We start from the raw sequence: 67,803 nt of genomic DNA on the forward strand, positions 1-67,803 counted from the left end.
CCCCCCCCCCCCCCCCCCCCCCCCCCCCCCCCCCCCCCCCCCCCCCCCCCCCCCCCCCCCCCCCCCCCCCCCAAACATGGCTGTTGTACATACACAATAATTCTCAGGTAAATGAATATCGATCTTGATGGTCACATGGGATCTAGTGAAGATGATGATAATCTATGTAGGAAGTAATCAAAGGAAGTACATACATAGTCAGTAGTAGCAACCGGGAACCCCCAAGGTAAGAACACCAGAACAAGCAAAACCGTACAATCCCGACAAACGCAACACTTCCTTTTCCGGGAATACGTGAGGATATTCCCGAGTGCCAGTCCTACCTGGTTCTCTCCAATCAAGTCCTAGCGTACGGGCTTTAACGGCTGTGCATACATCACAAGCAGCAGGTAGTAGACAGCAAGCATTCAGCGGTCAGTGGGTGATCGTTCGACCCCTGCTACTTAGGAATCAGGCTCTGTGATCTCCAAGGTCTCGTTTGCTGACCATGCTACGTGATATTCTCTGTCGAATTCTCTCCGGGAGGGACGAGGCCACGCTTGGTATGTCCCGTCAGCCCCGTTTGTGTTCCCTGCTTTCTGCTGACCGAAGAGCAGCCATACGTCTGGACGCCGTTTGGTGAAAACGCATTCAACCGTCTGTCTGGGTCTAGGCTGCTCCGGTCCCCCTCTTATCTGGAGACTGGTGCTTTACTGTTTGAGTTGAAGATGAAAAATTATTTATCCATTGGGTGGAAAATGGCGAAGCTGAGGGAGCCTTGGGGTGTTACAGATCTCTTTGAAGGGCATCATCGGGGAAATCGAGGATTTCGAGAAAAGGGGAAGGGGAAGAAGAAGGTAAAGATGGGAGAGAGGGAGGGAGGGAGGAAGGAATACACACTCAACACCGCAATGGAAATCGGCCAGACAAACGGGCAAAGGAAAGGAGAAGCGAGAGAGAAAAACCAGGGGGGCAGAAGGGACGGGAAAAGGCTAACAGAAGGGGGCTTGGAGCAAGAGGGAAAGAAAGGAAGGCTGCAGCCATCCGAGGGAAAGGTTGTACATCCAGACCGGACAAACACCTGCTGCTTCTTATACGTTCTTTTCTCTCTCGGTCTTTCGTTTCTCTCCTTCTTCTGTCTTTCCTCTGCCGTTTCCCTGACTATACACTCTGTCCTCGTTTTCCTTTTCTCTCTGTCTGATTTTTTCGTTTCGTTCTTCGGTGGTTTCCTTTAAGATTCCTTTCCCCCCGTTATTATTATTAATGCTATAGTCCATTCTACTAGATTGTTGTCTTCTTACCGGCTTGTTCCATTTATTTGATTTTGATTTTGATTTTTTTCCTCTTCATTTTATTAAGGGCATTGGATGCTCCTCTGGTATTTCTTCTCTGGCTGGCTGGTCTACTTTCTCCTTCACATAGCACTGGATTTGCTTTGCTTTGCTTTGCTTTGCACGCCGTTCCCATCCTATATACCTGCTTGTTGCTTGCTGCTTGCTGCTTATAGTCTGGTCCCTCCTCCCTATTCCCCTCTGGTTCTCATTGCGCCGCCTGGGTGAATGTTGCGGTCACTTTCCCTCTAGAACTCTCGCCTCCGATTCACTACCTCTGTCGCTGAGTTGTGCCAGCAGGACCCTTCGCTCGCCTATCCTCCCTCTTCTTTTATTATTCTTTCGCCCTCTTCCTAAAATTCTCTTCTCTTTTTCACCCACCTCCTTGTCTTCCGTTACGCATCCTGACACCTCCGCCGACATCATACCTCTCCCCCTCTACCTTGTTTCACTTCGCTATACTTTCTGTCATCTCATTCATCGTTTTACTATTTATTTGAAGGTTTTCTTCTCTCTGAGAAACTGAAACATGGCTTCCTCGCTCCGTCCCCAGTTCTTTTGCACCCGTCCAAATGGCACTCTCACCCCGCTGATCGCTGTCGACGAGCTGCCTCCTCATGTCTCGATCCGCGGGGCTCCTCGTACTTTGTCTCCTAATGAGACTCAAGGAATGACAAGCTTGGGAACTCTCAGTCCCAGAGCTCAGTCCTACGTCGTTGAGGGGGTGTCCCAGGTTCCGACTCGTGCCACCTCGGCCAACGCGAACGGTCATCGCTCCAGAGACTATGACATGCACACTGCGCTTGCGCGACTCACTGTTGACGAGAATATGACCGCCAACCAGCGTCTAGCTGTGAGCAATATGCTCCAGCAGGGCTCTCCTCAGAGCTGGTCCGCGAACAACAACTGGTTGGTCCCTAGCGGCAGTGGTGGCTCGGGTGGCGGTAGTTCGAGACAGGTAAGTACTAGCTAGCAGTTGCTTTGTATGAGCTGAAATGGAGCTGTGGCTGACATGTCTCACCTTTATTCGGTTTTCAGAGCAATCCTTTGACCAAGAAAGAGTTCTGCTCTTATTGGATTCGACACGGCGAATGCGACTATCAGCAACAAGGTGAGATGAGATTCCGTGCGGTTGAACAACAGACCGAAAACAACCGTTCACCGGCTAACTTGTACCCTACAGGATGCCTTTACAAGCACGAAATGCCTAGGGATTTACCCACCTTGGAGAAACTTGGTCTGCGTGATATCCCCCGTTGGTTTCGCGAGAAGTACAACATCCCGAGTCTTGTTCCAAGCGGGCATGGTCACCCACGCGCTCAAGGTGGCCATGGACAGCACTGGAAGGATGATATGCCAGGCCGCGCCGGGATGAAGTCAATTCAATACCTGCCTCGTTTAGATCCGAACGGAGCGATCGATACTTCCGATGCGGAGAAAGGTCCCAAGCAGAAGAGTCCGGGCTATGCCGCTTCGCAGCAAAGTCCGGCCATGGCCCCCGGTCCTTCGCGCTCTGCTTTCCCAGCCGGCAACTCCCCCAAAGCCCCAGACCACCAGAGACAGGCAGGCAAGTACGGCCCTCAGTTTGGCCCAGCCGCAAAAATGCCCGACATCTTCGCTTTTGATCATCTGCCAGAGTATCCGTCTCTGAGTGCCATGGGATCTGGTATTGGCGCATTGAATCATCCTACTGCTCGGGATGACGTAGAAGCTCTCGATAGGGCGGAGCATGAGGAGTTCTTCCGCAACATGGCCCTCATGCCAAACGCCGAACTATTGCGCAATCCTTTTGACATGTCTTCCGGTACGAACCGTTCCAGGAAGGCCCAGAAGTCTCGCCGCCTGTATCAGCCTCGACCTCAGACTGCCGGACATGAGGCTAGATATGACACTCCGGATCATGACACTTACAAGAGTGTCAATTCCCCAGTCGGTGCGGGCCCAAGCCTTGGTCCCTCCATCTCCAAAGACGGTATCAGCTCTCCGTTCGCAAGTCCTCTCGCTAGTCCTATCGCGGAGACTCCCACTCGTGATGACTCGCCATCTGCGCACTCCGGCTCCTCTCATGCATCCGAGGTCAGCCCCAGGGTTATTCAGCCCCAGGGTAGCGACAAAGACCGCCCCATGCCAAGTCCTATTGGAAGCAAGAGGGCTCAGCAGAAGAAGCCCATGGGATCGTCCAACGACTTCTTCAAGCTCAACTCAAAGGGACATGAAAAGTAAGAGCGAGCGAATCAGTCCGTACGGTCTCGATCTTTCATCGCCACCTCTAACAGTATTTCTTTTGTTCTTCCATCTTTTTAATTATCACTGCTCCGGTTTACGTTGTCTTTAACTTGTATTTACGACCTTACCTACGGAGGACACGAAGCTTCCTCGGCTCTTGATGATATGAAAAACCCGATCTCGGAAACCTCCCCTAAATATACTGTCCTCTCAACCCGGGAAATGTTTATGAACGAGGTGGATGAGTTTTACAGTACAATGAACGAGCAACATGATGATATGATATGACTTTTTGTTTTTGCCCTCTTTACCCCAAAGTTCTTCCCTACCTGTTCCCTATCGTTTGTTGGATGAATGCGCGTCACCAAGGATATGATGTGATCTGAAATGATGCAAAGGTTAGGATACAATGACTGTGCAACATGAACTGGATAAAATTGTCTAGTTTTTTTTTTTTTTTTTTTCCTTCTTTGCGACAGTTGTTTCTGTTTCTGTGACAGGGTCATGGTCATGGTCAAGAATCTTCTTGATCTACTGTCCTGTTTGTCACCTTTTTATCTTCTTGTGTTAGTGGTGGTTACTTACTTTTTCTGCTTCTTTTTTAATTATGATGTACGGGTTGTATTATAAGGCCTTTTTTCAAGGGTATATTTGCATGTCAAATAAATACTCAAGAGTTTCAAAACAAAGCAAAAAAGCAAAAAAAGAAAAGAAGGCGAAGAAGGCCGGTGAACGAGGGATGAAGCTGGTACAGAATGGATGTTTATTTCTGTTGGTGAACTTTTAGCATAGGTTTCTAGGGTATCTTCAATAGGTTGCAACCTCTTCCCAGGAGATTTTGATTATCAAGAATTATCAAGACCATTCATTCATTGAGTGTAGGATTTTCAGGTATCAGTTGTACTGACTTCTAACTAGACCAAAAAGCTCAGCTGGCTGATGGTCAGTCCTTGCAGTACCTGATATGTCAACATTGAGCGTGTATGTGTGCGTGAAGAATTGATAAGGAATATAATATACATTGAGATACATAATTCTAACATGACCGTGCAAAAATGTGCGCCGCCCCTGATATTTTGAGGTACAAAAAACAAACAAGAAGAAAATAAAGAATCCCATCACAAGGGGAAAACACCTCACACGTCAAGTGTACAGTTAGTTAGTGTCCTCGCTACTCTCCTCTCCAAGTAGAGCTCTCAGCCTTTCGATTCATCTCAATCCACCCTCTATCAGCGCCTCTTACCCCCAACCTTAACAGCAACCTTCTCCCGCTCCTGCTTCGCCTTCGCATTCAAAGCCGGGTTCAACGATGGCACGTTCCGCACAGCCTCCGCAATAACCAACTTTCCATCGACCAGGGCCTGCCTCTCCAGCTCCGACTGCTTCCTCTCCGCACGGTTCGCCTCGAGCTGCTTCTTGCGCTCCTCGGTCATCTTCCAGGCCTCGGGGAAGCGGAGCTTGCGCTCGGGCTTCTGGTGGCGCAGATCGAGGGGCACGTCGCTGAAGGAGTCGCCCTCCTTGGCCTCCTTGATGAGCGTGTTGATGAGATCGCCGAGGTACCGCTTGTTCTGGGCGCGGGTGGTGAACTTCTCGCACGACATGCGGATGATCTCGGTGTTGGGGTTGTAGCGCGGACCGACGAGCTTGAGGAGCGTCTGCAGCTGCGCCGCAGAGACGTACTTCGGCGCCAGATCCTGCGTGCTGACTTCCATGACGACCTTGCTTTCGGCGGGGTGCTGCTCGCCTAGATACGACGTGTAGCGGAATCGAAGGATGTGAGTGTCCGGGGGGAGGGTGAAGGGGCGAGCCAGTTCTAATCAATCATAAGCGGGTTTTGGTTAGTCACGGACAATCAAGGGAAGAATGGAAGGGGAGGGAACTGGGATTCCATACGGCTCAAGAACGGCATATCCCAAGCAGCAATACGAGTCCATTCTCGGATGTCGCGGTGCAATTCGACCTCCGCATGAGCCATGGAGGTCATTTCATCCTCGCGGAACTCGTCGTCCGCGTCCTCAACGAGACCGAATTCGTCGTCTTCCTCCTCAGCCCAGAAACCAGGCCTCTTCTCGCGGATGTCCTCGAATCGCAGCCCGCCTCGCTCCAGGTTGGCGACTTCCCGGTTCAGGTCGGCGAGGGCGTTCGCTCGCTTCTCGGGGTCGTTGAATTCGGCCACCATGCGTCGGTTTTCGGCGTCGAACTGCACCCGCTCCTCCGGGGACAGCATATCGTACATCGACTTCTCCTCCTTGCTCAGCAGGTCTGGCGAGTAGTCCGGCATGGTGGGCATGTCGTCTAAGGTGGACGGCGACGAGGTCCTGGCCCGGGAAGTTGACGGCGTGGCGGAGAAGGAACGGATGGGGATGGCGATTGGGCCTCGCCGGGTTAGCGAGAGGGCCGAACGGCCCATGGACCGAGCTGCTAAGGCCATTTGGGAGGAGAGTGAACGGTATGGAGGAGAAGGGGGAGGTGAAAGGGCGGGATAACCAGCTGGAGAGAGGCGGAGGAGGTTTATCGGAGCCCATGTTTTTCTGCGGCTGCGAACTTCGTTTCCGCTAGACCGCTTCGGGAAGGGGGAAGGCCGTCGGCTCTTCTCTTCTCCTTCTACTCTTCCTTCTTCAACTTCATCTTCAACTCCAGGGCAAATATGTTTCGGCCCCCTTTGCTTTTTTCTATATTTTCGGTATCCGAGTGAGAACTCTTTCGCATCTCAGTATCAACCATACCACCATCGAGTCCCCCTAGACCATGGCCACAAGCCAACCCGATAAGTTGTGCTTCGTCACCGTGGGAGCCACGGCGTCATTTCATCTACTCTTGCAGGCCGTGCTGGATCAGCCCTTTTGCGATGCTCTGCACCGAATAGGCTATACACACCTACTCGTACAGTATGGCAAGGACGGCCGATCCCTATTCGAGGAATCCCTTGCCAAAATCTCCGATCGTCACGGCATCAAGCTCAACGGCTTTGATTTCAACCACGAAGGCCTTGATGGAGAAATGGGATTGGCGCAGTGTAATCCATCCGAGAACCGCAGCGGTGGAGTGATCATCAGTCATGCAGGTAAACACTTGTGTGGCCCGGAACCCTCTACACCTCTTTCTATGTCATGAGGGTAACTGGCGCAAGAATCGTATTCAAGTAAAAGAAAAAAAGAAACCAAAAGAACGCACAACTAATACGTACCTACCCCACACAGGATCGGGCAGTATCCTCGGGGCCTTACGCCTCGGTGTCCCGCTGGTGGTGGTTCCCAATCCGACGCTGAAGGATAACCACCAGGAAGATCTGGCGCGCGAGCTCCAGAAACAAGGATATGTTATTGCCAGCCCATACCAGTATGCTTGCCCCATCCCGAGAGTGTAGCAGTGACAGGGTCATTCCTTGGTTCTTATGCGTTTTCCCTCTTGTTCTTTGTAGGGACGTTGCGGCCGCCTTAGAGCACGCGGAGACCCTGAGGTCTCAGATGTTGACTTGGCCGCCTGTAAAAGGGGCCGGGAAGAAACATCGTACGCTGGACCAAGTGATGTCGGACGAGATGGGCTTTTTGGATTAATTTCTCTGGTCTGGATGGTTTTGTTGAGGTGTTTGTTATATTACTATGGCGTGGATTCCACCGCACTACTCTGTATACCTTTGGGGAGAGAATGATTTCCTCTGTCTGAGACATGATGTGAAGATTAATTATATCAACTTTCAAGCATGATGGCTACTATAATGAACCTGCGTTGGTTGTTCAATGTGTAAATGTTGACCTGTAGAGAAGTATAGAGAAAGTGGCCCAAGCTCCTTGTTGACGGCACGGAACTTCCAATCTTCTCCGATCTGAACGCGACTTCATCTCTTCGCCGCCGCCCTCACCTCTCCGTCTCGAGCGCCGTCAATTGGGGTTGAAAACAACTATTTGATAACCCTCTCTCCTCTGGGCCTGACGTTGTCTTTTTTCCTCCCCAACCGTGGGGCCTTTTCACCTCTCCTCAAACAATCGCGAAATCCACAGGGGCCTCTCACTCCCCGTTTCACGTCTCTCCCTCCCACTCCCCCCCAAATATTCACCACCCAACGCAATGGCCGAGGCCACCCTCCACAACGCCCCCATTGTCATCGACAATGGCAGCGGGACCATCCGCGCCGGTTTCGCCGGAGAGGAGATTCCCTCCTGCTACTTCCCCTCGTTCGTCGGTCGGCCCAAACACCCGCGGGTGATGGCCGGCGGCCTTGAAGGCGACGTCTTCATCGGCCAGCGGGCGCAGGAGCTGCGCGGGCTGCTCAAGATCCGGTATCCGCTGGAACACGGCATCGTGACGGACTGGGACGACATGGAAAAGATCTGGCACTACGTGTACGAGAACGAGCTGAAGACGCTGCCGGAGGAGCACCCCGTGCTGCTGACCGAGCCGCCGCTGAACCCGCGCAAGAACCGCGACACCGCCGCCCAGATCATGTTCGAAACCTTCAACGTGCCCGCCCTCTACACCTCCATCCAGGCCGTGCTGTCGCTGTACGCATCCGGCCGCACCACCGGCGTCGTGCTGGACTCGGGTGACGGCGTCTCCCATGCCGTCCCGGTGTTCGAGGGCTTCGCTATCCCCAACAGTATTCGGAGGATTGACGTCGCCGGGCGCGACGTCACAGAGCACCTGCAGGTGCTGCTGCGGAAAAACGGCCATGTGTTGCATACCAGCGCCGAGAAGGAGGTGGTGCGCATGATTAAGGAGAAGGTCTGCTACGTGTCGTTGGATCCTAAGCGGGAGGAGAAGGACTGGATGAACAGCTACCACAAGTCGGAGTCGAAATTGGTGGACTACGCCTTGCCGGATGGGCATCGGATTAAGGTATTTTCTGTTCCTCACCCCGTTTCTGCAGATATCCCCTCCCTCCGAACACTCATCCCTGACTTTTCTTGCCTCTCCTGAACAGATCGGACAAGAACGTTACCGCGCCCCGGAAATCCTCTTCGACCCCGAGCTGATCGGCTTGGAATATCCTGGAGTTCATCAAATCGTTCAAGACGCCATCACCCGGACGGATCTGGATCTGCGCAAATCCTTATACCTCAACATTGTCCTCTCGGGAGGATCGACCCTGTGCAAGAACTTCCCAGACCGACTGATGCGCGAGATCAAGCGGTTAGCGGTGGAGGATATGAAGATCCGAATCTCTGCGCCTGCGGAGCGAAAGTACACCACTTGGATTGGTGGAGGCATTCTCGCCGGACTGAGCACCTTCCGGAAGGTAAGTCGTCCAACGGATCTGTGATGCTGTATGTGGATATGCTAATCAAGTTGGACATGTAGATGTGGGTTAGTGCGGACGAATGGCATGAAGACCCTGAGATCATCCATCGGAAATTCGCCTAAGCCTTTCTTTCTGTCTTTGTCAATTCGAATCCAGACTAGGCATACGAGGGAGGAAAGTCCAAAACAAGGCTCTAAGCTCAAGGCTTCTGCCAATTCACTCCCTCGGACAACCAACGAACCAAGGCCAGAAAAAAAAAGAAGGAAAAGGCACCTCACAAAAAAAGGACAAAAAACCAACATAACCTTTAACCCAGATGATTCAAGAATTAGGTGACATTGCAACGTTGTCACGACATTTAACTTTCGACCAACCCCTGAAGAACTAGCTGTTGACTTGACGCGCATTGATTGAGCGAACAGCTTTTGATACCCCCTCCCTTCCTTCCTTCCCTCTCATTTCTATTACTCCATGTTTCTCATTGATGTCGATATTTATCCCCACAATTACACCCACACCCACTGTTTCCACCCGATTGATCTGCACCCAAACCATACCGTCAATCTGAGTCATCGAACTCATTTCGCAACTTGGGATGGCGATGACGATGGCGATGTCGACGAATCGATCAATATCAAATCAACATCATTTCACTACTCTGTTTGTTTACCTATGATTCTGAAGTCACGGTTCTCCAGCTTTAAATACAGATCCAGGTTCGAACCCCTAGGGACGCAGAGCAGAAGCAAGCAAACAGCTGGCTCCAGGCAGATCGCCTAAAATGAAATGAGGAATCAAATCAATGAAGTATCTCCTTACATATCATCTTCACCTCCTGTTCTTTTACCGTTTGATTGTTTAATTTCTTCTACTTCGATCTGTTTATTTTATGTCTCCCCTACCTGACTGACCTCACCTTACCTGACCCACCCTTACCTACCTGTGTAAATAAAGCTTTTGAACTTTGATTAACTATGTAGCTGACTGAACTTTTTATGCAATTAAGAAATAGATAGACGGACAAATTACTTAGATCTTATTTTTACCGTTTTGTTCTAGATTGGCATATCCATCGTTGTAGATCAATCAGTTGTTTATATCTCGCGAGAATCTACCTGCATTTCACTGCGGCTATATAGTATAGCGTGATGTCACCGGCGAGTTAGTCCAATATCCACGGTTTAAACCGTCCGAGGAACCAGAACAGCGGGCATCATCCGAAGTACTTGCTACGTGAATAGTAAAGAGGGAAAAAGGTTTGACTTCCAAAATGTCCGGGTTCTTATCCTTCATTTCCGACAGATATATCAAATCAAGAGAACTAACATACAGTGAGGATAAGAAACAGATGAAAAAATCAACATCATATCGAAAGACATTGTATTGTGATGGAGCCAAAAAAAAAAAAAGTAAAAAAAGGAAAAAAAAAAAAATTTGACAGTGAGAGTGCAAAACGATGTTCCCTCCTTGGTTGGCCGATTCCAGAATCTGGCATACACATTGTTGTTGAAATAGGAAATATAGAAGGATTCAGGAAAGACCAGCGATATGAAGATCCCGTGGAATAAACACACAAGATTCAAAAAATTCGATCGAAGTGCCAATGATAATTTCATGGCGAAGAGGGTATCATGTCGACAAAGGTGTCGAAGGCAATAAAAAGAAATGAAAAATGGAATAAAAAGAAGTAATTAGGTGAAGTGGGCGGTCGAGAGATAGCAGTCGAATCCGCAACTTCCCTCGATCAAATGCGAAAGTCGGAAGAGAAGAGAGATGATGTGATTATAAATTGCGACAGTCCTCGAGATTTCGAAGGTAAGGGATGTTGAAGGAGTAGGATGATGTAAAATCAAAAACTTTTTTTGGTGGTCGTGATGTCGTGAGTCATGCATGCGAAAGTCGAAAGAAATCAAGTTTCGAGACGCTGAATATGCATGTGGGTGTTGAAATCAAAGGAATCGAGGTGTCGTAGATGATGAGATGACAAGCGTCTAAGCCATTCCTCTGAGCTTGCCCCAGCCCTTCTCCAGGCCGCGCAGGGCCTTTTCGCGAGCCGAACTAGTCGAACCGGCACTACTCGAGGTAGCATTGCTGCTGGCGGAGAACTTGCGCGACAGACTGCTGCCACTGCTGGAGGTGTCCCGGTGGACCATGTTGCCGGCACCACCACGGCCGACGTGGTAGACGGGGGCGGCGCGACGCAGGTCCCGTTCTAGTTCCTCGTCGAAGCTGAACATGGCGCGCTCACTGCTGCTGTGGACGTTGCCGGCGCCGCCGCGGCCGGACTTGAAGGTGCTGGGGACATGCGAGTCCAGGCGCGTCAGAGACGCGGGACCGGTGGCCGAGCGAGAGTCGGTAGTCTTGGTGTTCTTGAGACTGATGACATTGCCAGCGCCTCCGCGAGCCGTATGGAGAGCGGGGCGGGAGGTATGAGGGACGGAAGGGTGAGGTTCAACGACCCTGTAATTGATAGATGCCGGCATGATTATGTGGTGATATGGGAGAACGAATGCTCTAAAAGAGAATCGGTCTATGACGCAAAATGCATAGAAGGCTAGTGATGCGCGAGGTCGAAGCTATGGATTCGACAGCAGGATGCTAGCAGTAGTAGAAGAAAAATCTGTCACGACGATCAAGGACGCGCAGAACTACACACTAGGGAGGGATTGGATATGGAAGAGAGTGAGAAGAGGAAAGGAGGGGTATATGATAGCTGAGTTCAAGGAAAGGATCGTGAAAATATCTTCTCCTTTGTTCAATTGCGATGGGACCACTATAAAGCGAGCCAAACATTGCGGCGGGGACGGTTTTATATACTAGTTGGATCGGTGAGCCAACCGGTCACTGGGGAAGAGGGAGAAAGGCGACGATTGCACCATTCTCGTTTGGCGTTCCAGGCACGATGGTTAAGTTCCAGGGTCACACGCTGGGCCGCTGGCGACCCGGTGGATGCGACGGTGGAGCAGCTGCCAGGAAATTGAGCGCTCGTTGCCATCTCCATCGCTGTTTCCTGAGTAAGCAATACCCAGATGTCTATGCGCGCGGTACGAGCCCCCTCCTTATGTCAGCTCGCGTTAGGGCTGGGCGGTTGCCGCAGCCATTCAGGGGTGAGTTTGGGCCCGTTCCAATCGACCATTGGCCGCCGGGGATCCACCGATCCTGCTGCTTTTGGCGCCCCCTTCTGAATCATCTGACATGTCCAAGCCCTGAAAAACGTAACAGAAACTGCCCCGAAGGCCAATCAGGGGGAAGTCCGCCCCAATGTGTCCCAAAGCGAATTTCCTGGGGGTAATGGAAATTGCTGGCCGGTCACGAGTCGTCATCGTGAGCGGATGATCCTTACAGACTCTTGCAATGGTCTCTGCTTCACTTTCAACCCGGTCAACTCGTGGTTTCCTCATCTGCAGCGCCTTCATCTGCCATCCCAACAGCCTCTTTAGAGGTGCTCCTTGCGGCTGACCGGTTTGCCCGGCAGGTAGCCAAGCAGTTAAGATTGGAGATGATTATATAAGAATTGAATTATAATCAATGTTTCAAGAAAATAGAATTTAATGAAACAATTAATCCGTCATCCCCCTTGTGATTCATGCCGGTCAATTAAAAAAAGTATTGATTTTTTATTTTTTCTTAAAAAAGAAAATGAAAAAATTTTCTCCCCCGCAAGTTACTCATATTGGCAGCACGCACGATTGCATCATCGCTTCTGGATGATTCCAACGCATCGACATCCTCCCGGTACTCCCTACAGTATGTACTGTACTGTACTCCAATTTGAGTGAACGGCTTGCTGCCTGCCGTCATCTTTGCCCGGTTCCTGACTTGTCGACTTCGCCGTCCCCATGTCGCATTGCCAATGAAACATGCGTTCGTGGGTGATCTTGCGCCTTCACGGCTGCAATGTTGTCTTTCTTGGCATGGGGCAGATCTGGCTAGAACCTCCTCTAGCGCCGGATAGTCGAGGAGATCTTCAAAGAAATCTCTCACCGTCCTTCCCCTGGATGCATCGCAATGTTAGTCAGGGATAATGTCTCCTGAACTGTCGACAACATTGACCAGTGTTGGCGGTGGATCGCATCATCTCGACTTCCATGTTGGGGTTACTATTACTACATCATACAGGACAATAATGTTCCGTTCCCTCCATTCTCCGAGGACCTCCCCCGCATACAACCGGCATTATTGAATATTATTCAACAATAATTCATCGTCTTGAAATCCAGACCAGACAAAAAACCAGCGCGATCCACTCGAGGGGGCCAGACTAAACCCGACGAGGACAACTTCCCCAGACAATTGTCAGGGCTGGACTGGAGCGAAATGACGCCAGTTCCACCACGACGACAGAAATGCCTCAACTTCCCCCGTTGATCCGTCCATTCAGCGCCGCCTGAAAATTTTTTCCTCCCCCATTCCGGTCCACTGCGGATCGTTCAGGCGATTGGCCAGCTTCACCGATCCGGTCCAACCGGTCGCGGTGACCTGGTCAATAATTTTCCCCTTCTTTTTTCGGTCATGGGTTTTTTTGGTTTTTCTTGTTTCTGAGAGTGAGGAGGCCCTCGGGCCTTCCCCGGATTTTGGCCCCAGGCATCGACGTGGTCATATGCAGGTGATGGCAAGTGTCAGCCAAAGCGGGAGAATTCCCCCTCCTGCATCACAACCCAATTTCGACTTCCAGGCCTCGGCTGGGTTCGGCTACTTACCCGTCTCTCCCTCTGCGCTCGACTGTTTCGCCAGCCGGGATCCCCTGGCATGTCAGGCTGCAATCGGCCTGAAGTGTCGATGCACAATAGAAAGCGTATTATCAACGGAATGGGCGCAGTATGAGCGATTTACGACCTCACGTTGCTCCCTGTTCGACGGAGGCCCGTCCGTCTACAGTGTTTCATCGAAGATCGGGCCCTGTCAATCCTGTTTAACTCTGGCTTCTAGCCAGGGCAGTGTTACATTGACCTATGCGCACTGTAGCAGGCGTGGAAATATTGTTTCCTGATATTAGGACTCCCTCACGGGAGGTCTCCCACTCCGAGAGACCATTCACGACGACTGCTTCATTTCATTCTGCGTTGTACCAAGACTCGACATGAACGGATACTGATCTGCACTGACTCTTTGTTGATTCGGTCAACTCGAGCGTATTGAATGCTCCTCTCGACTACGGAGTAATGTCTCTAGCCGATTTGTTTCACTTGGTGGTAACACATCATTATAGTAGTTTCTTCTTCCACTGACACACGGCCTACTCTTACGCCTATTCTTTCATCTTTTTGCCTAGTCTATCACCAATCTTCAACTATACGCGCTAGAGAAATTCTCTCTTCGTGTCACCAACGTGAACAGGCAGCAGCATATTATATGCATCTCACGGGCAGTTCGAGTGCATGTTAGCGAAGCCGCAGTCAATGGCTTTACCGGCTATTATGTCTGACGTTCCTTGGTCCTCAAAGTAGGGTGCGTCGAGTCACGATTCGGAAAGGAACGGTCCCAGTAGAGAATCAGTACCGGACACCTCATTCTGTTCAGATAGAACATAAATAGAGTTGAGTGTAAGATGATATGTGCCATGCAGTCGCATTGCAACCGAGATGAGTTGTTGCGGTATATACTTGACGTAGAATTCTCACCGCTAATCATTCCTCTGCCGTATGCTTCTTACGACGCTGCAAAACACACTCAGGTTCTTCGATAATCACTCGTGGCAGATGAGTGAAAGGCGGTATTCGAGGCTCGAGTGTTCATTGACTGACTTTCTTGCAAGTAGGTGAAATTCGTGTTTGACGAAAGAGCTTGCAAATCAAACGTTAAATACGAACTCATATACTTAGTTGGAGGCATGATCCTTTGTAGTTACGAAAATTAGACCCAGATTGATTCTCAATTTAGTATTGGCAGGAACCAATGTGATACCACCAAAATTGACATGCCAACACCAGTCAAGATCCCAAGGGCGAATTATGACTCTAGCGCGATTGCGGCCTTATATATCAGGTGTCAACAAGCTTGTCTACGTATATTCTGCCATGTCACACCGCCCGAGATATCTCCGTCGCTATCGAAACTCCGCTTCATTATCCAGGACTTCATGCAAGTCTGTGCTTCGAGCAATCTGAGCAACTACCCTGCCGCAATTGTCGGTTCAACTATCCGGTCATCTGGATCGCTGCGTCAGATACATCTACACCGCGAGTGATCTCGTTCTGCGCCAGCCCGCTCCACGCGCAACGCGCCATCAGAGCGCCGCCGATTCAAGCTTCGCCTCGAACGCCCAAGGTCAGCGACGGCCTGAAGATTCAAGATGCCTAAATATAAGTGACTCCCTGCTCCTCTTATCGGTCAACTAGAAGCTAACTATCAATGCACTCTTCTGTAGGTTCTCCCATATGATGGCAGATCTTCCACCCGTCTCGAATCGCGCCACATCCATCCCGTCTTCTGGCCGCATCTTACTGATCCCATGTCCAATTCCATAGGCGACTACTGCGATGTGTACCTTACACACGACTCCATGAGTGTGCGCAAGGCGCATAACTCCGGACGAAACCACCTGAGGAACGTGTTGGAATACTACCAGCGTATGAGACAAGCCCTACCATTACCCTCTCTGCTAGAGATTCCCATGAAATTGAAATGAATCTCTCTCCCTCGCTCACCAAAGACAATTCCAGAAATCGGTCAAGAAAAGGCCCAATCCGTCATCGACTCCATCACCTCGTCCTACGCCGCTGAAGGTCAAGCCGTGCCGAACCCTGCCATGGCTCCCCCGGGTGCTTTCCCTCCTCCCCCGTTCGCCTTTCCTCCCGGTATATCTTCCCCCTCCTCCCCTCGGATACCTTCCCCTCCATCCATCGATATCACTAATTGGAATCAGGTCGTCCAGGTCAATTCCCACCTCTTCCATTCGGAATGCCCCCACCCGGCGCACCAGGTGGTGCCCCCGGCATGCCTCCTCGTACGTCTTCCCCCTCTCCCCTCTCCCCCCCCTCTCTACCTCTACACCAAAAACTAACCCAACCAATATAGCCCCCGGCGCTCGCGGTCTCCCCTTCCCACCTCCCTTCCCCGGCGCGTCCGGCGCTGCTCCTCCCGGCTCTATCCCCCCACCTCCCCTTCCCAACATGCCCCCAGGCCAAGGCTTCCTCCCACCTCCCGGCGGCTTCCCGCCCGGCTTCCCTCCCATTCCGCCTCCTGGCCAGGGCCCTGCGGGATACAGTCCCAGCCCCGGACCCGGGATGGGCGGTCCCCCCGGCCCGTCAGATGGATACGCGCCTCCGGGTGCCGGACTGGGTGGTCTTCCTGGTCCGCCTCCTGGGTTGGGGGATTCGCGATGAGAGGGTCGTTGATTTCGAGCCTGAGATTATTTGAGTGAGTGAGTGAGCACCAGAAGAGACAGACGAAAAGATACAGAAGAGAAAAGGAAAAAGAAAATTCATGCATGATGGGAGTGCCCCTACACTACAATACACGTCTTTGGTGTGAGTGATATCTCACCATTGACGTCTGTTCTTTCTTTCCTTTGTTTTTCAAACGGTTGTTTTGTTTTACTACTTTTTTCCTCTCGAGAACATTGTATACGTGGGTGTTAAACAGTTTGTTTTCATTATTATTATTATACCTCGATATCTAGATATTTTATCTTTTTTTCATTGATTTCCGATGTTCTTTATCTGTTTCCAGCGTTCTTCTTATTCAATGGTATATATCGATTCAATCTCTCTTGATAGTGGATCTCATTTTGCTTGATGATAAATTCACTATGAATTACAAGGACAAGTTGAAAAGTTCTGAAAGGCACGTCTTTCGGACGTGGATACTAGCATTATGACCTCCGTGCATCTAAAGAGAAAACCAAAACACGGACATATCACAGATAATAACAGAGGGACAGACTATTGGATCAATCAAACAATAGTAGTAACAACCCTGTCGAGTATATAGATAGATCACGAAGTCCACAAAATCAAGTCAAGTCCCGATCTCCTGATCCAATGCTTCAGAACGCCGGTTGAAATAGAAAGAGATGATAGAGGAAAAAAGAAAGAAAAGAAAAGTTCCCGACAAGGTGATAAAAAAATGGAAAGGAGGGAGAGATGTTGATCGAACATAATACTTTTCAGTATATCCAAAAAAGTACAGTCTACATTAGTAGACTAAATGGTAGTTAGGTGCGGAGGAAACAAAAACAATCAGAAACAAGCAAGGGCAGGGCACGAGATGAAGTAATCCCGTCCCTTTCCCACGCTAAAAGCCATAACTTCATTGCAGGCAAAGCTAGAAACAATCAAAAGAACAATTTCCTAGTGTTCGTATCCAGCACCCCTTTGCCACGGGCTAGACGAGTTCTGCGCCCTGTATGCAGCTGGATTGTTGAATGGCGAGGCGTTGACTCCTCGCGGAACTGGGGATGGCGATCGTGCATCAAAGGTGGGTCGTCGGGCCGGAGCATCGTTCGCACTGGGGAACAGAGGCAGCGAAGGATCGACAGGAGACACCGGAGGGCGCGCAGACATCGGTGACGCATCGTGCGCCTCGAGGTTCTGATGGCTCACGCTCGCCCCGTTACCATTTGAGAATGAACTAGTATCATCCTCAAAAGCGCTCGACTTATACGCATTTGTCTTCATGTCACCTCGGGCGGTAGCACCCAGAGCGTCCAATTCGGTGGTCAGCTGGGTCTGCGACTTGATGAAAGATCCACGGTCATCACGCATGGGCTGGTAGCGTGTATCGGGGTTCTTCGACACGATGGCGTACACGGAGGCGACGAGAACCATGATCAGGAGAATGAGAGCAAAGACCGCGTTGATAACAAAGAATACGACACCCATAACGCCAGTCACAATTCCAGGCTGGTTGAAGACTTCGGAAAAGAACAACAGGAAGATGACGTTGAGGAAATTGATGGCGGCAATCGAGATGTTATAGATGTTCGTCTTCTTGTCCATCCACGGTCGCATAACACTGACCGCGATCAACATGGCAGCCTCGATGATGACCAGAGCAATTGTTTGGACGATGGGAGCCGATTGACTGAGGCCGATGAACATGCCCTTGATCAGGATGTATGCGAGCGTGGGCACGACAAAGTAATATGCTGTGGCGCGATACTGCACGTACAAGAAACCCCACTTGTTCAAACAGGTGGGATCAGAGTAGAGGATATAGGCCGGGTTCTTGTGCATGGTAACCGAGCGTTTCGCAAGGCGAATGACCTTCAAAGCTGCCCAACCCAGGGCCGCAATGATCGATATCAGCATAATCACGGCAAGAACAATCTCGGCGGCCGAGTCCTGTCTGGTGAACTCCCACAGACAAAGAATACACATCTGCGGGAAGCCGATCAGGGTAAGTCGAAAGAGGATTCCTCGAGCAACAGTCTTCCATCCGTTTCGGAAGTCCTGGAACTTATCGCTCTTCATTTTGCCGTGCTTCGCCAAGACCTCACAGCCTGCTTTAAAAAGAGCAACAAAAATCATCACAACGGTGACAAAGAAGACGAAAAAGATTAGCCCCGTCAAGAAAATGTTGGTCTGTTCGATTTTGGCCTTGAATCCGACACGCTCAATACCCTTGACGGTAATACTACTGCTTTTCGCGCCACTCTGTTCTCCCTCGCGCTTAAACAGATGCCCGGAGGCGCTTCTGGCTAGACCGACCGAAGTATCGAAAGATCGCTTTTTCAGCACCTCAACCGAAGTTGTTGAAAGCTGCGAGAGAATTGTGGACGGGGTTCCTCCGGTCGCTCGCTGGTACCATGTACAGATGGTTTCAAGGAAACCAATGCGAATGATACCCATACTCCATTGGAAATTCTGCGTCCACGACTCTACAATCGGCGGCATGTGAACAGAAGTCATACCAATGATGGCCTGCGACTGCATAAAACTGAATAAAGACAGGGCGTTCGCTGCAACATGTGCGGCTGTATTCGAGTGACCGAGTCCGGACGTAATGGCCGAAGCTGCCAGACCTAAGCCGGATATAATTGCTGTAGACCAACCAACTCCTTGCTGGTAGACCGTTTTACTGTTGGATAAACTAGCCTCGAGACATGTGATAGGTTTTCCTGTTTCCGTCGAGTTGATATAGATGCGAACAGAGGCGTCAAGGTCGGGGACAGTATATGCGATACCTAGAGCGATTCGTTAGCAAACAAGGATCCCCCTATTATGAGCGATTTCACTAGATACACACCGGGAATGCTGTTGACGACTTCTTCCGGAACGTCAATGGTAGCTTTCTTAACGTCGATAGGACCTGTGTTCATAGGGCAAAGGCCTTGCAGGTTCTGCTCACACGGATCAATTTCCTTTCGGAGAGCCTCGATTCCGTATGCGTTAAGGATTAGCTCCGCAGTCATTTTTCCCGAAATCGAGGCCACTCCATCGAAGCTGAATGCCAGAGAACGGTTGTTGGGGGTGAACGTGACGGCGAAATAGGTTGCCGTGAAATTGTTGCTGTCTTGACACAAATTCAAGGCATTGGATTTGATGACCTTGATCGCAGACACCGAAGGTGCCGCGAGGAAAGCGAGGAAAACGCTGAATAGAAGCGATAATAGCCGCATGGTGGGAGGTGTATTGTCGGCGTCAAGTTTCCCAGTCGACGGCGAATATACTCGTCAGTTAAGAGGTTCCAGTACCGGAGAATGCGGGCGGTGGTGGTGGTGAATTAGGTAGTACTCCAGAGTATCTATCAGGTTGGTGTCGGCCGGATGCGGAAGGATTGGGTCTGGGTCGCAAAGGTTGGCGATGAAACCCTGACAAACGCTGTATTATCGAAAGTAGTGGATACTGGCGTGGTGAGGTTACAATTCACAATCATTGATGTCTAACCAGGCAGTGCGATTGTTCGAGAAAAGGTGGATAGACAGATGGGATGAACGACCGACGATGATTAGATAAGTGGAGTCAAACGAACGACGAAAAAAACGAAGGAAAAGAACTGAAAATAGTTAAGGAATGTCGGATAGTGTAATTGTAATAGTCGAATGATAGACGAAGTTGGATTGAAAGAGTCGAATAAAGCGAGCGGGACGGCGACACACAGTATGCCTGAGGAAGAGGAAGGGAAACAAGGGAAGGGATAGACCAGGAAGCGGATGGGGAGGGATTCCTTAGTGTCTCCTCACTCCCTTTAGAAAAAGCGGAACAGAAAAGAAAAGAAAAAGATGACTCGCTCCCTCAGACAAAGGGAAACCCAGTCTGGAATTGCGACGAGAGATGGGAACGAGCGGAAGGAAAGAGAAAGAAGAGAAAGAAGTGATGGAAGACACACACTTGATTTTCTACTTCCCGACTTTCTTTCTTGAAGGAAGAGAGAGAAAGAGAGAGGGAGGGAGGGAGGAGAAGGGGAGAAATGGAAGACCCGCCTGGCCGCCGGTGGAGAGAGAGAAGAGAGAGGGAAAGAGAGTTGATGCCTGAGTCAGCAGCAGATTATGCCGCCGGGTGGGTCTTACCGTACCGTTCGTGGTATTTTTGGACTTTGCAGCCGTGGAGTCGCAGGTAACGGTTCGAGACCCTGGATTTACCTCTAGCAGTACTTAGTTAGGTAGTCTTAGCAGAGGTAGTACCTATGTGGTTATAGGTAGTAGTATTAGACAAAAAGAGAGATATCGAGGGAAACTAAGAGAGACCAAAGAACAAATCCCAAATCAAAATAAAGAAGACATGCATTACCTACTCCGTATGCCTCCCCTAACTCGCTCCGGTGACCAGTCCTTCCCCTCTCTCTCCTTCCATCTCTCTCATTCTCTCGTGCTAAGACGGACTTTCCCCCAGTCCCAGCGCACGCGCGTCCCTCAGGGGGTTGGCTTCTGGGCCCCAATGCGGTTGATTTTACGTCCTGTCCACCTCTTCCCGCTTCTGATTTGCTCCCAAGCTCATCATCGGGACGGCCAAGATTTCATTTTTTGGCGCCCAAGAAAAATGGCTGGTAAGCAGGTGATTCTTCTGCCAGATGTTATTATTTACTCCATGGTTATTGATTGAAGCCAAGGGCCCGATGTCACTCTTCCAACTTCCGGTCGAGTCAAAGCCAATAGGAGCCACGACAAGAGAGACATAAAGTGAGGATGGATCATCCTTCCCTGCCACACATCTTGTCTGCCTGTGTGTTTGGGAGGATTTTCGACTGTCGACTTGGCTTCCTCCTTGAGGAATAGGTTCTTAGGAGTTCGAGGAAATCGACTCCATCCGTTAACCGCCCGCCCCCCGGGTCCCGCCATGGAGAGACAAGACACGCCGACTACTTGCATATGCGATGTTTGATGATTTTATTCTATCCTTCTGCCTGCCAGACTGCTATTAATAACAGATTGCATGATACTCCGCGGCAACTCAATCTGCACAGTCGCTCTGTCAGCAGCGGGAAGCTCTCGGTGGGTTTCATACTGGAAAGATAGTGCTGCGTACTCCGTACATGCGTGGGATTATTGCATACACCGTATGCACTCCATCTTTCTCTCCCCGGACAGAAGAAATGCCAAATTCCAGGTCGAAGGTCGAAGATTGCCACCACTCCGTCACTCCCGCCAATCTCCGTCGCTACAAGAACACTAGTATCCGTATTTACTACTTACAGGTCTCTGCAAACGCTTGCCTAGGACCTAAATTCAAGACGAAGGATGAGGACTCCCCGTACCTATCATACAAGCAGTACGGGCGAATACGGGCACATCAAATGCGATCAACACAAACGCTACGGTAATACCTGCGAGGACTTCTCACTTCTCAGGGACGCGCCTTATGCAGGGTATATGCTACATGCAGAGGGCTTACTCTTAAACCGACCGCAACATATACCCCTCAAGTATTGAATCTTGAAGCAACAGAGCATGTGATGGGTTCAAACTCCAAAATCCAAACTCACAGGCAAATACTCGTATTGTTCGTGAGAGAGCGACTACTCCGTAACGAAGCGCCCCACGTCGAATTAGGTGCGAAGGTTAAATGGGCGAAAGACCGCGGCCTTGGCGCTTGCTCACTCGCCGCGTTGCACTTTTCTGTGCCTTTTGCACAGCCCCCTGGGAGGAGCCTTCGTCGCTCCTCCCTTTTGACTCGGTAAAACAGGAGTGTCTCGCTTTAAATACGGCCATTGGATTCTTCTCACCATTGCCACTCTTCTATACCGCACAGATAGATGCTCATCGTGTAAACAATTTCCTACTCTCACCCACAATGGAGATCATTCACCCCTGATCAACGACAACGACAGCAGTCAGATCACCGGCGCTCTCGCTGGAATGCGCGTCATGACGTCGGGGCCCAGTGATCATCTCTACTCCGTTCCTGAAGGAATTTCATCGACGGATAAGCATTTTGGTGTCGTTTCACCTGGGTAAATCCCCGTCCCCTATCCTCTCCATTAGCCAGAAACGGGTCAGAAAGAAGAAGAAGCAACAGAAAAAGAAAAAGAAAAAAAAAGCGACCTGCAACAACTCTCACCCGAGCCTTTGATTTCAGGAGATCTGTCCCCTGGCCGGCTGCCTTCGAACCATAGGCGGCCGTCCTATTTTTGGCACGCCGGGAAGGGATTAGGCCCTGTACTGCATGAGTGTATGAGTGTACCAAACGTACACACAGTCTTGACTCCTTGCCCACGATGGCGTTGTCACTGAACTGTTTCACATTTTAATATTTTTTCAATCTATGTTTTGGATCGAAATGGTCTGTGGCTTCTAGCTAATCTCACATTTGGGGTCTTGTGTTCGGTTGGAGTGTACTCCATACCAAGACCCGACCTACCACCAGGTAGCAGCGTATTTTATTCTCCTGACCTACCAGACCAGACCACATGACCGGGCACATGGACTCTGGCACTGCCCGATCTGACAGCCTGACATGAACTACACTTGGAGGTATTTTCTTGGACGTGCATACTTGGAGGTACTTGCTAGGAACCAACATTCCCAGATACAGGGTATCATCTGACTCTTTTGTTTGGGGGCTTTACTAACTAGTGCTCGCTCATTTCTATCCTCAACTCTTCCTTCCGGATCCAGTCGGTGGTCTATTGAAAGACATCGGTCAAGTCTAGCGGTCAGCGCCCGGGATCCAACGTCTGCGGGCACAGAGAGTGACTGGATTCTTCGCAATTTCTTCCTCGCTTTCATGATTCACTTTACGATGGCCGACCCTTCCGCAAACCCCGCTAGCCAGCTTCCGGCATTCGATAGTGCAATGCTGGTTTCCATATATGTCCAAATGGGACATTACCTCCGTCGAACACAAACCAGCATCTTCACATGAAATGAGACAAGACTTCAATCCGTGCGCTTTCGCCACTAGGAGGGGACCAAGAATGACATATCTCCGAGTGGCCCGCCCGGTGCGAGTGACATATCAGATGCGTAGACTAAGACTTTGTCGGTTTTGCGCTGGGCATATTATTGGAAACTCAATGCCTATGGTCCCATATAATATGCACCTCTGTAAAGGGTTCGAGGCTTTATTTTCTGTACACCTGAAGATCAATGGTGGTCTCGATGCCTTAGGCTCTGGGTTGTGCATATAGACAACAAGTCCCTTGGAAGCTTCATGACTTGTGAAATGTTGCGGTGAATGCTCTCAAAAGTTTCACCATTTGACTGCTGACATTCAAATTAGAACACGTAGGGAGAAGCTCGTCTTACATGACAGTCAATTATTCAATCATTTTGATCATTAATGGTCTACTTCGGCATCTATTATACCTACGTAGCTCAACATTTAGTCCATTCTTAATAGAAAATTCATGATTCTAACTCAGTATTATTATCTACGTTACCAAGCTAGTTAATCAGACAACTCCAAACCACTCCATTGACCAAACAGATGGCATCCAAAACGTGCCTACCATATCCGGAAGGTTGATGCCTGTTAATGCCTGGGAAAAGATTCTCTGACCGCCCGGCCCTATCAGCGGCTATCAGCACGTGACCGCGGAGGTCGATATTTTCTTCCCGCAAAATCGGCCAAAAATTATGGAGCGACGGCGATAAAGAAAAACTTTTTTCCATACGTTGACGAGCTTGCCCGTGCTTCGCCATTTGTCTCCAGGGAAGCAATTCTAGCGTCTAGAGTTTGTTTGATTCTAGAGGCTTCTTTGTATCTTTTTTATTATTATTTTGTTTTGTTTTCTGATTGAAGATTCAATTCAATTGAGTTGGGTCTGATCTGCCTATCCGAGGACGGAAACTTTTTTTTTTTCTTTCACTCAACCGCTGACAGTCGTCCCTCTGCACTCGATCGCCGAAAATGCCGATTCCCGTGGATACCGCGAAGTCGATTACGAAGAAGCGCAAGAGAAAGCATGGAGGTAGTGCGCGCGCCGCCGCCGCCGAGGAGGATGTGCCCGCGACGCCTGCGGCCGTGAGCGAGACTCCCGAGAAGGAAGTGACCTCCGCGAAGAACAAGAAGAAGAGCTCTGCCAAGGAGGCGACCTTGAAGAAGCGCAAGGTGGAGAAGCCGGTCAGCGAGGGCGAGAACGACAGCGACGAGGGGTCGGATGAGGATGCTGCTCCCGCTCAGGACGACGAGGATAGCGACGCTGAGGAGGAAGAGGAGGAGTCTGCCGGTGACGCTGAGGATCTTCCCTCGGCAGACCCTGTTAGTCTGCCGCAGGTGGAGGGAGAGCCGCAGAAATTCACGGAATTGAATCTGTCGGATAAGACGATGAAGGCGATCCAGGAAATGGGCTTTGAGACTATGACTGAGATCCAGCAGCGTGCTATCCCGCCGTTGCTTGCTGGTCGGGATGTCCTTGGTGCTGCGAAGACTGGCTCCGGAAAGACTCTATCGTTCTTGATTCCTGCGATCGAGATGTTGAGCTCGTTGCGGTTCAAGCCGAGAAACGGTAAGTTGAGGCTCTATGGGTGATTCTGGTCGTGTCGCGGTGGCTTACATGTTTGTCGTATACAGGTACCGGTGTTCTCATTGTTTCCCCCACACGCGAGTTGGCCTTGCAAATATTCCAGGTGGCCCGTGAACTTTGCCAGTTCCAGTAAGTGCTATACCCACCGGTGTTGGATTGTGCCCCGGGCTGACTTGGAAAACTTAGTTCTCAAACCTACGGTATTGTCATTGGAGGCGCCAACCGAAGGGCGGAGGCCGAAAAGCTCATCAAGGGTGTCAACCTGCTTGTTGCGACGCCGGGACGTTTGCTGGATCATTTGCAAAACACCCAGGGTTTTGTCTACAAGAACCTGAAGACGCTGGTCATCGACGAGGCGGATCGTATTCTGGAAGTCGGTTTCGAAGATGAAATGCGCCAGATCGTCAAGATTCTGCCCAACGATAACAGACAAACCATGCTGTTCTCCGCCACCCAGACCACCAAGGTTGAGGATTTGGCGCGGATATCTCTCCGACCGGGTCCTTTGTACGTGAACGTGGACCATCGCAAAGAGCACAGTACCGTGGAAGGTCTGGAGCAAGGCTACGTTCTCTGTGAGGCCGATAAGCGCTTCCTGCTGCTCTTCTCTTTCCTGAAGCGCAACGCGAAGAAGAAGATCATTGTTTTCTTCTCCAGCTGCAACTGCGTCAAATACCATGCCGAGCTCCTCAACTACATCGATCTACCCGTGCTTGAGCTGCACGGAAAGCAGAAACAGCAGAAGCGAACCAACACGTTCTTCGAATTCTGCAACGCCAAGTCCGGTACCCTTATCTGTACTGACGTTGCCGCTCGAGGTTTGGATGTATGTTTCACTGCCCCTTGATCGTTTGCTACGAGATATCTAACCGTTGACTAGATTCCTGCCGTGGACTGGATCATCCAGTATGACCCCCCTGATGACACCAGAGATTACATCCACCGTGTCGGTCGTACGGCGCGTGGTAAGGACGGAAAGGGTCGTAGCTTGATGTTCTTGCAGCCGTCGGAGGTCGGTTTCCTGAAGCACTTGAAGGAGGCCCGAGTTCCTGTCGTTGAATTCGACTTCCCCGCCAACAAGATTGTCAACGTCCAGTCTCAGCTTGAGAAGCTGATCGAGCAGAACTACTACCTGAACAAGGTGAGTTTCAATCCTCCAACGAGTTTCTAAAGCCTAATCTATCTCATCTCAAATAAAATGCTAACTGCCCGACCAGTCCGCCAAGGAAGGCTACCGCTCATACCTCCAGGCCTATGCCTCGCATTCGCTGCGGTCCGTCTTCGACGTGCACAAGATCGACCTCGTCAAGGTGGCGAAGGGCTTCGGATTCTCCACACCGCCTCGCATCGACATCCAACTCGGCTCCAGTCTCAGCCGGGACAAGAAGCAGCAGCAACAAGGCCGACGAACCTACGGCAGTCAACCCAAGGGATTGAAGTTCAAGCGGAAGCACGAGGATGATTAATTTCACCCCAGCGGAGTGGTTGCGTGTAAAGTTAGTAGAAGAAAATAATGGCTTTTTTTGAAACTGTTTCTTTTTTTACGTCAGAGTGACCTGAGTTTTGTACCGGAGTTCAGAGCCTTTGTGGATATCACTACCTACCTTTTCCTTTTTTCTTTTATTTTTCTCGCCGATGGTTGCCTTCATCTCTCTTATCTTGTCTGCATACTCCGTGCGATGTGTTTGCATTAAGAATTTAGAAAAAGTTTTCTTTTCTTCTTATTTCCCTACTCGCTCAAGATATTTGTGGTATAGACCCCACAAATACTTCAAACTCGATCAACCCTTCTTGACTCGCACAAAGTAAAAGAAAACTAAAGAGGTCACCTAGGATTCCCCCGCTCAGACCCGTTTCAAAGTAACACTCGGTGTCTTTCTCGGCTTCTTCCTCTCTCACTGCATCAAACAGATTGCAGGTTACCAGAAGCAAGGGGATGAAAAACCGTGCTTATGCGTACAGGCAAGGAAGGAAGGGTGAGATGGATGGGGGAAGCACCTTGTTTGTAGGACTTTCCTTTTCTTTTTCTTTTTGCCTCCTGTGGCAATTATAGTTTAGCGATATGGAGAGTTTGGATATTCTACCTGTGATGTTTATTTAGGTCTTATGCTGACATTTTATATACATATATCTAATCAGAGCTGCGAGGTTGAGATCTCAATGAAGAGATCTGAGGTCAGACATGAATCATCTGTGATGACACAATTAAATCCAACTCCTTCATTCTCGCACAACAAGGGGAAGAACCGAGAGAGGGAGAGTTACACAAGACCGGGAAGATTCAGGTTTTCTTCGGCCGAATGTGAGACTTCAAGATGAGGACTTGTAAGTATGTGTGTATGTGTGTATGTGTATGTGTGGAAGAATGGAAGATCTGTTCTTGTTTGCGATGATAGGCACTGCTTCTTCTGCTGCTGCTTCTACAGACCTATGTCTTCTTTAAGTGTGTTCGGACGGATATACTTAGGCATGCAACCGGGCAGTCCTACAGACATCGTGTAGCACCGCGCATGAGCCGGATAATGTACAGATTAAATCGAAGCAGGTAGAGGCTTCCAGCCTTAACTAGCTCCCTTCCATTCGCAGTCTCCAATCGGCCTACATGAGCTAAAAGTACGGAACGGAAGATGATGTAGTTGTACATACATTGTCCACTCCCGAATCGAGTCGAAGGAACCAAGGAAAGAGGAGGATTCGTACCACGGTACGAGGATGTGCTTATTTTGTTTATTTTTCATTTACTATGCAATGTTCACTTCGACATCGACATCACATCACATCAGATTCTTTAGCAAGCAAGCAAGCAAGATCCAACAAATCCTCCGTCGATTTACACTGCGAGCAAGGACCGGTGGCTGGTCTTGGTGGCTGGGAAAGGATCCACCGCAACTCTGATCCAGTTCAACGAAGGACCCTGCCGCCAACGAGTTACTTAAATAGTGAATTAGTCGAGCTAGAGACCAGAGCTAGTGAATTTAGTTTTACTTCCTCACCAACATCTCTTTCACTTCTTCCTTTTCTTCCTTTTTCCTTCCTTCATCCCGGAAAAAAGAAAAACGCACGTAGAGGGGGAAGGAAGCGACAGAAAAGAATTAGTTAGGTATGATTTTTCCCTCCCCGGTCCAGCCGGGATAGGAAGAAAGGCATCGTGCGACCCAATCAACGCAGCTGGCCGAGCTGGTGGAAGGATGGATGTGATGAGTTGGCAGGTGCAGAGCCAATGGATGCCGATGTGAAGGGTTGTGATCGGTCGTCCCGGAGACCAATGCAACTTTGGGCTTGGGTCGGTCTAGTCGGCTGAGATCCATTCGGGGCCTTGGAGGGGGACGAAAGGGATCCACCGAGTGAGGGGGGAAGAAGAAGAAGAGGTGAGATTGGAGATATTGGGTTCCTGGATGATTTTTTTTTTCTTGCCTTGCTGGATGCCAGAAAGTGGCCCTCCCCTCCGGTTTCGATGATTTGTATCATTGTTGGGAGAGAATCTGATGGATCAGAGTATACCTACGCGTAGAACAGCACATCCCCCGTGCCATGATTCGGATGTGTTTCATCGAGACTCCTGCTTGGGAGAGAAAGCAACACCTGGGAACTCCCAGAGTACTCCGGGTAGATTAATCACACAGGTCATATTTCCGGATCATTGGAGGTATAAATATCTCCGAGTGCGGCTCCTTGCCTGCGATGATTGACAGAGGGGAAATGAAGACACGACGAGGTTGATTTCGATCTCGCTACTGGCGACGGTCTGCTTAATTTATTTCATCTCGACAAAACCTAGGGCAACGCAGGAAAGGGATCCGGCGCCTTGCATGACGTTGAACCTTTGGGCTCTCGAGGGACGTGAGGGATGGGAATTGGAGCCTTAAAATAATGGTGATTTCCTGTCACGATCCTAACACTGTAATATGTAGGCCACATAAATAATAATCCTAACCATAATCCATAATAATCCTAATCCTGATTAGCAGATGCGATCAGCAGCAATTTCCTTTTTACCTTTTCCTACCTTTCCTACCTTAAAAAATAAAAGAACAAGGCTGGGCGATGGTTTTGCAACGGGGCTGCGTTTGTTGTCGCCGCTAAAAGTGACCAGCGCATCTCGCCCTCTTCTTCTCTCTTGATTTCTGTCTTTCTGTCTCGGTCCCTTATCCGCGCTCTCCCTCGCTCTGCCAATCCGGTCGTCCCCAGCCCTCGTCTTTTTGAATCGTTCGGACTCCGTAAGCTCTTCCCATCGGCTGCCTTGGTTCTTTGCTTTTCTTTCGGTTTTTCCTTTTTCTTTTTTTTTTTTTTTTTTCTCCCCCTTCTCTCTAACAGTTTCACCCTTTTATTTTTATATTCTTTTTTATTTTTTAATTCCTTTTACCATCCTCGCCCTGTTCCTGTGGCTCTGATTTGATCGGAATCGAGGTTTGTTCTAACCAATCTGGCGGTGTCGCATCGTGACATTAGGCATGACCTTGTGAATTGTCCGACAGGCCGGTTGGATTCCTTCACCGTCCCTCCGTTGTTCCTCAACTTTAGGCGACTGCGACTGCCGACAGTCACGGCCAACCATTCCGGTCGCTCTTCCATCTCGTCGTCTGGCGTTAGTTAAGGTACCAGGCAGACTGGCCGCAAAGTAAAAGTGAGGGATCGGCGGCTGAAATCGACTTGCTGCATTTCACATCCACCACGCCTCTCGCGCTCTCTCCCGACACCTGTCTGACCTTCCTTCCTCTCTTCTTTCTTGCAATAACTGCTTGGTGTTCCTGCACAAATCTATTCTTCGTGACGGTACGCTCTCTATCTTTCCTGCTTTCGCTCTTTTGCCTTCTTACCTACCCTGCCATCTTGCCTCCTTCCGACCCACGAGTTCCCCACATTCCTCGTCTGTCCCTATTTCAACCTTCAACTACTGCATATCGATTGTCCGATCGGTAGTGACCTTCCTATCCGTTAGCAGCCTGGAGGTTCCCGTTCCAGACGCTGGTCATCCTTCCAGATTTAAATAATCTTTCCCTTTTGCCCGCTTTCCTGTTTCCCCTGAAAAAAACAAGACCAATTTCCATACCCCCGAGAAGCAAGACAAGGATCAACGAACGATTATATCGTACAAGAAACAGAAGAGGAGAGAATCACAAGAAAAAAAAAAAAAAAAAAATTCCAAGAGACTATGGTCTCGTCTGGGTGAAAATCAAGGGCCGCTCACATCCTCCGTCATGGGTGTCGATACGCGCAGACCGATCTTGCCCGCCCCCACTGAATCCATAGTCGACACAACCACTGGCGAGAGTACAACAGGGACTGATTTGGCAACTGACGTATCTCGACGCACAGACAAGACGTCGTATTCGATTCCCGACGACGGGAGTCCTGTTACCATCCCCACTCAGCGCAGGCACTGTGCCCACGGCGACAATTCCAAACTGTCCCGTGCGGAGCAACACTCCCAGACCTCCCTGCTCATCGAATACTTCGAGGGCGGGAAGGGTTCTGGCTCCCTGGTCTCCCGTCCCAGTGTCCGAGTCCGGGTCACTCCTTCGTCTTCCAGGAAGTTGAAGGACCAGGATCATCATATCCAGATCACCGAACACGGCAGCGGCCGAAACCCCACATATTCGCGTCGCATCTCTCTCAGCTCGCCTCCCCGAGCCAAGTCGCAGCCGAAAGAATACGGCATTGATGAGTACAGCGTTAGCTCCCAATCCGCTTCCGATGACCAGCGTCTCCCTGGCCGTTCCCCCGTCGAAATTGAGCTCATGAATCGTGACCAGGCCAGCGAGCTCTCCACCATCTCTCGCGACAGATACTTCAACCCTACCTCGGATATTTCGTCTATGCCCGCGGATTCCATGCTAGAAGCCCCCTCTTCTGGTCCCCGACGAAAACGCAGTTCCAGTTTAGAACGAGAGCAGAGCTCCGACGCGAAATCCTACCTCAAAACTCCCAACCGCAAGAGAAGTCGCAGTTTAAGCGCCGAACGCGTTGCCCATCGGGTTGTTGAGAAACTGAGCCACGGTCCCCGTGAGGCCGCCGCCAACAATAACCCCCTGGGCAAAGGCCAGCAGCAGCGCGCAGCGTATAACAACAACAGAGACATCGGTGACTTCCAAGAATCCGATCCCAAATCTCCTCGACGACGATTCGCCGCGTACCGTGGTGACGACGAAAATATGAGTCCCGAATCCAGCCTGTTGAGCGCTTCGGCGCTGTCCTCGCATCGCAAATCCGGGGACCAGTATTCCTTCAAATCAGGCACTTCTAAATCATCTATCAACAACCCCAAACTCCTCGAAACCGTCGAAGATGCCATCCGACGGCTGATCCTCCCCGAACTCAAAGAACTAAAGAAGGATCAAAAGGTGATGACCAACACCTCCAAGTTTGAACGTGACATCAGTGCTTCCTACTCCCCCGCCAGCTCCCCGTCCCGGGACGAACTGGGCCGACGGCTCTCCAAACATGCCAGTGCCCCCGACGTCAGAAAGCCCAAGGTGGTCCTCAACAAGGACAGCCAAGAAGAAGGTATTGTCCTCTCGGGTGATTCGGTCCCGTCGCAGCGTGAGCGAAGGCCCAGTAGAGACAGCGAGATGACCAGCGATACAAGTCAAATCAAATGGGGATCTCGTCCCGAACTGACCGAACAGGAAAAGTTGCGCCGACAAAGGAGCAGGGGTCTCCGTGATGCCGAAAAGGCGGGTCGTGTGGGAAATGCCCTGACGGCTGCCGCTCTCAAGCACCACGACTCGCGATCGAGCATCGATAAGAATGAACGACGTCGGCCGAGTGGTCCCCGAAGTCGAACTGGAAGTGTCAATGAAACGGAGCTGGTCTTCCAAAAACACAACGTGGCGCCTATGCCCCTTCGCAGCGCCATCGAATCTGAAATGACAAGGGATTCGCTGCTTTCAGAGCAAACCCGCGAGCCTACAGAGCTCAGTGACAATCGATATGCCACGCAGGAAGTGTCTCGCGGGTCGCCGAGGCAGATGACTTCGCCCACTTCCCGCGCTCCAAACCGTGACCCCATAGACTCGCGCTACGACCTCAAGCACAGCAACATGTCCAGTCACAACCTGTCGATCCACAGCGCCTCAGACCATGATGATCGCGAGCAAAGCTACTCGCCCGTCGGAGATGCCGCTGCCGGGGCCATCGCGGCGGCGGCGGTGGCGAACCTCCTAGGCGTGTCCGAGCACGAGACCGGGTTCAATGACCGTCGACGCACACTCAGCCCGATTCAAAGCGTCGCGAGCTACCAGAGCGAACCGCACGTCAAGCAGGACTCGACTCGCCGTGATGGTCAGGCGAACTCGGCGGACGAAAGAGGTTTGGAACAACGTTTGTCCATCGACTCCCTTTCCTCCGCTCCAAGCACTAATCTCGCGAGATCGACACGGCCAGAATACACAAACCAGAGTGATTTCCTACGACATCGCCATGACGATGATTATGATGATCACGATCTCGGCTACGAGTCAACCCCTGTGGCTTCCCCGCGCAATCGGAAGTGGCACGAAGAGGAAGAAGATGACTACGACGATGATCACCACCAAAACGACGATCATTACGACAACTACGAAGATGATGGCTATGCGTATCGAAACTCGATTGCCGAAACGGCGACTACCAACGATGACCCCAAAAGAATGGCCGGCTACACCGACAACAGTGAAGTCAACTTCATGGACAAGGTCAAGCAAGGTCACCCTGTTGCGGGCATTGGGTCCAACCCTCAATATGTCCATCCCTCGACGGTGGAGTCCGCCGTGGCCTCTCTCCTTGATCCTACTATACTGGGGGGCAAGTCCGATCTGTCTGGGGCCACCCGCTCGCAGACCGAGACCGATCTTTCCCGACGGGTTGTCGAGAACCACAGCCGCAGCCCGAGCCCCAAACCCGTAGAGAGGACGGGCCAAGCACCCCCTGGGTCCCGGCACGGAAGTCCTCTCAAACAGCGTCAGGATGCCTCGAGCCCGGATGCCACCTCTTTCCCCCGGCGGATGGGCGCGACCTCCCCTCCTCAAAGCGTGACGCAGTCACTGGATGACCTGGGGCCAACTCCAAGGTTCGCTCACGAGGATTACCATGACCACGGGAGCCCCAGCCCCATGGCAGACCGCAGCCCTGATTCAGAATCAGAGATCAACACCAATCCATCTATCATTCAAGGGCCCATTGGAGGAGTCCCCCATGACCACTGGGCGGGGTATGATCAAACACCGTCTAGAGGTGATCAATCCCCTCTCTTTGACAACACGGGCGCCGCTGCTGGCAGCGCAGGCCTTGGTTTGGACCCGATGGATCATCAGCAACCCGGTTACCACCAAGACTATTACGCCAACGACTATGATCCCAGCGGTGCTGATTACTACGATCAGCAGTACCCGAGAGGGGAGTTGTTCGGCACGCCTCCCGGGATCAAGGACGAGGGTTATGTGTCGGCTGCCAATCCTCTCTCCCCCAGCAATGACACCCCCGAGCCCAAGGGATTTGGTGGCATGGGTCTTTTTGATAGTCCAACTGGTGATCAACCGCGCCAACTCAGTGGATACTCTCAGGGAGTGGGTTCGCCCTTGTATGATAGCGCAACAGGTCGAGGGATTGAGCGAATTCAGTCCAAGGATATTGTGGCACTCATGGACCACGTAAGTCTTTTATAAGTGCAACTCGGAAAGCTCTGCCTTTTGCTAACATGAAAATACAGCTTACCGTTCGTGATGCCCAGCGGAATGCTCGGGATACGGAGATTCTTGTGACTCTAGTGCGAAGCGCAGCCGAGATGCGCAACTCTTTCGAAGAGATGAAAAAATTCATTTCCCAGCAGGATGATCTCCTAATGGAGTCGAGTGACCGGCAGCATGACCGCACGTTCCGGGCCCTCGGCGGACCGCGCCCACTCCCAGCCAGCGGTGCCCGAGGCGCGCGTCAGAACTCCGCCGAAGATGGCGAAGACATGCGCTCCAAGCGAAAGAATGTGTTCAAGCGTGCCCTCAAGGGTCTGAGCCTCAAGTCTGGCAACGACTTAGGCCGCATCGAGGACATGCTGGAACAGCTTCTGGACGAGGTTGAGATCCTGCGCACCGGTCAAGATGATCAGCTCATGCGCAGAAGTACTCGAGCCCCCAGCGTGGATCCCGAGGGCTACGAACCCGATGGCCACGCCGGGACTTCTTCTGATAACCACTCCGGATATCTCTCCACTTTCTCTCGTCCGGTCCAGGAGCCGCGGGGGGTCAGCGGGAGGAGGGAACCTGAGCACCGCGTGAGTACCGTGCCGGAAGCCGATGAGGAGGACGAAGAGGAACTGGATGCCAATGGGCGAGGCGAATTCCTCAGCCCGCATCTAGCCTCAATGGAGAACTCCAAAAATCGGCATGAAAGGGCCGGGTCTGCACCGGTCTCGACACCTCCTCGAACTGTTCCTATGGCTTCGGGTGCACTCAGCAACGAAACCACGCCGAAGACGAGCGACAAAGCGCGCAAGCACAAGTCCAGCAGCTCCTCGTTCTTCCCCAAGATCTCCCGGTGGTCCAAGACTACGGCGTCATCGATGGGTGACAACATCCGAAACAGCGTGCAGCCGTCGCGCAAAGACCGGGTGTCGTTTGAGGCGTCGCGCTCTGGATCTGACGTCAACGGCCCGTACCGGGCAGGCGATTACTACGATGCCCAGGGTGATGACAGGATACGGTCCACTTACACTCTAGATGATCAACGACAGGAGAACCGTCCCCCGTCACCCCTGGTCCCAAGCCAGCTTTCCGAGGCACCGAAATATCAGGCCCATCGAGACAGTCTCGATCTCCAACATCCCCAGCCCCGGCAGGGTCCTACGGGGCGATACCAGAGTGCACTGGAAACCCAGGCACAGGCGTACGGCATCCCTGTCGATCAGTGGGGGTCCAATCCCAGCCTGTCGGGTGTCCACACCAACAACCAGCGACACAGTGGCGCCAGTCGTCTCTCTCCCATTTCGGACGCAGGGTACTCCGAGGCCAGCTCCCGCACGGGAGGGCCACCCAGGCCGCCGAAGGTTCGAGATGATGGGCCATTGATTCCCGAGCGGGCTCCTAAGAGCAGTGTTGGAGACGAGGATAGATCTTATGCGGATCGCGTTGCTTCTCGGGTAAGCATTCGCCGTGTCCTGAACCGCTTGAAGCATTTCAGTCGCTAATCATTGTCTATAGAGCTCTGCGATGCGCTCTCCTCGCAGCACGCCGCCTCCTGCCCGGAAGCCTACGGGACCTCGTCCTTTGACCTCGGGGAATCCTAACAGCCCTGGACGGCGGAAGCGAAGCTACTACCGTGGCAGCCCCGATCAGATCGACGACGAGCATGTTTATTGATTAATATTGACCAGAATTGGTCTTGAGATATTTTGTTTTTCTGTTTTACGACTTCATGATTGTTTCTTTTGGTTCTTTAACTTCTTCTACTTCCCACAGGTTATGGCCAGCGTCCGTGCATATTTGATGAGACTTGTTTTTTATTCGATGAAATGCGAGCCAGCTAAGCGATGGAAGAGAGGCTGTAAACTTGTGATTTTGTGATTTTGTGCTTCTTTTCCTTCTCATACCTTGTATCCAATTCGATGTCCACATAGTGATTCCCTTCTCCTCTGCACATTTTTTATCATGACCGGAGTTGACGAGGTCTTTAGCTGAGCGGCATAATGCTGATAATGCTGAATGAGATGATCTCGACCTGATTTATTGATTCTGTACGAAGTATGCATGCACGTATGACGAAGACAGACAAAGTTGGGGGTTTTTCTAGATGACCATCCCCACTTTTGGATTCCCCGCAGTCAACTTCTCCAATTTTTTCTATCTTTCTTATAAACCTCTCATTTTCATCTTTTTCTCTATCGATGATCAACTTCCAGTGATATGACCATCTCATCCAACATGACCGACCCTTTAGACCTCATCATCTGCACCGCCTGCGGCATCCAATACCCCACCTCGACAGCGCCCGCTTCATGTAAAATCTGCGACGATCCACGCCAATACCTCCCACCGACTGGGTGAGTATCCTTACCCTCCTATATAACTTTCCCGCATTCCCTCAAATCCTAACAATATTGAAAAAAAGCCAAACATGGACAACCCTCCGCACCCTCCAAACCGCCACCGACACGACTAACTCAAAGAAATACACCAACATCTTCACGCCCTCCAAAAAGCACCCCTCAACACTCATCTCCATCCAAACAGCACCCAAACTCGCCATCGGCCAACGCGCCCTCCTGTGCCGTCTGCCCTCAGGAAAGAACATCCTCTGGGACTGTCTCACGTACATTGACGACGAGACGGTGGATAAGATCAACGAGCTGGGCGGTCTGCATGCGATCGTCATCTCGCATCCGCATTATTTTTCGACGCATTTGGTCTGGGCGGAGAGGTTTGGTTGTAAGGTCTACATGTCTGTTGAGGATGAGGAGTGGGCGGTTAGGAAGGGGGAGGGGCAGGTTTTTTGGGAGGGGCAGGAGTTGAATCTAGGTTTGGATTTGCCTTTAGGGTCACGGTCTTTGTCACGAGCTGAGGCGGATATCGTGGCGATTAAAACCGGGGGCCATTTCCCGGGGAGTTCGGTGCTGTGGTGGAAATCGAAGCGGTCGTTGATGGTGGCGGATACGATCTTCGTGGTGCCGAGTGGAGTGTATCATGTTGATCGAGAGCCTGGGACGACTTCGTTTTCGTTTATGTGGTCGATTCCGAATATGGTATGTCCTTTCTTTGCTTTTTGCTCAGCCTCTCCTCTTATTTAGGCTTGGTGTTGACGATGCTAGATTCCTCTTCCTCCGGGTGAGGTGCATAATATCTGGAAGGCGATTGCGCATACCGACTTCGACGATACCTATGGGGCTTTCCCCGGATCGGAAACATACGGCAACAGCAGGGAACGCGTGCTGGAAAGTGCCAAGATTATAGTCAAAGCAATGGGATACCTAGATCACGCGATTCATCAGGAAGTGTGCTAATGAAGTCTTAATTGAAACGACGCTAATGCATACTGAACTTTTTATGTTATACAACGAATCATGACATCAGGGTCAGATGGAAATCTGCCAGTTATTTCTGCTCGATGGTACAGGTAGTGCAGGTAAAAATAAATATCTCCAAAAGCATGGATCCTAAAAGTCAAAGACGAATACCACAGGATATGGTTTCGGTCTACACCTCGGAAAACGGTCTCACCGAAGTAGCACTTCGGATGCGCACGCCACGCCGTGTCGAATCCGACATGTCCATCGCTCCCAGCTCCAAACCGTCGGCACTCGCGTACCGGTCATCGGCGGATCGCCAGAGTTTCAGCCTCTTCCTCTCCTGAACCAGTTGAGCCTCGGTCAGGCCGTGGTGTCGTCGCAGGGAGATAGGATGCGCTTCGACATCCGTGACAGGGTACTGGGCGATCCAATTGACCGTGCGGTGACGGTTGAGTGCACCACCATAATCCGAGCGAGTCTGAGTGGCCTCGGTAGCTCGATCATATGCAACAGAGGTTGAAGGGTTCAGAATCGGACGAGTGAAAGAGCTGCCATCAATTCTCGGGACAGTGCCTAATATTCCGCGCTCAAGCTCGTTTCCCTCGACTCTCAACTTCTCCGACGAAGAGTCGGGCTGTGCAGTCGACCCGGTCGAAGCAAGACGCACCAACGGACTCGGAGTCAAATTCGCCCCGTTCCCTACCTCTGATGTCAATTCATCGAGCTTAAGATCCCCCTCCTGAGCCACACGCATCGAGTCATTGACTGGATCCTGAGGCATCGGCGACACCACCCTAGACATAGGCACAGGCCCACCAGTTACAGGCACAGGTCCACCCCTGACGATAGCTCCAGTCCCTGCCCCAGTTTCCGCTCCACTTTCGGGTCCATTCCTAGGCACATGGTCTCTTTCCGCCGGTTCATCAATCGCAGTATCGTATCTGAAAAACGTCGCTAAGAGGACCTCGGTGATCAGCAGTTCCCGCCGAGAGATGGCCCAACGCAAGGGATTCGTGGATTCCGCTTGAGGCCCGTTGATGACGCGGATGATGACGGTCGCAACATGCAGGAGCTTGAGGACGATGAGGTCATAGATGAGTCCGATGACTTGGCTGCTGGAGATGATGTTGGGGTTGTAGATGATGTCCCGGTCTTGGGGTCTGTTTGTTTCCATGATGGGAGTGAGTTTTGGTTGAGATGATGATGGTTAGGGATAAGGTATAGGATGGTGGAAGAGTCATATTTTGGCAGGATGAGGGAGAGGGATAAGATGAGGAAGAGGCTGTTTGCGAGGAAAGAGCGATAGGGACTTCCATACCATAACACAGACAAACGGTCGTCACACGGGATCTTGCGAGCCCTAACTGATGCTTACCCCCTAGGAGCAAGACATGTCAGCAGATAAAGGACAGTCACATCTTCTTCTCCCTCCATACTCGACGCTAAATCAGTAAACCTATTTTGTAGACTAAGAACAAGATAACTCAAGGAATAGATTGATGGCACCACCCACACCCGCCAATCCACATCCCGCAGCAGATCCACCCCGCCAACTCTTTCCGTCGATCATTCATCACCTTTCCTCAACCTCATCTTATCTATCGGCTTCACTCTATTCTAGCAGCAGCATTATTCCGCACTTGATAATCCGTATCTTATGATCTTCCCCCGGAGTTTGAGATCACTTCCGCGCCGACTCATGTCTTCTGCTCCGGTTACCGGCGGAGCAAGCTCCCCTCTGCGTCAACGACGGTTCGCACCGCTTGATCCGCAACTTCAGTCGGGGTCATCAGGAGCGCCAATTCTCAAGGGCATAGTATTTGACGTTGATGGAACACTATGGTCTGTTTTTTCTTCTCTTGCTTTAAATTTACTTAGCGGTTTCAGGAGAAAAATTAACCTAGGCACCTTGAAAGTCTACCACAGAATTACATGTTTGCTGAAATGCGGTACGTACACACATACATGCATACATAGATACATGTCCTCCTATCAATTTACTTGTTCCATTCTCTACACTTTCGTCTATCGTGTTGCAAACAGTAAAAATCCCCACACTAACACCCAGCAGATCAGCCCTTGGCATCTCTAAGTCCGTCGACATCTTGCACCACATCCAGCGCCTCCCCACAGCCGAGGAGCGTGAAATCGCGGCCGAAAAGATCCGGACCGTCGAGCGCCGCGCCATGCAGCATCAGCAGGCGCAACCGGGGCTCGTCGAGTTGATGGATTATTTGCAGAAGAGGGGGATTCCGCGGGCTTTGTGTACGCGGAATTTTGAGTATGTTTTTCTTCTGCTTCTCTGTCCTTTCCTTCCACTTCCCTTTTCCGTTTGCTTGTACATAATAAATTAATAGTGGATGTCGGTACTAAATATGTTGACAGGGCACCCGTCACCCGGCTCCTGGAGAATTTCCTCCCAGAACATGCCTTCTTGCCTATCATCACGCGGGAAACGCCTGGGTTGATGCCGAAGCCCGATCCTGCTGGGGTCTTGTATATAGCCACTGAATGGGGCTTTGAGAACCGGGCGGAGAACTTGATTATGGTGAGTTGTTATCAGTACAATCCGGTCGGATATTGGTAATTCAAAAGGGAAAGGAAGAGACTAATATGATGTTTAGGTAGGAGATAGTATCGACGACATGACGGCTGGTCACACCGCTGGCGCAGCAACAGTCTTACTGGCAAACGAATTCAACGCCCATTTGAAGGATCATGAGCATACGGATATTTGGGTTGAACGGTTAGACGATTTGATTGGGATTCTGGAACAAGGGTTTGTTGGACATAGAGGAGCCAATTAGCTGTATAGACGCGATTGTTCCGATTTTAACCCGAAAGAGCAATTCGGCTTACCACCTTGGTCTAATCCTGTTATTGTAGATGCAACTAGATTGAAAATAAAATGTCTAAACTGCCACAGGAAGGGATCGTTTCACGTGATGCGGCAGGCTTGCTGAGATCAGTACTTCCGTATGTACATTCGGCCGGAACCTTCCTCGACAAAAACACCATAATGCATCCCCTGCGGTTGAGTTGCATCCCTCGGCGGCTTCCACCGCGTTTCCTGGCTTTCCGATACTTTACAACAGCCCAAAAAGTGCAATCCGCGCCTATACCCCTGTGGAAAGCCACAGAAGACGGTTCAGGTGATTCCCAAATCTCTGGGTAGCCATCCTAGAAACTAATTTGGATGATAGAGGTGCGGGTCGACGAGGCCGACCTATACAAATACCAACGATATAGGTGGCTGTATGCGATATATCGGACCGTGTCTATACGTGACTAATGGCTCTTAGGACCGAAGAACCTTGCAAGCTTGCCATGCGCTACCGTAAATTCAACTTGCAGGCGCTGGTGGCTGCATCTGTTCAGGCGAGCGGAAATGAAGGAAATGAATGTAGTAATTATACCATCGCCCAAATATCGTAAGCTGACCTGTTGACTTATAGGTGTCAAGCTTCTCAAGTGTGTGGAAGGGCAATTCAACAAAGCCTTCGTATTGACAATGAGCTCCGGCGATGAGATGGTCGCTCGATTACCCAATCCCAACGCAGGTCCAGCCTTCTTCACGGTGGCGTCAGAGGTTGCGACCCGCCATTTGGTAGGTGAGATTGCTTGCTACGAGTTCCTTCTAAGAACTGACACGATACGAAGCTGCGGGGTTTCTTGGGAATTCCCATCCCTCGTATCTATACCTGGTCAGCAGAGACATCTAACCCGGTAGGCGCTGAGTATATCATCGAGGAGAAAGCTACCGGCCAGCCATTAGGGAACCTCTGGAATGGGCTACCCCTCTCAGGACGCCTGGAAATCGTGGATCAAATTGTGGCCCTGGAGAAAAAGCTCGCGTCGATTGCTTTTCCAAAGCACGGATGCGTATATTACGAAACTGACCTACAGTCAAGGCCATGCAGTTATGAGCGGCTTAGCTCCACTACTACATCGTCGCTCGGTCATAAGAGCAAGCTGCCTAGCTTTACTATCGGGCCGTCAACCAATCCAAGGCTTTGGGAGGGGGAACGGATATCAATGAATCTTGATCGAGGGCCATGTATGCTTCCTCGATGTAGGATGGTCCAGTTTGAAGCCTAATATACGTACAGGGAACAACGCTACCGATTACGCTACAGCAATTGGGAAGAACGAAATCGAATGGGCAACGTCACACGCAACTCCAAGGATGAATTTCCACCGATCAATGGAACACAATGAAACGCCAGATGATTATGTTTCGCTCCTCACACGCTATCTAGCCGTCGCTCCCTACCTGGTGTCCAGTGCAATGAGCACAGATTATGCCAATAGGATCTCCCACCCAGACTTGCATCTTGATAACATCTTTGTTGACCCCCAGACAAACAAAATCACCCACATAATAGACTGGCAGCTCGCTTGTGCTTCTCCCGTCATGATGCAACGGCTCTGCCCGCAAATGCTGGAACTGTCAGCTCTGAAGCACTCGGGTCAATACGAAACCGAGAAACTGCTTCTTGACCACTACTGTGATGCAGTTAAGGAAGCAGACCTGCAACGGTGGAAAGTTCTCTGCGAACCATTGTTCACGGTTAGGACCGACCCTATTCATTTGGTACCTGGCTGTTGGGACCGAGAAGATCTCTTCTCACTACGTAATATATTAATTAAGATTGTGGCTCGCTGGGACGACATAAGTCACCATGAAAATCCATGTCCAATTCATTTTACGAACGAGGAGCTCCTGGAGCACCAAAGCGAGATGGAACTTATCGAAGGAATCTCGGACATTATGCATCAGCTGCAAGATGGAGGACTCATTCCGTTGGGCGGTATGGTACGTCAAGAATACTATGAACATGGGAAAAAAGTGAACGATATATTCAAGGATAGATTCGTTGAGTTAGCAGAGAACGATGAGCAGAGGGAACTGCATAGGAAAATATGGCCGTATCTTTGATGGCATGTATAAGTTAGTCTCGTGAGGGCATTCAAGCGTTTACTTTCTCTTAAATTAATTACAATAGCATAAACATCCTCAGCACACTCCTGCTCTGCCCTAGATAGGCAAACTATGGTCTCGTTCCTCGGATAAAACGGAATCAAAATCGGTTCAAAAAGTCAATTATCAGCACGTATTCTAGTGTACACAGCTCTAACCTAAAATAGGAATGTCGGATGAGAATAAAGATTGTGAGGGAACTTGTTCTTGTTTGGAACCAATTCTCACCTTGATAGCTTGCTAGACGGACCAGGGTATGGGTCCATATACTGGAATCCGGCTAACCTGATCAAGGAGGTGGAGCGAGAAAGTGACCTAATCCAGCAGTTCGTACTACATTTTCTGATCTCTCATTTGTGCTTGTGACCCAAGGCCCACAACATGTTCTGACAGACGTTATTATCACACTTTCTAAGCTAGGTTTCTACTTTCTACAAACGGACATATCAGGGCACCTAAAAGAAAACTGCATTCTACTTTCGTAATACAAACCGAACGGAACTGCAGCGGAGCAAGCTGCAAGTGTAAACGAGAAGCGGAAGGTCGAAAACGAATTCAATTTTATCAGCATATTAATACCTGGAGTACGGCAATATAAAGAGGTTGGATGTGAGCTTCCCACCCACTTATTCATCTTACGACTTGGCTTAAGGTCAACTAAGTACAGCCTTCAATTTAACTAGTATAGCCTACGTCTTTTGACCCCTCGAACTTACGATGACGACCCGCGATGGCTTTTACCTTGAAAATGGCACCGCAGCCTGCCAACAGGGCCTTAAATGTGCTGGTGCTATCAGCCCTCCAAAGAACATAACTGGGAAAGAAACACAAAGCTACGATGTGATTGTTGTTGGTGCGGGTTACGCTGGCTTGACTGCTTGCAGAGACTTATGTACAGCTGGTGAGTGTGTCAATATCTCAGCTCGGAACAGAATATTAATAATTCTGTGGCCTGTAGGACTCCGTGTGCTTCTTCTCGAAGCCCGAGACAGGATTGGTGGACGAACCTATACCGCAGAATTCGATGGGCATTTGTATGAGATGGGCGGCACGTGGGTGCACTGGAACCAGCCCCATACTTATCGTGAGATGACTCGATACGGTCTTACAGAGCTTTTAACCAGTCATGTTGAGAGTACTGGACATAATTACTGTTCGACATTCGTTCAAGGCAAGGGTCGGAACGTGGACCCTAAGACAGTGGTACGTACTGATATCAATAATCCAAGCCTTACCAGCTGCAACCATTTTTCTAACTAGAACGCAAAGAACACGATGACCGAGAAAGCATTCAGAATCCTGTGCGATGTTGATGGAAAGTCAGCACGAGAAGTCATTCCATATCCACACAATCCGCACTACATCCCTGAAGCCAAAAAATGGGAGCAGATATCCGTTGCTCAGCGGCTTGAACAGATCAAGGCACATCTTACCGATGACGAAATCGCCATGCTCCAAGCGTCTCTGTCTTCTATCTGCGGGACTGATATGGATAAAGTTGGATTATTTGAAGTTCTCAGATGGTGGGCCCTGGGTGGGTATACCATGGATGGTCTGTACGAGACCGGGGACCAATTCAAGATCCCAACGGGCCAGTCAAGCTTCGCACGGTGTTTCTTTGATGAAGCGCTTCAGACCCGCAATCTTGCGTACTCGTTTGATTCGGCCGTAAAGTCGATCGAAGATCAAGGCGATCGGGTTATCGTAAATGGAACGTGGGTTGCAAACCGGTTAATCTGCACCGTTCCACTCAATGTGTTGCAGAAGGTCCACTTTGAACCGGCTCTGAGCCCATCTAAAATAAAAGCGACAACACGCCCTGGAAACGTCAATCACGGCGCAAAGTTTCACCTCGAAGTATTGGGCTCGGAGTTCCGATCGTGGTCGTGCGCAGCCTGGCCACCAAAGAGAGTCTCTCACGGAGCTGGAGACGGTTTCACTCCGGAAGGAAACACACATGTTGTTCTTTGGGGTCCAGGTAAGGACCTCCCAACGCCAGAACAAGATGCTCGAGATTTCGTGGCAGACTGTGGGAAGCTACATGACATGACGATTAAGAAAACGGTGAGCCGCCCGCCTTGCCCCTGCGACTGAATATGTTAAACGACCACTAACTCATAAAATGTCAGCTCTGGCACAATTGGAGCAAGGACCCTTTCTCTGAAGGCTCGTGGTGTATTTTCCCACCTAATTTCAGCTTTCATCATCTCGAAGCGCTCCAGAAACGCGCAGGGAATGTTCTGTTTGCAAGTTCGGACTGGGCTTCAGGTTGGCGTGGGTTCATCGACGGCGCAATTGAAAGAGGGGGACTCGCTGCGAAGGGCGTTTATTCGGAGCTTGGCGTCTCTGGACGAGCAGCTAAGATTTGAATTTCTTGGGAGACGCTTATGGTGCGTTCTTTGGCGCCTTTGCTACTGGATCCGATGGTCGAGGTTATTACAAGATATTGAAATACCTATCCCCTGGGGTCGATGGAATGGAATTGATTTCACAGGTTTAGTATGGATATACTTCATGACCTATTTCAATTTGATTGCTAAGAGACTTTGATCAAAGACCAGAAATTGAAATAAATCGTTAAGTCAGTCGGGATATTCAGAGGTAACCTTTTATATACAAACTTGAATTATTCAGTTAGGTTTCTAGCCATTCCAAGACCATTCCACCAAGTTAGGGTTAGCACCAGAGTCAGTGTGTAATTTTACTTATCATACATTTATTCATTGACATCCAAATTCAAAAGAGAATAAAATTCCCTAGTTGAGTCTCATTCTCCCGGGCACGCTGAAGCCAATTTGTGTCGCCAGACTCTCCACTTAACCAAAAGGCTCGCAGGAACTGCAAGGCTGTATGATTTCATCACATTCCAGTAACAAAAATTATTTTAAGGAAAAGCTCCTCCACCATAACCTGGCTTTTCCTGTCTCCGCGGCATTCTGTGCCCATTATGAATAACGGCAAGAAAAGGTCGTGAGAGAACCGTTGCCCCGGACCACAGATGACCGAGTGCACACAGCGCTGGAGGGGGCCCAAGAAAAGAGACAGAGCTTTATCCAATTCAGCTGGCGCTGCCAAAGCCTGGCAGCTGTAAATCACGGTGGCGTAGTAATGTGATAGGATGACGGTTTCAAGGCACTCTCGTCCAGGGAGTTGCTCGAGAAATGAACCAATAGTTGTCAGCACTCTATTGTAGACTACTCTGGCCCGTTGATGCCATACTTGCATTTCCTCCATCTCTGGGATCGGCTGGCGGTACCGCGAGGAGTTATATCGCCTTCTTTCCGTTGTGGTGATCTCATCAACAAGCCTGGTGAAAGTCTAAGGAGAATCACTATATAATTCCTGAAAGAAAGAGTCTGTAATAGGACTTGACTTCTGATTGAAAACCGAGATGCCACTTAGAATCTCGAGATCAGCCACTTCCTTAAGCAAGAAAGTCTCAGAAGCGCTGTTTAATCCGCCAAGCCGGTCCTGTAAAACATTGGAACTGATCACAGTTTGACATGCCCGTAGATGAAGTCTCCAATCCGTGGAACCAGGGATGAAAGCATCTGCATAGCACAATAAAAGTGTGTCCGCAAGCACCTCTAAGGGGGAAGATCCAAGAGAATAGCGCTTGGTGGAATCAGAATTCGAAAGTAAATCCGAACGCATGCTTTCATTCAACATCCGGAGACATGAGTCCCTTAACTCCTGGCAGACAGAACGAAAGCGGTCCCTCTCGTCGACAGAACCCATCCAAGTGATCGACAGATGAGCAGCAGCGTGACCAGCCACAGCTAGTTGGAGGCAAAGCGAATGCCGGGCGAGAGGTTGGATGGTGTTCCGCCACGAGTTTTCCGGAAGATCGATCCATCGGAAGCGAGGCACGACTTCAAGAAAGAAGTGATGGTGGAGCTTTTCAAGTGCCAAGGCTGATGTATGCCGCTTAATCAAGGTAGAATCGTTGCCTGGGGGTGTAAGGGTAGCAGTGAATGATCCACTGGCCATCTGTCTATGGGTAGGATGCTTGTTTGACTTGATCCCTCGTTGATCGACTTCACTGGGTCCGAGAATTGGCCTCGTCTTTCTCGTGAACTTTCCTCTGCTTGCAATGCCCTGGTTCCACTTGAGATACAATGGCCTAAACCCCGGACATTGCAGATCACGGCTGGCACACTTCACGCACGCCGTCGCAAGCGGGAGTATTGAGGTCCGTTTTGGCGTATGACATGCTTTAGTGTGAGGTATATTCCGGTGGCGATAAACGATGGGCCGATTATCAGGCAGCAAATCTGCATTCGGAAACCACTGGGGCTCCACGGGTTGGCGTGCATCATCAGCCTCCCACTGCATCCAAGCAGTTCCACTAAGCCGCCGACGGCGATAATGTATGAGTAGGAGTAAACTCGTGTGAGGCAAAGGATGATGAGCTGAGCGGCACAGCAAATGCTGAAAAGGACAAGGAGGGTCGTGTTTGCTCCGAGGCTCGGATAATACCCATATGTTGATGCTTCCACGGGGCAGGTGGGAGAGACCGCCTCGCAGACCAGATCAGACATGTTGAAAGTCGAAGTGAACAGGAGACACCGAGACTGTGGGGGAAATACTCGTGAGTAGAATCATATTTTCGATTCGCGCCCTGCGGTACTTAAGGAATTTCGACGAGACAGTACATACAATTCAATGCGCGGTCCCAGAACTAAAATTGGATGACTCTGCGGAGCTATGCGAGGCTCTAACCACAGTTGTTCAAGTGTCCGAACTGCCCCATCTATAGAATTGTTAGAATACTCCAGATATTCATCCAGGAGAATAAATTCGACACAGTGCATCGTTTGCGTACGGGAAAACCAGCGTGTAATTCAAATCTCGTTCATAATATAGACCAGTCAGTTGACAAATACCATTTGTAGTTATGCACTCAACTCGTCTTCCACCCATAGCATCGCCCATTTCTGTGTTTGTCCTCCGCCGATATCATGGGCTGCGTCCAATTTAACCAAACTCTTCCCTCAAATAAATCGGGATCAGAATGCTGGCAGTCGGATCCCAAGTCACTTAGGTCATACTCGGAAATGCGAGTATGACCTAAGTTGACGACGGCACGGCCTGTCCGAACGAATTGCTTGCTGTCACATACCAATTTCCATACGACAAAGACTGGATAGTCCGTCGGGGTATGTGAGACGGCCTGTACGAGCTTGCCTTGCCGTACACATGGCTCAGCAAATAGTTTGCACATATCCCTGTTTTTGTTTTGTCCTCGAGGTACGCGACACAGTATATAGGTCAGTGTCCTTGGATTCACGAATGTTGGTAAGGAATTCTCTTCTGAATACTTGGCTTTTCAATGCGAGACGCAAGAAGCAAGAAGGCTCATCAGCCACTTCCTTCGCTTTGTTCAGATTGGTTCTCAGAATTTCAGATTTTTGAGTTTCACTCTCGGTTTCGGACTGTCCCGGTAACTGTGATGCCTCGCCTAGGTCTTCGACATCCATACGATCATCTTGATCGTTACGGATGGCTGGAACGTCCGACTTGATCAACTTTCCCTGGAGCTTCGTTCGAGGCCATAAGCACCACCGATACTACCAGGGGCCTTCTGAGTTCTGAGGAAGTAATTCGATCAGTGTGTTGTTATTTGTAGACACGATGACCGGGTGTCTGGCCTACCACGAGACGATAGGCACCAACTCTTGTCCAGTTCTCTTATTGGAATTGGTGATCCCTTGGTCAGACTTCATGGGCCCTTGAAATTTGGGCATTAGCCCAGAGATGAGTCCAGATAACTCAATTTTTCCTTGAAATAACTGGGAATCTTTGCGTATGGATCAAAAATAAACTAGTTTTGGGGGAGCCGTCATACCACTCTGTTCTTCTAGTCGACACTTAGCAGATATCGTATTCTGGGTCGAAATCTCGCTGAACAATCGGTCAACGGTAATAAAATCGGTGCCTGGGCAATTGTTTTGGAACGTCTTTGGCATTCAGGACTGCCAACCTGCCGTCAAAGGAATATTCATGTACGAGTCTTCGATGACCGTACACATGACATGCTACCAACTGTTATGGTAGCTACCATTTCGCGGATCTTCAAGTGGGGCGTCCTTTATTCCAAATAGGTACGAAACATCTAGGCCCGAAAGCGATTTTGATACCAGGTGAGCCGCCTTGACGCGATCAGACTCCCACCGTCCAGTCAAGTGGCACCATGCGGCGCATCCCTCGGAATCAATGGCCTTGTACCTCCAGGATAGAGTAGTCTAACCACGATAGGTAGTGGTGGACGATGGTGGATGATGATAGACGACATATGAATTTGAGTGTCAAACCACAGGGTTGAATATCGTAGTATCATCGCCTCGGCCCATTTCCAGGTTGTCGGTGATCCTGATCTTTACATCAAGGAATCTTCTTCGATTATAGAAGCTTCGGGCTTCTTAGTGGGCTTCCTGATCATATTATCTTACAGGTATTCGGGATCTAGCGGCAACTTTGAGCAGAGTAATAGTTCAAAGAACATGGGTCCTTCCCCTCTCCTTAGATAAGGTGTTGGGGCGCAGGGGCAGGAAAAACGATATAAACACAAGATGCACGTTAGACATGACAAGATTGTAGTCATTGGTCTATAACTAGATTCTAGGGGTGAATTAGCACCGTTGAAGCGGAAAATCTGGATCTGAGCTCCTGTTGGCGTACCCGCCTTCGATCCGGAAACAAAATCCAACTTGATGGCTGTGTTAGGCGGGGAGACTCAACCAGTCTTTCCATGATTACCGGGCTCACATACTCGATCACTATGTACGGGTTCTGCATATTGCCCCGCACAACAGACTGGATGCTCTTCACAGTCGTCGCCACCAGGCGGGGGGTCCCCAAGGGGATATCTGCCAAAAATTCGAAGCCAGGCATGTAACGGAGTGTATACCCCACGGTCATCTGGAGCCGGTCATGGACTAGATATCATCAGATTTGTCACCATTGACATGCGTAAGATGGGCGAATTGGGGCAGCCCTGGCATAGTCCAGGTCGCGTCATCAACTCGGACTATTAGGGGACTCGTCGAGTGAATCCTGATATTCTTTGCTGGGCCTGATAGTATGCAACTGAGTTCGGTTGTTATATGGGCTTTTGGCCTGGTTTCCCAGTCTGTTTCGAGCATCTTCTTATGCAATGTAAAAGGAGGCCTCCATGGGTGGTTCTTGCGGTTAATAGAAACACGTATGCGGCTAGAGGGGGACTTATTGCCCGTAGCACCTTTCCAAGATTTAGAACGTAAGTCGTCTGCCGAGCGTGGATCTTGTGGGACCTAGCAACCGCTCTAAGGATCTATGTTTCCAGAGGGAGGGGGAAGTTCTTAGGGTCAGGGTTCTTAAAGTGATCTTCTGGTCTGATCTCAGCGGTTGCTCAGTACGCACATCCATGAGCCCCATTTCATACGGATGAGGGTCCAAATAGTTAGGCAATTCAGGCGGAATCTTGATGTTCACGTCGGCAGAGGCTCTCGTCGTGAGGTAGTGATCTAGTTGGACTTTCAATTTGGGCCCTATCCACAAAGTTGCCAAATAGTAACCTCAGATACATGTTTATCTTTAGGGTAGCTGACGGGGGGGGATCTTCTTTTGGTCCTTCTCCGATTGTTTTATCTTTAGCTGCGGCAAGTCATTCTGACCTGTTTGTATCAATTCTGCCCGTCGCTTGACCGGAATCACTGTTGTGGAATTGCGTTCAGTATGCCTTTTGAGAATTTGGGTTCAATGATATGAACATATCTCGCTTCCCTGGCATTTCGACGATCAAAATGGAATGATAGCCGGTACGTATTTGTATATGATTGGCGCGCGGTGTATACACCAAAGAAGCAAAGCAGTTAAGAACTTCCGCTCAGCAACGTCTGATGATATTTCTTTTCAACCGGACGCTCGAACGCCAATATTGACAAAGGATGGGAAGATTCAGGGAATGACAACTGTTTGTGGTCACCCCCCGAAGAGCACGCGAGCATCCGCCTTTGGTTTGCCCAGCATATGATAGAGATCTGGGTCACAGTAGAAACTCCTTTCGTCGAATATGATGAATCTCGGTTAAATTGGGGCTGCTCATTAATTTGCTGTATACCCCAAGGTCACTTCTTATAGATAACCTGCTGGTCTTTGAATATGCATGATCAAATAGTTGACCATGCCGGTGCAAGCCGATACTTCTAGGACAACAACAGGTCCACAAAAAGAAAAACTGCCGGCCGCACCATGGATGGAAAATAAGTGCATGATGCTTCTGTCGAATTTATCCCTCTAATGGTAATATTTGCGGGTCTTTGACGGTTTTCAATCATCTCTTTCAACCTATCGCTTTGGGAGGTCGTCATTTAGCTGGCGGTTGATTCCAGTCTTCGCGAGAAGTCCGCTCATTCCCAGCCAGTGCATCAGACTACCTAGGTTCAATTTGCCCTTGTGCGCTCCCATCGGCGGGCTGATGGTGTCTGTGAGATTCCCAAACGCAATTCCAGTGCCGACATGAGGCTTTCCGTAAAGCGGCGCGATCGCTGCCGAGTACCACTGTCATGAAACCAAGCAGCAGACGGTAGCTAGCCCTAGATATTCCTTGATCGACAAAAACGCAGATCGCTTCTCGGAGTCGGAGCCAGCTAGGAGTCCTTGATAGAGGGAATATAGATCCTACAGATTTATCCATATGACGAGAAAGGCGGTGGCACCTGGGCTTACGCCGCTCCGGGCGAAGAAATAACTCGCCTATCCCAGATCTCAGGAGGTAGATCTTTTCTTGTCCTTTGTTAATTGAGAGTCTTGCTTCCTCGTTTCTATTTTCGGGAGACGCTATGGCCTCCTCCTAAATTTGTATATAGTTAGTCAGTAATATGCCTGTCCTGGATAGGTAGACACTTACGATGTAGACAATATCCAGTTCGGCAGGCGAGAGTTGGGCGAATTTAATCGAGAGCCGAGTGAGTAACATGTATCTATCTGTATGCCGATGTTGTTTGCTAGATGTTCATTCCGAAATCCGCAGACTTGCATATTCAACAACTTTATGTTGTTGCTTTCTTGCACTTCTTGCGCCGAAAAGAGCCCCGTGGAATGAGAGACTGCCATTAGAAAGACGTCCACGGCCAGGGAGTAGGAAGCAGAAGGTCAATAAGAAATTCTTACAACGTAAGAAACGTAAGGCCGAGAGATAATATCATTAACTAGTCTTCCCAGTATAGGGAATTACCCAACTGGCTGTGAAGTAAATAGCCCTAAGCCATTACTTACCAAATTGGCTACATTAACTGCACCTACAATTCACCAACTACAGCTTCAAAATCGACAAAATGAATAAGTAGTAAATTCGCCATATATCTACGTTCCCTGTCTTTCCTGTAATTAAACTCATCATTGACTGGGCTCCCTCCTTCTCATCCCATCCTATCCTAAATTTCCTTCCTATCTTCAAACCAATGCAATATCCGTCTTCAAGGCCATTTCGATCGTCCTGTTTTTTTTATCTTCAAGGCAAGGATGAATTAGTATATCAGCAGAAGCCATGTCTATCTATTTTCAATGAGGTTCATTGATGTTGCTATGGCGCTTTCGAGGCACAACGCAGGGCGTGGTTCCCCTAAAAATGCCTCTTGATGTTCCAGTAATGCTGGCGCAACAAGTTAGCCAAGATCTACCCTTGGTTGATAAATAACCCACCTTCGGGAGGCGCTCCCTATAACGCGAAACTCTGGATCGGATTGTGCGAACTTCGAAAGATAGGTTTCACTGCGGTGACAGCAGGGCTACCTACAAAGCCCAACTTTCCGGTGACGGAGACTTCGCTGTCCCCGGATCGGGCTTTTTTGACATTCGGGCAAGCAACTTTAGTCTGTCACGGTATTGCCATTTACCCTCCGAGAGGCTTCCTCCGGCCTGGCGAACAACGTCCTGTGTAAGTTCCCATCGATCAGGAAGCTGCAGCCACTGCCACTGATAAAGAGCCTCCTAAAATTACTGGCCCTGAGCCTCATCGAAGAGATGAATCCTCACGCGTCGGCCTCGGATCTCCCAGACACCGGATCACATTCAGGCGTTACGGTTGGAGATATGATCGATCTAGAAATCGATATTGCGAAACTTGTCGACAAATACGCGATGGATCGTATTAACGAGATTGCAACCGTAATGGAAAGACAATTCTTGCGAGGCCAGAAAGTGATCGACCAGTCGGGAACTGGCCCGAAACTCGGTGAAAGATCGCAGGAACCAAACGACGATGAACTCGGTGAGAAATCGCAGAACAAAACGACGTTCTTGATGCTATCGAGAAAGCAGCTGCAAGTGTTCCCGCCGGATTAGATTACCAAGAAATCGATGAGGGTATGATCGACGACTTGACTAAGGGGACCGAAACCGACAACGGGGAAAAGGCCGCTGAGATACTACGTTCCTGCAACGTTCCCACTTTGGACGACGATATCAGTTTTTTTCTCAGAGCCGACCCGAAAAGGCTGCGGATCACGAAGGAGATGGCTGAGCGGTACCGTTACTGGACCTCCCTTCGAAATCCCACCACTGAAACTTGTATTCTACAAACCCACTACCTCGCTCATTCCTCGATCAGCTAGTTTGCGAGGATATTTGGTTCTTAGACTAATGGAAGAAGCTCATCTGGTGCTCTAGAAAGAGATATCTTTTTCCAGCCATTTTGAATATTTTTCAAATGCGGATCTGATCAAGAAAATCCCGTAGTATTGTCGGTCGATGACGTCCTTTTGCTCGAGACCGCCACTGAGTCCCCGATTGTCCTATCCGATGAAGATCTCGAAGATCTGGGAGCGGTATGGACGGAACAGGGGCTTTACCCAATACCAGACTAGGCGTGGAATATTCTGTGCGTCCTTCGCTTGAACTGCATTTGGTGTTTTTCTAGCAGGACTTACAGACCTTCACCATGATTTGATTACACCTCCCAAACATTTTTTCGCGGCTGACAAGGAAAGAAATAATCTCCTACGATGGAAATTTACCGTCGTCCTGCAATCCAATGGATAATTTGCTCAAGCACGAAGTAGTGCACCGTTTATGAGAGGAACTCCACGGAAAAATGCCAGGGGAACAGCCTCCACCTGAAGGAAGACCTCTAATCGACCCGCCCCCGGGGCCCCCTCAACGCCGGCACGAAGACCCAGTTCGGCAGCTTTTGGATCAGGATGTGATTTGTTTCTTTAGATACACTCCTATTGGGACTTACAGTCCCGATGGGTATACCGTTCGGGACGCTCGAGTGGTGGGAATGGGCTTCAATGTGCATGGACGGCCGTTCCGCGTGTTGCAAAATATAACCCCAGATGGGATCGGAATTGCTGCTGGAGAGCAGCCCGGCATCGGCGGTGGCTCGTTGGGGCCTCTAGATGTGCTCCTCTTCCGGGAGTACATCGATCTGAACTCAGACCAACTTTGCGTCGAAGTTTTCCGTCAGTGAACGACTAGACCCGGCTTGTTGCGACAGTACAACTAGCGAGATTTCGCTACTATGCGCGAACAAGCCTATCTGCGGTTGTGTTTGTCATGGCAGAACCTACCAAGGTGTGGTTGCTCAATCGAATATGTCGGTACGAAGCTACTTCTAAATACCTGGATATGATACTAATGCCTGGCAATAGATGACACCAATCTAAAAACGCAATGGCGCACATGAAATCAGAGACATTCCCTGAATTTTCAGCATGCTCGGCCTTGCACTGACACAATCAAAGACGACTTGATAAGAAAGAACTCCTCAATGAACGATACCGCTCTAATGGAGTCGTTGTAAGTGTCTCAAGACGCGGCTTCTTGCATTTTACCTCAGAGGCTGAGGCCGTCCCCGTTTGTACGGAGCTTGGACAGGTTCGGTCTCGAACGAGATCTGGATTGGGCAAATGGTATAATCAGCTCGTCCACAGATCTCGCCGAATTTATCGATATAGTGAGATCAGGGGATCTCGAGAACCCTCCATGGAAAAGATATGACCTTCTCGTTTAGCCCCATGGTCGGAAATTTATCTGCAAACATACCTATAGGTATATGCTTCCAAAGATGTCCGAGGGGATGATGCACCCTTTTGTATATACCATTCCGTGTTCAAAATCTGGGGTAGTAGATTCAGTTCTAGATCTGTCACTTTGGCATATCAATATGCGAGGGTTTAATATTGTCGGGCTTCCTGGTATCATTCTGAAGAGGCAATATCTGGTTGCTATACCCAAGGATGCCAATTTACGACACGACATGAACACCGAGCAAAGTCATGAGCATCTGACCCAATGTACATGGGGTATTAATTTTTTCTAGGCTTCAATGTAAATTTAAATATGCCTATCAGACAATCAAAGACCCATATAAGATCATCATCTAGACTCTGTCTACAAATCCTGACCCCTCTTAGAAGCTTATATTCTAGGATAGTATTGTAGAGCTACAGCATCTTCGTTACGCTTCTACTCTTGTTCATGAAAACGGTCAAAATCCTCATTTCCAGGGGATCCCCTTTGAGGTCGCATCGGCCATACAAATGAGGTTGGGGTAGGTGGTGATTTCGCTAAGTTAAATGGACGATTGTGAGCTGAGGAAGGAGAACACGCCAGTGTATATGGTTACAGTATATCCTATACGCTCACCATATCAAAGTCATCATGAAGCTAGTGAGTGATGATGACCTTTGGAGGCTGCAAAAACCTAAAGGCATTTGCGCACATCAACTTCCCGCGGTATCCACGAGAGGGAAGGTTCGACATAGACACAATCACACAATTCAACGCCGTCCAGCTTCACGCAGAACTCCTCATCCACAAGGACATTTTGAAGTGATTTCGTTTCAAAGAAGACTACCCGGATTCCACAAAAATCGGCTCTCTCCGCGACTTCGCCGTTCTCGACTAGATCTCGATTTAACACCAGAAGGAGGAAGAGATAGGGCCCATGTATTCAGGTTGCTGCTTACAGGTCTTTTGATTATCATCATCAACATCGTCTATTGAAGTGGTTGAATAGAGATCAAAAAGAGAAAAAGCGAAGTTGCGGAAGTGATTTGGTGACTAGGCGGCAGCGATCTACTATATCATGATGTAGTCATCCAGGAGCTGAGAGTTTGTCCACTCCCCTCGAACTCACTTGACTCATATCACTGCTCATTGTTTAATTTTTCAACTTCTGCTTTTCTCCTCGTTCCCTTGGTCTTCTGTGCCTCTCTAGCAGTTGGTCGATCATTGATCGCGGTGGTGGGATACCCTGGCCAAAGAGCGGTCCCGACGGCCGTCCACTTGCGCTCTCCCATCAGTGTCCGAACTATATAGCCTGCGTCCGGGTCGCGTGTTTAAGGGGATCTCTGATCCTCCATTTCGAAGGTAGGGTTTCCCGGAAAATAAGGCTTAATTGGTGTCGTTTACTCTAGGTAGTTTGCTCGAAAGACTATGAATGGGAAGTTATTCTGATGAGTGATGGTCCGCGTAAAGTAAAACTGGGTATCTATTAAAGAAATGATCTAACGAAGATCTAAATCAACACAAACATCAAATCCCTCACATTCAACCCGCACTCGCACTCGCCAACGGCAAAATCTCATACACCAAGAATCTTAACCTCTCCCCACTTTCAATCAACCAGGACCACTCGATACTCTCGAGTTTCCGACTATTCTGACTCCGCCGAGTCTCTACCTGCGTTTTCTTAGCGCGCGCATTGATCCCCTCTTCCACGGCGTTTTGCAGCTCCGGGGTGACTTTGAGTAGGCTGTTATCGGCGAGGAGGACCAACAGGGACTCAAGCGCAACGGACACTTTGGCATTGTCGACGATACTGGCTGTGCTGGCCGCGTAAGGGAGGAAGCACTGCTCCAATTTGGCCTGGCTGAGATACTCCTCGTCTGTGATGGCGGCGCCGCTCTCGCGCATCCGGAACAGCAGACATTCGCAGAGGGTGGTTGTTGCGGCGGGAGTGAAGTAAGGCAGCACGGAAGGGCTGATGAGGGCCTGGAAAGTCGGAAGGGGGAGATGTCGAATATTCTCGACGAATAGGTGGTACAGTTCTTCGAGGTTGATGAACGAGGCGGGTAGATGCTGCGAGACGGTGGAGAGCAGGTGAAGCAGTCGTTGCCGGAGAGCGAGCGATGGCAGACCCCCGAGATGGTCCACGCCGCCGTGTAAATGAGCCGCGGTCTGGGCGTCCTCGTTGGCAGAGGGGTCTGGTTTAGATCGAGTGCCGCGACGAGGACGTTTTGTCTGTCGCGTAGGCCGTTTGCTGGTGGTCGTCGGGTCGGTTTCGTTCTGGGAGGATCCGCCGTCGTCGGTCTGATAGTCCCCATACTCCTCCTCGTCGATGTTGACTTCCACCTCTCGCTTTTTGATGTTCTCGGTCTCGCGTTTCGGCTGCTTCAGCTCCCTGTGGAAGACCTCGCGGAATTCATTGACGGAGCTGGTACTTCCGTCCGCGAAGATGGCCCGCATGATGCGTCGAATCTTGCCGTACCTAGAACTCCCTTCATCGATGTATCGGACGATCAAGCTATCCTGGAGGATCTTGGGTCCACCCTTGGATGTCTCCCCGTCTTCCTTCTGCTTTGTGGACGCGGAGTGCAGACGCTTTCGTTCCTCCCAGTCATCTTCCAAGACCTCACACATGAATTCCAACCAGGTAGACCATCTCTTCCACCGCTCCGGATGCAGTACGGAGCAATTGAACGCCCACCCGACGGCGTGCCAGAAGTCTTCGGCGCGAGACCACACCGACGCCGACTGACCCAGGTCGAGGTTCAGGGGCTTCATCTCGTCATCCGAGCCATGTTCGTGTCGTCGTCTCCCTCGCCGGGACGACTCGAAGTGTGTGAAGGAGAAGGCGCGTTCGAAGTTCGCGGAGATCGGCCCCGCAAGGGTATTCGTGAGGCGGAGGAGTCGGAGCGAGGCATTCGGCGCTTCCGTTTCTTCGGCGGTTTTGGCGCGCGTCGTGGTGGACGGGTGCACGAGGAGGGTCGCGGCCACGGCGAGATGCTGCGGTGGGGGAGCGAAAACGGGGGTTGGGGCCTCGGTGGCCGTGGTGAGGATGTTTAGGAGGAGGTCGAGAGCTTGGGTGTCTGGATGCGGAGAAAGTTAGCGCGATGGTAGTGTTGACAGAGGAGGGGGGAGCGCACAGAGTTTCTCTTCCAGATAAATACCGGAGTGTTGGATGAGCTCGAATGAAATGGGCTTGGCAGGACGATAGGAGAGCAAAGGCGCCTCCTCGTCTTCTGACATAATTGACTGGCAAGAAGGTGGTGGTGTTGAAGACGGCGGTAGTTCGTTATGTGATAGATTGATAAACGCGGGCCGGGACGCTTATCGATAGTCGTCGCACGGCCGGGTTCATCAGAAGTGCAGAGAACACGGACGGCATTTGTCTGGGAAAATCAGAGAAATTGGTAGAAATTGGGCAGAGTGGGACAAGGACAACAATTCCGAAAGAAGTGTGTCATTCTTTGTCGAGGAGATAATAACATCTGGAGTGGGCAGGAATAACAATCACTAAAATAGCGGCCAATTCATCAAATCAAGGTGCCGTAGTGTAATGGTTATCATGCGACGTTGTGGTTTATCCCGCTGTCCCGTCCCGATCTGGGTTCGATTCCCAGCGGCGCCAATTGGCGTTGAGAACTTGATTTAACTTTTTGCCTGTCGAAAAGGTGGGCTATTTTTTATCTCCTCTATGTTCATAATGGATCAACAACTAATGCGTCCTTTTTTATGGTGTTTCTTTGTTGTGTTTTATCCTTTTGGGAGGTTGTGGTTCCTCTTCCACCCCGCTCCGTGGTAACAATGTATTCATTTATCCGAACTGGGATTCAGGTATAAATATCAACTCTACTACCATCGTTCTCAACAAAGACCTGCTACTATAGGGTAAAATACCAGCAGAAAGCTATCAGCCGAGCAAACATTTTTTAAAAAAGGAAATAATAATAATAATAATAAGCTACATAAAACATTTCCACACTTACCAACGAGACCCGCCGCAACAACAACAGTATGCACCTACAAATATCAGTAGAAGCATATCAACGACAAACCGCATATTAAAAAAAAAAAAAAAAAAAAAGATACAAATCGCTCTCTTCAGGTCAGACAGAATCTACTCATAAAGTATCACACTAACTAACCCTCCACCGAATATTCTCTCGGAGACTAGTCAAACCAACCGGTCTCGTTCACATGAATGAACGGACACACGGACGCCGAATAAATAGGCAAAAGGCATTTCTCTAGCATAATAAGGACCCTGACAGCCTTAACTAAATCACACTCCGCAGCCATCTGGAACATGCAACCAATGACCCTAATGCATTAAACTCAGCCCCCACGCAGCAAACAGGAGCTAAAACCCCGGGTTCCTGGACGTCAAAGGGCGCTTTGATCGCGGGGACTGCATGCATAGCATTAACATAGGTATTAATTAGCATTATCATAGCTATGTAATCAATAAACTCGACGTATAGGTGACTTCTTCAACTTGCATACATACAACTACTTCGCCGTGATAGAGGCGCTCTACAGGACCGAAAAATGGTCGGAAAAGAAGGCAAGCAAACACAGGCAAGGAGGAGACGAGAATGGAAATGATAACCTGGATATCTAGAGTTAGACACGTGGAAGACGAGGGTCACAGCAACACTGAGTAGATCTGCCCTCGTCACCTTCTTCTATTGCTTTCTTCCATCCTGTCTCCCCCCAACCCCCTAATTCTTCTATTTTATCTGCCGAACGCTTTTTTTTTGTGTGTTGTTTTGTTTTCTTGCTCATCCCATTCAGCTGTACTCTGTATTTCGAGAGTTTCATGTTCGCACCCTTACATCATCGCCCCCCCCTTAACCCCGCCAAGGAGCAAAAACAAAAACTCGACAGGATGATCAATTCCCAACGGGAGACCGGACATATCCCCAGGATTGCGTAGCAGAAAAAGAGCAGAAGAGGGAGAGAGAGAGAAAATGGGGAGAGAACAGTAATGGACGCCAAGTGGAGAATATTATCAAGAAAAGGAAGATAGAGAGAGGCGGATTAAAGATCAGCGAAATAAAAAGCAAGAGAATTATTAAAAAGAAACGACAAAGATAACAAGTCCGCTATTCCTCGGGTTCGCCGGAGAAAAGCCCTATTCGCAGTCGGTGCGACTGTATCCAATATTAGCACAAGTTGACAATAAACCTAGAGGGGCGGAGTGACATACAAACGGAAGTTTCGGGATGACCACGGCCAACGTGGCGAGGAAGTTGATGGTAAAGTACGTCAAGTCGTAGTGGGTATAATGTGTGCTGAGGAGGAAGAGGCAGATGGGCACGCAGAGGAGGAATTTCTTCGTCGGGGTATATTGGTCTCCGTTGTCGATTTGCTCCCACATGTTCAGATTATCGTAGGCACCCGCGTTGAATTCGAAAGGGATGCCCCGCACCCAGTGGAACATGAGGAAGGAGCCGAACATGTAACTGATGTTGGTCAGGGTCCATGAGGTTTCCTGCGAGACTCCGGGGATGATGTCGTAGAAGATCTTGAGGGCAATGATGAGAACGAAGTGGATTGTCCAGGCACCTATGTCGAAGCATTCGAGTCAGCGGATTACGCACACACACTCTCCCCAGACGAACGGAGTCATCCGGGGGGAATTTGTCCGTACTCACCCTTGGCATTCACCCAGTTCGCATTCAGATTGGGCAAGGCCGCCTGATCACTGGTGTGTTCGATCGACTCCGCAGGCTCCTGGTAGATGATACTGCTTGACCTTCTCCTCCGACCAGCCTTGTTTTGGGACATGTTGGGGTCCGGAGTCAACCGGTGCGGCCGATTGTCGGCCTCCGGGGGGAAGGAGATAGCACGGGGAATCAAGAGGGAAGACACTTTGGCGGTGTTGATCGGAAACTCGGGGGAAAAAGGAAGAGAGATCCGAGTGGAGAGGAGAGAGGGAGCGGAAAATTAAAGGGGGAGGAAGACAAGAGAGCGTGAGGAAATGCAGAGGGCAGGCCGCAGCAGGTCTCAGGACGACGGCGGAGAAAGCGAGATGGGATCAATTCCGACCGTCAGGCGAAGGCGAAAACGAGAGGAAGCGAAGGTGAAAGCGAAAGTCAGATCGCGCTCGATGATCGGCGTCGGTCACGGGACAGCCGTCCAGGCTCGAGGGGCAAAAAAAATTGTAGAAAAAAAAAAGGAGAATATTTTCTACAATTGGAAAAAATGTAGAAATCTCTTTGAAATTTAACTTGATATTTTTTTTTTCTCTCTTTACCCTTCTCTCCTTGAAAGGGATGTGGGGATTATAAGACAATGGACGAAGAACAGAAAAAGGAAAGTGATAGTGAAAGTCTCCCTCTGAAGAAGAATAACGAGGATAAATTGGAGAAAAAAGAAGGGGGGAAAAGAAAGAAGAAAGAGCTTCTAGAAGAAATCCAGCAGCCTACTAGGAGTCTAAGGGAGAATTAGATAAATTAGATCCCAGTGGAATTCCTAACTAAAGATGCGATGCTAATAATAGCCCGATATCACACCGACGAGACGGTCCAGAAGAGGCCAGACACTGCCATACTGGAACCTGTAGGAAGGTTACAGGAGCGATGCGACAATCACATCCACCTTGGACTCCTTCATCGCCCTTCGTCTCATGCATCTATCTCCCTGTGCCTCTGAGTGATCGCATCGAACAATGGCGATTCTTCCCTTCCCCAGCCCTGCGTCTTTGGCTCGTCCTGTCGGCCGTAAATTTTCCTTAGCGTGACGGCGATTCCCGTCAATTCTTGCAGTGGCTCTTCCTTAATATTTCCGACCACAACTACTGGACGCTGTACGGAGTATTCCTCTTTTCCTCTCCTCCCCCGCCCCCTTCCGTCTTTCATGTGGCATACCGCATAATGCCCAACTCCTCCGACGGTGAACATGATTCCAGGACCGCCTCGGTGGGCGCCCAGCGAACCCGCCGCGGCACATCCAAGGATTCTTCGCGCCGCAGCTCTCTAGATAAACCCAACGCCAAACGGCAACGAAGAAACGGCAAGTCCGACACACGCGAGGTCCAGGATTTCGTCCCCCGAGGCGCATCGTTTAGTGAAAACTCCCTGCTGGTGGACCCCGATAGCACCTCGTCTTCAGGTTCGGATTCCGAAAGCGACTCCGGCAGCGGTTCGGCCTCTTCGTCGGAGGGCGAGGACGAGAGTTCGAGCTCTGAATCTGCGGAAGAGCACAAACCTACACAACCACCAGCTGGAGGCTGGAACAAGGGCAGCAAGAGTGGCATCCGAACGTCGCTCAGGTCTCGAAATCAGACAAATGGCGACGAGAAGAATCCCTCGCAGTTCGATGCGGTGAACGATAAATTCTGGCGCAGTCGCAGTGACTCGGCCTCGTCTGGTGGGGGAGACGGTTCCAATTCGCGCAATGAGAACGGCAAGAAAGAGGACCCCCACGTCTCGGAGGAGGGAGAGTTGGAGGAAGACCACACGGCGGAGTCTAGCCAAATGCATCTGTCGGGCGATTCGGACGAGTCGGACTCGATGGATTCTGAGGCTGATGACTCTATTTTGCTGAATATTGGATCCCGGGACCAGGACCAGAGCATCTCTGGTCAACGACCAAATGATCCTGAGCCTCGAGTCAATGGCGACGCCTTCGCTCAGAACGGCGTCACGAACAATCCTTCCAAGGAGGAGGCCTTCCGCCTTTTCTCCCAAAAATATCCCATGACCCCTTCAACCCTGGCTGACTTAGAGCGGGACGACATGGAAAGCCAGGCGAGATGTTTGTTCTATGATCGGGACATTAATGACATCAGTCTTCAATTGCCTATTGCATGTACAGAGTGCTTACAGGAGGGCCATTTGCCCGAGGTGTGCCCATCCAAGGAGGTAAGCTTGAAATCTGGTCGACTGTTCTTCCTGTGAAGACAGTTTCTCTACGTCTGGTCATAAATCATGTTAACGACTACAGTGTGTACATTGTGGTACTTGGAACCAGCACCAAAGCAGTTTCTGTCCGCGGTGGAGAAGATGCCAACGGTGTCGGGACCGGGGCCACGATGAAGCGCAATGCTCATCGCAGCTGAAAGGTTCCGCTGCCGAGACTCCTTGCGATCTGTGTGGGTCGACAGAACACTTGGAGCTTCAATGTGACGCCTTGTGGAAGATCCCCCGACGAGACACACCGTCCGGACCGGTGCTGGTCTCCCTTTCGTGCTCGCATTGCACTAGTAACCGCCATTTGATCGGAGACTGCCCGTCCCTCCCCAAACCCTTGATGTCATCATCGTGGACCCTTAAGGCGGTTGATCCAAACATGGTGACCAACACTAACTCGGTGGTGAGCGGCCGAGGAAAGGGCCCTTCGTCCAGAGGCAGCCAGCGGGGCGGCCTGAAGATCAGAGGCCGTGCCGACCAGCGCTCGCCCTCTCCCGATAGCGACGACATGATGTCTCGGCCACGGCAGCCCATCGGTCGCGGCGCACCGCGCGGCAATATCCGCATCGGAGGCGGCATCGGAAGGAACAAGAACTTCGCCCCGGCTGGTCCGAGGGCCCCCGAACCCTCGTATCACGGTGGCTACCGCTCGCGATCTCCCCCTCGTCCGGGCCGCGGCCGAGGCAGAGATAGCTACCATCCCGGTGGTCCTCGATCTCCTCCCGGTCGACCAAGACATCCTCTACCCCCACGCCCCGGTAGAGGCGGCGGAGACCGAGGAGGTCGCGGAAGTTATCGTGGCGGAGGTCCTGGACCCAAACGAGGTGGTGGCGGCGGTGACGCCTACCGACCTTTACCCAGCGCCGGCAAAAAAGCCTGGGATAGATACCGAATGTGAAACAAAGAATAAGTGGCTACTCCTCATCTGGACGAATAATGAAAGGCGTATGTGATTGAATATTTGGACCTTTTGGGCGGTTTCCCTCCCGCTTCTTTTTTTACCCTACATATGTTGGCTGGTTGGTTGATTCGAGTTCAAGACGATATACCCTGATTTCCCCCCCCCCCCCCGGCTTGTGTATGAATATGCGTTTATTCTTTTCTCATGATTATGATCGTCATGATGGGAAGTGGGGATTGTACACGATACACAGAAAACTATCTAGAGATCCGGAGTTTGCTTTCTAGATTTTTGATTTCATCATTCTATTGTCAAAATCTCGGTGGCTGTTCATGAACCACGCCAGGCATCTGAGCTAGATATATGAAGTAAAAGGCGGTACTAGTTACCTAAGTAAGATGTAATATCTTAATTATTAGGAAAAATGGCCGTATTACTCCGGATTCTTTTCATTATTGTCGATCATCCCTGGATACAATCTTGACATAAAGTGTTTATAGAATACATAGGTACATCCTGGTGTTAAGGGTAGCCAATCAGGGCTAACGGCCCGTCACTACCTCATCCACACCCCTGTGGAACGCGCCTCGATTGCTATTCCATCGCTCTTGGTCCTATGTAAGAACAACGAAGCCTCGAAGCCAGACAGGATAATTAGTACTCTCATGACCATCATTCAACCATTCTGTCTCAGCTTCGTATTTAACAAGACTGTCGGTTTCGGCTATGTTTGCTTGCGCGCTCTTCTTCAGCCAATATGGTCTACATTCCTCTTCCTCCTGTCCTCTACTTTCAACGGCTTTCTCACGCTACTTCATCTTCATAAAAGTCCCATCCGTCCGGGACCGCAGAAGGAAGATATCGAACATCTGGGTGGCCTTGGAGCAGAACCAGAAAATGTAAGTCTGGCTTAACTCAGTCCCAGCTTGTGTCTCGCCATGTATTCGAAGAATACAGTCATGCCGTCTGCGGTGAATAAAAGTCATACCTCCAAGCCATACTCGGATCAGGTTACATATATATGCGTTTCCGGGAGAGAGAATGGCCACGCTGAAGTCCCCCAGCCTCGCCATGGCGAAGTAATATATGTCACCAAAGGCAAAATGTTGGCCTGGGGGGAACTGCCATCCTCGAACGATTGCCATCTGGCACTGTTATGAAGACACTGATTCCAAGTCCGTACTGTCGAGCCGAGGAGGATGACCACCGCCGAAACATGCGCCTTGAGGCCCAGATTTACACAATGATTGGGGAGCATCCTCGTGTGCCCAAGTTAATCCACTGGGACCTAAAAACATGCTGCCTCGAGATGGAATATCTAGAGAATGGAAATCTCAAAGAATATGTTCTACAAAACGACCAGAGCATAATTCTGCAACTTCGACTCCGATGGAGTAGGCAGGCTGCTGAGGCGTTAACTGCTCTTCATGGGGTTGAAGTTATACACTGCGATCTCTCACCAAGGAACTTCCTTCTCGACTCACATCTCAATGTGAAGATTGCCGATTTTGGCGACGCGTCCCTGTGCGGTTCAGATCCATCAGCCACTCCAGCAACACGGTTTCGACACCCTGATTACGATTGGAATGTTCAACCGGTATTCGGGGATGATATATTCAGTCTGGGGTCATTGATTTACTTTATAATGACCGGCTCCTACCCATACGAAGAAATCTCTAGTGATGAGGTTGAGAAGCTCTACGAGATCCAACAATATCCTGATGTGTCCTCTGTCGTTTGTGGAGCTATGATTATGCAATGTTGGCGTCGACAGGTAGACTCGGCTCAAGCTATACATGAATGTCTCATAGCCATTGAAAGGGATAATTAGATCTCTCAAATTTCTCATAGTTCGACCATTCGCCTCTTGTGATTGTCTGCCCAAGGCTCTCTTCTTTCGGATCCCAGCAGTTCTCTCTGGTTGCTGCATAGGTGGGACAACCCTCCGTCACTAGGATACGTCTCACGCTTCTGCATGATGGAGGACATTTGCCATAACGGGTTGTGGTAACGTGTATCTTGCACATCTTCAAATACTATCTATCAGAATCGGTAGCTAAATCATCTGTCAGAGGACTCACTGTTCAAAATTTAGGCAGAAATACAAGGTTGGTTTTCTTGTTTTCAACTCGTATAATATAAATAGGAGACTGACTCATTTATAGACATTGTATTAACTAGCCAGCAAACACCCTCGGAGTAGCAAGTAAACCTCTTGTCACGCAGAAAGACCTGGCCCTCGAATACTGGAACCATGGAGCAAACTACCAAAAAAGTTACAGGTAATGCTTCCCGTGGAGTTCGTCATGCGATGGATGCTGATCTTGAAGACCGTACGCATCTGGTGTATCGACCATCAGCCAAATCCAATGTTCGGTATTGAGAGCAAGGGTCTAGATGATGTTGTCATAATAGCCATTCCCCTTCAAGACCCCAATGAACCGAATATACCAGTCAATGGAACCGATCCCCCTAAAGGAGCCATTCTAGTAGATCTTGCTGTCTACGAGGAAGGTATTTCCAGGGTCCGTCATGCCTATGGGCCCATCGACTTCAACCCACTCAGTGACCACGATCCTATTATTACGGCTCAATATGTGCACGGTCTCGAGTCCAAGAGGGCTCAAGGCTACGCACTCATAATCCAAAGGTACCATTATGTGTGGGCAAAGTATCACTCCCTTGCGCGGGTCTTCGGGTATGAAATCGGCTGTGTTGTGACGGACTGGTTTGATAATGTTTCGGAGGATCTGAACCGGCGCCTCATAGCCCTAGCATCTCAGGGTGTCTACTTCGGGGGTGCTTCTTCCTGAAAGGATGGTTAGAAGAAAGGATATGTTATTATAAACAATATTGTGTTAATTATCAAGGGGCATTATTATTCATTCGATCGAGCCATAATAACAAGTGACAGACAGTAAATTCCAGGACGTACGCTCGCGTCGTGCATGATTGTGTCCTCGATACTTCAGACAGGTTGTTTTTGTCTTCTCGTTGATTTCACCGGCGAGGTACTGTATAAAAAGAGAGACGGAATTACTATTCTTTATTTCGATATAAAGAAAACTAGATGTGATAACGACCACTCACAACCTTCCTGATATCACGGATCCCCCACCCAGCTAAACAATATAATGTAGAAGATAAAAAATAGAAACGAAAGAACTCCCTGCCAAGATTCCCGGTAGATAGATACAAGGATGGATATCACTATGTTACGTTATAGAAAGAAAGAAATGTCTCGCTTCACGGAGGAGGTCTCGGACCGATGATCTGGCGTCTCGCACCTCCAACGCCCAAGCCAGGCCCTCCTCGGTTCTGACTATCGCCGCCCAAAAACCCATACTGATGGACGTTCCAGGCACCCTGGCCGGGCCCCGTGCCTATCGAGGAATCACTAAGGCCCTGTGCGGCGACGGCCTCGGTCTGTTTCTGGTTGTCTTCCCATTCGCGCTGGCGCTCGCGTTCGCGCTCCATCTCCCGCTCCAGGAGGGACTTGGAGGCCCAGCCGCCGGCTTTGGTCTTCTCCTGCGCGGCTTCGCGGCGGCTGTTCTCGGCGTCGACTTCAGAGGTGGTGCTGTAGTCTTGGGGACGGTGGGCGGCGGGCTTGGCGGCTACCGGGGGACGGTTGAAGGAGAGGAATCGGTCGACGCGGCTCTCTTGTTTTTGGTTCACCGGGTCCGGGAGAGGACGGGGAGGTTTAGGAGGGGGGCCACCGCTGCTAGCTGTCGAGGTCGGGTCGGGTAAGGGCCGACGAGGGGGCATAGGAGGTGGTGGGCTGGTTTCGGCGATGGGTTCCTCTCGTTGATGATCCTGCCATTCCGTGCGTAAGAGGCGGCGTTCCTGTTCCAGAGACGAGAGATCGTAGCTGGGTTTGGGAGGAACGGGGACAGGACGAGGACTGCGGGCTGGAGGAGCTGGAGGGGTGTTGCTGCTGCTGCCTGTGGATCTCTTCTCACGAAGAGCTCGTCGCTCGCGCTCATACTGGGCCTCTCTCTCCTTCGCACTCTCCAGCTCCAGCTCCAATTGTCGGATGCGCTGGCTCTCGCTGGGCTCGGTGGCAGCGGCGCGGCCGGACACTGGCTGGCTGGCTTGGTACTGACTGAGGAACTGGCCGTTGAGACGGGTGTCGTTGACCTCGCGTCGACGCTGCCTCTCCTGGTCGATCCGGTCCTCTGTTTCTCTTTCCTCGCGCTGACGCTGATCCTCCTCTTCCTCCCACTTGCGCTGTTCTTCATCCCACTGCCTCCGTTGCTGCTCCACTTCGAGTCGCTCCTTCTCCCGGATCTGCGCCGTCTCTTCTTCCCAGCGACGCGCTTCCTCAGCGCGCGCCTGCTCCTCTTCTGTCTCTCGCTCCTCCCGTTCCTGCTGGCGCATACGCTCGGCATATTCCTGCTCCGCACGGAGCCGGTCCTCTTCCTCGCGTCGGCGTTTCTCCTTCTCCGCTAGGCTCGGCACATGCGGCGCAGCGGTGGTGATCTGTCGACGAGCGCCAAAAGCAACTCCTTGGTTAGCCTGGCTAGCGCCGCCCATGTAGCCATATTGATGAATATTCCAGGCCGGGGAGGTCGAATGCTCGTCGGTCTTCTTACTCCAGCTGCTGACAGCCGGCGACTTCGCGGACGGACTGGATTGCGCGGAAACGTTCGAGGCGGTATCGCTGACCCCGTTGTAGAATCGCGACTTCGTAGGCGTGTAAGCCCCTTGGCTGGATCCCGTCATATTAGGGCTCAACGTGCCGCCCTTATTCTGAGGGCCGATGGTCCGAGGGAACTTGGACGGTTGAATCGCGTTGGCTCTCCGACTGAAGGCCATCAGACACTGGAGGACCTGCGCGGGGTCCTTGCCTTCGTAGAGATCGACGGTGAGGAAGACATCGTGGGGCGGGAGACTCAGGGGTTGGATTTGACAGGCACGGAGGAAGTGCGAGATGTTTTCCATTTGTACAAAGGGCATCGAAGATTGCTTGAATTTGACCCCCGGGGAGACCGCAAGGTTGACGAGTCTAGCGGGTGAGACTTTGTTAGTTGGCTGCTAATGATGCCCCCTCGGCCGGCATGTCTCGGAAGGTACTTGGATAGGTAATAAGGGTGCGAGAAATGGCTGAAAGTCTTACCTGCAGAGCGCGACACCATCTTTGAGGGCTTCTAGAAGATCCCCGGCGGGTAGGGATTCATGGAGGACTTCCTCGATCCAGTCGCGCACTTCGGCGGCTGCCTGCGGGGTATAGCGGGACAGGCGTAGATTGCGCAGGTCTTTGTCTAGAGACGTGACGGACGCCATTTTGGGAGTTGGAAGAGATCGGTTCGACGCGATTATTGCATGCAGAAGAGACGTTTGTGTAAAGAGGTGAAATCGGTAGATTGTTGCCTGTCAATTGGCCACTGAGGCGAACCGTGGAACGCGGCCAGGGGGATTGTAT

General features: G+C 50.4%; 19 protein-coding genes across 19 annotated transcripts; 10 read left to right on the plus strand and 9 right to left on the minus strand.

Annotated features, from left to right (window-relative positions):
- Nucleotides 1-1,839: 1,839 nt before the first annotated feature.
- Nucleotides 1,840-3,533, plus strand: KD926_008897 (uncharacterized protein; the record flags this gene model as incomplete). The annotated part of the gene is made up of 3 exons (XM_053101479.1): nt 1,840-2,268; nt 2,349-2,421; nt 2,494-3,533. The coding sequence occupies 3 exons, from the start codon at nt 1,840-1,842 to the stop codon at nt 3,531-3,533; spliced, it is 1,542 nt and encodes a 513-aa protein (XP_052954893.1).
- A 1,232-nt stretch (nt 3,534-4,765) lies between these two features.
- KD926_008898 (mitochondrial 37S ribosomal protein mS35) lies at nt 4,766-5,967 on the minus strand (the record flags this gene model as incomplete). Its single annotated transcript, XM_053101481.1, has 2 exons — nt 4,766-5,349; nt 5,430-5,967. The coding sequence occupies 2 exons, from the start codon at nt 5,965-5,967 to the stop codon at nt 4,766-4,768; spliced, it is 1,122 nt and encodes a 373-aa protein (XP_052954894.1).
- Nucleotides 5,968-6,284: 317 nt separating this feature from the next.
- On the plus strand, nt 6,285-7,093 carry alg13 (N-acetylglucosaminyldiphosphodolichol N-acetylglucosaminyltransferase catalytic subunit ALG13; the record flags this gene model as incomplete). Its single annotated transcript, XM_053101482.1, has 3 exons — nt 6,285-6,600; nt 6,737-6,875; nt 6,958-7,093. The coding sequence occupies 3 exons, from the start codon at nt 6,285-6,287 to the stop codon at nt 7,091-7,093; spliced, it is 591 nt and encodes a 196-aa protein (XP_052954895.1).
- A 511-nt stretch (nt 7,094-7,604) lies between these two features.
- On the plus strand, nt 7,605-8,897 carry KD926_008900 (actin-related protein ArpA; the record flags this gene model as incomplete). Its single annotated transcript, XM_053101483.1, has 3 exons — nt 7,605-8,372; nt 8,458-8,772; nt 8,835-8,897. 3 exons carry the CDS (start codon nt 7,605-7,607, stop codon nt 8,895-8,897), a joined length of 1,146 nt encoding a protein of 381 aa, XP_052954896.1.
- A 1,869-nt stretch (nt 8,898-10,766) lies between these two features.
- On the minus strand, nt 10,767-11,258 carry KD926_008901 (DUF3602 domain-containing protein; the record flags this gene model as incomplete). The annotated part of the gene is made up of 1 exon (XM_053101484.1): nt 10,767-11,258. One exon carries the CDS (start codon nt 11,256-11,258, stop codon nt 10,767-10,769), a length of 492 nt encoding a protein of 163 aa, XP_052954897.1.
- A 3,434-nt stretch (nt 11,259-14,692) lies between these two features.
- Nucleotides 14,693-16,100, plus strand: KD926_008902 (putative U1 snRNP complex component Yhc1; the record flags this gene model as incomplete). The annotated part of the gene is made up of 5 exons (XM_053101485.1): nt 14,693-14,902; nt 15,143-15,344; nt 15,438-15,572; nt 15,641-15,721; nt 15,793-16,100. The coding sequence occupies 5 exons, from the start codon at nt 14,693-14,695 to the stop codon at nt 16,098-16,100; spliced, it is 936 nt and encodes a 311-aa protein (XP_052954898.1).
- A 966-nt stretch (nt 16,101-17,066) lies between these two features.
- Nucleotides 17,067-19,336, minus strand: KD926_008903 (transient receptor potential ion channel family protein; the record flags this gene model as incomplete). Its single annotated transcript, XM_053101486.1, has 2 exons — nt 17,067-18,901; nt 18,964-19,336. The coding sequence occupies 2 exons, from the start codon at nt 19,334-19,336 to the stop codon at nt 17,067-17,069; spliced, it is 2,208 nt and encodes a 735-aa protein (XP_052954899.1).
- Nucleotides 19,337-24,005: 4,669 nt separating this feature from the next.
- has1 (ATP-dependent RNA helicase HAS1) lies at nt 24,006-26,087 on the plus strand (the record flags this gene model as incomplete). Its single annotated transcript, XM_053101487.1, has 5 exons — nt 24,006-24,603; nt 24,669-24,750; nt 24,808-25,447; nt 25,502-25,762; nt 25,839-26,087. The coding sequence occupies 5 exons, from the start codon at nt 24,006-24,008 to the stop codon at nt 26,085-26,087; spliced, it is 1,830 nt and encodes a 609-aa protein (XP_052954900.1).
- Nucleotides 26,088-29,819: 3,732 nt separating this feature from the next.
- Nucleotides 29,820-34,949, plus strand: KD926_008905 (uncharacterized protein; the record flags this gene model as incomplete). Its single annotated transcript, XM_053101488.1, has 3 exons — nt 29,820-33,248; nt 33,308-34,729; nt 34,791-34,949. The coding sequence occupies 3 exons, from the start codon at nt 29,820-29,822 to the stop codon at nt 34,947-34,949; spliced, it is 5,010 nt and encodes a 1,669-aa protein (XP_052954901.1).
- Nucleotides 34,950-35,510: 561 nt separating this feature from the next.
- On the plus strand, nt 35,511-36,586 carry KD926_008906 (putative metallo-beta-lactamase domain protein; the record flags this gene model as incomplete). The annotated part of the gene is made up of 3 exons (XM_053101489.1): nt 35,511-35,629; nt 35,698-36,328; nt 36,395-36,586. The coding sequence occupies 3 exons, from the start codon at nt 35,511-35,513 to the stop codon at nt 36,584-36,586; spliced, it is 942 nt and encodes a 313-aa protein (XP_052954902.1).
- Nucleotides 36,587-36,779: 193 nt separating this feature from the next.
- Nucleotides 36,780-37,766, minus strand: KD926_008907 (uncharacterized protein; the record flags this gene model as incomplete). The annotated part of the gene is made up of 1 exon (XM_053101490.1): nt 36,780-37,766. One exon carries the CDS (start codon nt 37,764-37,766, stop codon nt 36,780-36,782), a length of 987 nt encoding a protein of 328 aa, XP_052954903.1.
- Nucleotides 37,767-44,891: 7,125 nt separating this feature from the next.
- On the minus strand, nt 44,892-45,563 carry KD926_008909 (transcription factor domain-containing protein; the record flags this gene model as incomplete). Its single annotated transcript, XM_053101492.1, has 1 exon — nt 44,892-45,563. One exon carries the CDS (start codon nt 45,561-45,563, stop codon nt 44,892-44,894), a length of 672 nt encoding a protein of 223 aa, XP_052954904.1.
- A 4,338-nt stretch (nt 45,564-49,901) lies between these two features.
- Nucleotides 49,902-50,532, minus strand: KD926_008910 (F-box domain protein; the record flags this gene model as incomplete). The annotated part of the gene is made up of 3 exons (XM_053101493.1): nt 49,902-50,101; nt 50,283-50,406; nt 50,464-50,532. The coding sequence occupies 3 exons, from the start codon at nt 50,530-50,532 to the stop codon at nt 49,902-49,904; spliced, it is 393 nt and encodes a 130-aa protein (XP_052954905.1).
- Nucleotides 50,533-51,578: 1,046 nt separating this feature from the next.
- Nucleotides 51,579-52,168, plus strand: KD926_008911 (uncharacterized protein; the record flags this gene model as incomplete). Its single annotated transcript, XM_053101494.1, has 2 exons — nt 51,579-51,825; nt 51,876-52,168. The coding sequence occupies 2 exons, from the start codon at nt 51,579-51,581 to the stop codon at nt 52,166-52,168; spliced, it is 540 nt and encodes a 179-aa protein (XP_052954906.1).
- A 479-nt stretch (nt 52,169-52,647) lies between these two features.
- KD926_008912 (uncharacterized protein) lies at nt 52,648-53,025 on the plus strand (the record flags this gene model as incomplete). Its single annotated transcript, XM_053101495.1, has 1 exon — nt 52,648-53,025. The coding sequence occupies one exon, from the start codon at nt 52,648-52,650 to the stop codon at nt 53,023-53,025; it is 378 nt and encodes a 125-aa protein (XP_052954907.1).
- Nucleotides 53,026-55,109: 2,084 nt separating this feature from the next.
- Nucleotides 55,110-56,810, minus strand: KD926_008913 (uncharacterized protein; the record flags this gene model as incomplete). The annotated part of the gene is made up of 2 exons (XM_053101496.1): nt 55,110-56,650; nt 56,732-56,810. 2 exons carry the CDS (start codon nt 56,808-56,810, stop codon nt 55,110-55,112), a joined length of 1,620 nt encoding a protein of 539 aa, XP_052954908.1.
- Nucleotides 56,811-58,669: 1,859 nt separating this feature from the next.
- On the minus strand, nt 58,670-59,354 carry KD926_008914 (ORMDL family protein; the record flags this gene model as incomplete). The annotated part of the gene is made up of 3 exons (XM_053101497.1): nt 58,670-58,717; nt 58,774-59,132; nt 59,222-59,354. 3 exons carry the CDS (start codon nt 59,352-59,354, stop codon nt 58,670-58,672), a joined length of 540 nt encoding a protein of 179 aa, XP_052954909.1.
- A 1,088-nt stretch (nt 59,355-60,442) lies between these two features.
- On the plus strand, nt 60,443-65,194 carry KD926_008915 (zinc knuckle domain protein; the record flags this gene model as incomplete). Its single annotated transcript, XM_053101498.1, has 6 exons — nt 60,443-61,432; nt 61,515-62,088; nt 62,174-62,425; nt 63,211-63,280; nt 63,480-64,155; nt 64,664-65,194. 6 exons carry the CDS (start codon nt 60,443-60,445, stop codon nt 65,192-65,194), a joined length of 3,093 nt encoding a protein of 1,030 aa, XP_052954910.1.
- A 433-nt stretch (nt 65,195-65,627) lies between these two features.
- KD926_008916 (calponin homology domain protein) lies at nt 65,628-67,664 on the minus strand (the record flags this gene model as incomplete). The annotated part of the gene is made up of 2 exons (XM_053101499.1): nt 65,628-67,386; nt 67,498-67,664. 2 exons carry the CDS (start codon nt 67,662-67,664, stop codon nt 65,628-65,630), a joined length of 1,926 nt encoding a protein of 641 aa, XP_052954911.1.
- Nucleotides 67,665-67,803: the final 139 nt, after the last annotated feature.

Source organism: Aspergillus affinis, assembly GCF_023601865.1.
Source record: "Aspergillus affinis strain CMG 70 chromosome Unknown NODE_60_length_195438_cov_84_765746, whole genome shotgun sequence".
In the NCBI taxonomy this organism is placed as follows: domain Eukaryota; kingdom Fungi; phylum Ascomycota; class Eurotiomycetes; order Eurotiales; family Aspergillaceae; genus Aspergillus; species Aspergillus affinis.